Here is a 71,655-nt window from a genome sequence, read left to right on the forward strand (position 1 = left end):
AAAACATATCCAAAAAAGGACTGGTATGAAAATATCCAAAGAATTCTTAAAATGCAACAATAAGGAAACAGCCCAATTTTTTAAAGGGCAGAAAGAAAATACATACCTCACCAAAGATGTACAGTTGGCAAATACTGAAAGGATGCTAAACATCTTATGTCATTAAAAGTGAAAGTGTTAGTAGCTCAGTTGTGTTCGACTCTTCGCAACCCCAGAGACTGTAGCCCCCCAGGCGTCTCTGTCCATGGGATTTCCCAGGCACGAATACTAGAATGGGTTGCTGTGCCCTTCCCCAGGGGATCTTCCGGACCCAGGGGTTGAACCCGGGTCTCCTGCATTGCAAGCAGATTCTTTACCACTGAGAAGCCCATATGTCATTAGGGGATTGGAAATTCCAGCAAGATACCATCACATACTTATTAGAATGGCTACTAATTCAAAACAATACCACCACCATATTCACCTGGGGAGTATGTGCAACAACAGGAATTCATGGTGGAACTGCCGAATGGTGCTTTGGAAGACATTTCAGCAATTTGTTGCAAAACTAAGCACACAATCCTTGCTATTTAGCCAGATGAACTGAAAACTTACATCCACACAAAACTTGCACCTGAATGTTCATGATAGTTTTATTCATAACTGCCAAACTGGGAAGCGACCAAGATGTCCTTCAAAAGGTAAATGGGTAGTCAAACTATGGATATCGTATCCATATGATAGAATATTATTCAGTGGTATTAATAAAAAGAAATAAGCTAGTATCTAACCATGAAAAGACATGGAGGAACCTTAAATGCATATTGTCAAGTGAAAGAAACTAATCTGAAAAGACTACATACTGTATGCTTTGAGCATGCACTCTGGAAAAAGCAAAACTGTAAGGATAGTAAAAAAAAAAAAAAAAATCAGTGGTTACCAGGGGTTAGGTGGAAGGAGGAATGAATAGTAAGAGCACAGATGATGTTTAGGGCAATAAAACTATTCTGGATAATACTGATGGTGGATACCTCTGTCAAAACCTATCAAATGTATAACATAAAGAGGGAATCTTAATGTAAACTATCTGATCATTGTTCATTTGCTCAGTCATGTCCGGCTCTTTGCAATCCCATGGACTGTAGCACACCAGGCTTCTCTATCCTCCATTATCTCCTGGAATTTGCTCAAATTCATGTCCATCCAATTAGTGATGGTATCTAACCATCTTATCCTCTGCTGCCCCCTCCTCCTGCCTTCAGTCTTTCCCAGCATCAGGGTCTTTTCCAGTGAGTCAGCTCTTCACATCAGGTGGCCAAAGTGTTGGAGCTTCAGCATCAGTCCTTCCAGTGAATATTCAGGGTAACTATAGACTTTAGTTAATAATAATAATGTGCCAATATTGGCTTACCAGTTGTAACAAAAAGTTAAGGCAGGATGTTAATAAAATTGTGGAAGGGGCTATGTGGGAACTCTATTCTTTCCACTCAATTTTTCTGTAATCCTAAAGTTACTCTAAAAAATAAGTATATTATTTTCTTAAAAAATGAAAAAACCTTTGAACTATATATGAGTATTTAATATGAATACACATAAAATATATTGTGTACATCATACAATCAAGATCCTGGTAAAAACTGCCTAACAATTTCATCTGACCCATAATGAAAGGACTCTGTTGGAATTGGTTTTAATGAGATATCAGATTCATTATGCTATCATTAGTTCAGTGGAAGAAAGCTGACATAACAGCCAGTTGCAGCATTTAAGTGTAACAGGAATCAAGTATATGAACCAATATTTAAATGTTTCCATGAAAGAAGGAAAGGTACCAAAACTGCTTTGCTATGAAGGGCAAAAAGTAGAAATAATTTTATATCCTCTTTGGTATCTTTTGACTTCCAGAGTTTGTCATTTTAAAAAATTGAAGGAACATTATGTTCTCATTGTGAAGATACTAGTCATCACTGAATACTATAGGTGTTCTTCTTTTCTAGCTAAGTAATTACAAAGATATGAAGTATAATACAAAAAAAAAATTACTGGCTCAGGAACTCTCACTGTTAAGGTAGCAATTTTGTCCTTTAAAAATATGGATCCAAACTCATGGATAACATTTATTCCACATACATAATGTATATATTGTAGTTAACTCAGCAAAGACCAAGGAAGAAATGTGTTGAATGTTCTTATGAATGAATTAAAACCATAAAGGCTAGAGAGTTTATTAGCTTCCCTTGTAAAACATCAGTAAAGATGGGGAATATACCCTGTTGCTTAAAGTAACCTCTAGATAGTTTGAAAAGCAACAGACATTTATTTGGGCAACAGAGACAATATTCTATTAGGAAAACTAGAGGTTGGGTTTTCCTCTTTCTTGGAGGGGTCATTCATCTCTCAGTAGAGTGTTGCCTCTGAGGAAGGATACTTTTTTCAGTAAAGAGTTTTGTCCAAATAGCTGGACAAATTCAAGTTTGAGATAAGACTCTAGAGAATTCTGTACCATTAAGCATGAGACGTAACGGCATATGTAAACAGATGCCTACAGGCAGGTGATAGGGGTGCTATGGAAACTGGCCATTACTCCCAGAAGATTTGATTTTGAATAGCATTGTTTTCTGCTGGGGCCTATCATCTGGCATGTTAACCCCCGGAAACATACTCTAAGATACTCTGCTTCTAAAATCTCTAGAGAACTCAATAAACCTATACTTGAAGCCCTGATATGTCCCCTTGGCTTGGGTCACAAACCTAAAGGTAGTGCTGAAATCTCCACGCCATCACCTCAGGCTGAACTCACCATGTCTATGCTGTGCAAAGCAAGTTCTGCCTCTATAATTCTGCTGGTCTCCCAGCTATTGCCAATGTGGCGATCATCCTCTCTTCTTCCTGCCAAGGACAACTTTCCTTTGGTGAGTTACCAAAGCAGGTAAGTTTCCTTCATAACATGTTTCCCATTCTTCTCTTCCCTTCAGCTCTCACAGTCTGAGACTCTCACGATCTCCTGTGGAATTTCTTTGCTTCCAGTTTCTGGTATACCCAGTTCCTGAGTACCTATCTTTGTTAGCTTAATCATCCTAAGCATTGCCTGATAAAGAAGTAAGAATAAAAGTTAATACACATTTAATACTTACATGTGTTGGGCACACTCTGCATATTTTTAAGTTTTTCTCATGAATTCCCTATGAAATAACTATGACTGTCCCTGTTTTGCAGGTGGGTAAGTTGGGGCTCAGAGAGGTTAACTAATTTAGCCAAGGTTGCATAGTTAGTATGTGGCAGTTAAAAATCACACCGTCTTAACTCCAGAGCCTAAGCACTTAGCCACACCTTCCCCTATCTAGCTCTTGTACCTTTCTCCCCCACCTGCTCAAACATGGTCCTTTTAACACTTACAGAATTAAGTTCTTGACTTGGTAGTCATCATCTGCCACACAGTTTGATTTATCAACTTAAAAGAAAATGTTTTCACCTCACCTTTCACCTCCTCCAGCAAAATTGGTGCCCCCTAGTCACCTTATGTAATTTGTCTTTTATGCATAGATCACATCTCCCAAATTAGATGTCTTTGCCCACCCTTGCACAACAGAGACACTAAGTGATTATGACTGATAACCAGTGTGTAAAAATGTACTGGAAATTCTCATTTGATCCTTCCCCCCTCATCAGCACTCTAGAGACAAAAAAAAAAAAGAACCCTCCAAAGCTAAGTCATTTGCTAAGGAGGCAATGCTCTCGAAATTTTCTCTCTGTAACATTTCGTGTGTGCCAGGTACAAGCAAGAGGAGAGAGAGGAAGATATAGGACCATGAAGAAGACAGTCCCTTGTCTTCAGATGCTTCAGTCCCTGAAGACAGTCTCTTGTCTTCAGATGCTGACATTTTGATGGGAAGAAGCAGAAAACAGTTACTCCCAACTCTGACGCAATTCCCAGTCTAAGGACCCACGCACTCCTCTAGAAACAGTGGTTTCTAGTGTGTTAAAGAATATCACCTAGTCTTTCCTTCTCGTTTTTTACAGGCGATATTACTTCCCCAAGATAAGACAGAGGTAAAAGTGGACGACTTTTCTTTTAGTCCAGTTATCTCAACTGAACACAAGATTGTAAAATAATCACCTAAAGGAAATAATCAACCACATCTGTATACAGGCAACGCAGCCACCGGCAATCGGTGAGGGCAGGGGGAAAGTTTGCAATGGGTTCCGCGGTGAGTTTCTAAGTTTGTCGGCATCAAGAGTTACCCTCCACCTCACAGAAAGAGAAAACGAAGCTCGGAATCGGATGACACAGTAAGTCCCGGAAAATGTCAGGAACTGACCACAAAAAGGCACATCTACTTCCCGACGCTAGAACACTTAATCGGAGAAGCCTAGGATTTCACCGACCGGAAGTTCCCCTGCCCTCCAACAAAGAGGGCGCCGGTCACGTGAGCCAATCATTGCTAAACGCGACGTTCACGTTCTCCCCGCCCCCTTGAGGTCGTTTCCGCCCAGAGCTCTGAAGTAGCCAATCAGTACAGGCCTGAGAAGGCGTGCGTCTGACGTCAGAAGCAGGGGCAGAGAGGAGTTGGAATTTTGGCGGGTCCGGCTGTGCAGAGTAAAGAGGTGAGGAGCCGGGTAAGAAGCGGGTCTGTGAGTGTTGAGCGGTGGTTGAGGGACCGCCGAAGGCGTCTGTGTGAGAGTTTAATGAGCTCCTAGGGCGAGAGGCGCGGAGCTCGGGGGCGCGCAGGTGGGTGAGACTGGAACTAGGTGAACGCTGAGGTGCCTTGGGCCGAGCGCTGGGCTGACGCGGGGCTGGGCGGCCGGGAGGGCCTTGTGTGCGGAGCCATGGACGGTTCCGGAGCTAGGAAAGGCGGGTAGTTCCGAAAGGCGCCGAGAGGTGCCAGGCGTTCGGCCGTCCAACCTGTGTAAGGGTCCATTTTTTTCTCTTTAAAGATAACCGTTTAAAACGTTTTCTAAATACATGCCGTTTGGACTTTCTCTTTTATAAATTTATGCTTAAGTTTATGATTTGCTGATAGGGGTGCAAGGCTCCCTTCACATCTACTTTCGTGTTATCCAGTTTAAAGTGGGTGAAAAAATGAGAGTAAAGTCGCTCCGTCGTGTCCGATTCTTTGCTACCCCATGGACTGTAGCCTACCAGGCTCTTTCGTCCATGGAATTTTACAGGCAAGAATACTGGAGTGGGTTGCCATTTCCTTCTTAAGGAGATCATCCCGACCCAGGGATTGAACCCTGGTCTTCCGCATTGTAGGCGGGCGCTTTACCGTCTGAGCCAACAGGGAACAGATAACAGGTACACCGTAGTGGAATGTGCGATAAAGTCGTGAAAGCAGTGTGGTGAGAGGGTTCCAGGGGCCTGGTCAGATAGAGTGGTCTGGAAAGGCTTAGAAAAACTGATAGTTAAGCAGAGACCGAGGAATGAGAAGGAGATAGAGGAGAGCTATCCAAAGAGGCCTGAAAGCACTTGGGTGTTCAAGAAGTTCAAAGCAGGCTAGTCTGGATGAAGCATTATTGCGGGGTTGGGGTTGGATAGAGTGGTTGTAGAAAAAATGAGGAAGTGAAAGTAGGTAGGAGAGCGAGTAGGCTTTGTAAATTTTGTTCTAAGGGCAATGGAAAACTAATTAGAATTTTATTAAGGGAATACTGCGATCTGATTTATGTTCTTAAAAGACTGCAGATATTGCTGAGGAAAGAAAAGATTATTGTAGTGTTTACACAGAGGATAAATTTCAGAGGGGCAGAGAGTCTAATAGAGTTTTCCAGGCAAAAGATTGATGGTGACTTGGACTAGGTTTTTGGATGAAATTGGGAAGAAGTAGATTTTCAACTGAAAGAGTTGAAAACCACCGAGTGACTGAGCAGGAGGTCTTTACTGGCAATCAGGGAACGGTGTTGTAATTAATGTTTCCCCAGTAGCGGGCTCTGAGGTATACCCTGAGTTCCAGATACTGAACAAGGCTCAGGGGATGTGATCCTATGCCTCTGAGATTTCTCCCAAGTCCTCACACTCCTTTCAACCTTCACTCCCTCCATTCTTTCTTCCCCCAGGACCAGCACCCAGATGCCCTCCTTAAGACATCAGTACTCATGATTTTCCCACCTGACTCCTTAGGTCAGAGTCTTTCCAGATGGCTCATTGGTAACAGAATCCGCCTGCCTGTGCTGGAGACGTGGGTTTGATCCCTGGGTGGGGAAGATCCCCTGGAGAAGGTCATGGCAACCCATTCCAGTATTCTTGCCTGGAGAATCCCATGGATAGAGGCCTGGTGGGCTACAGTCCATGGGGTCCCAAGAAGTCAGCCACGACTGAGCACCGGAGCACAGCACAGAAGATTTTAGCAATATATTGAAGAAAGAACCCTTAGCATTTGTCAGATGGTCCTAGATGATGGGGGTGGGGGGTAGGGTGGGAGGGGGGTTGGTTATAGAAATGACCAAGACAGTTTGCCCCTTTCCAACCCTCAGGAACCTTACAGTCTTGCAGATTCCCCAGTTGACAGCACAGTGCCAGACACATGATGGATTGTAGGAATGTCTGGTAAATAAATGAAAAGAAAGCACCATAATTAAAACTTGACATCGAACTTATCAAGATCATATATATTATAGAGCACTTATAAGTTAAACAATAGCCTAGAAAATTGACACTTTTTTCTTGTAGTTTTAAAAATCATTTTAAATGAAAAGAGGAAAGTGCACAGGATAATATAAAGTTATCCTACTTAGCTATGCCAGCTATTCCTCTGAGTGTCATAATACCTGTTCACATTTTGTCTCATCCGTGTAATCTAGTATCACACAAAACAACTCTGTACCTCAACAAGTTTGCATAACAGTAGGTTGCAGACAAGACACATCATACAAGGGACTGCATCCATACAAGGAGGGAGGGAACGTTGGTGGTGGGGTGAGAAATGGCCAGAGCCTGGATTAATTCTGAGCTTAAGCTCCTACAATTTGTAGGATGCTGGATTTGTTGGATATGTAATGTGAGAGAACAGTTGAGAGTGATTTTTTCCTACGTTGATTCCACACAGCCAAGGTTCTGCATTGCTGCCATCTCCTGCGCCCCTGATAAACTCCTTCAGTTTTCCATCACCACCGTTCACTTGACAGCATGGATGGTGAGTCCTGGCAGTTTTCTCAGTTTCCTTTTGTTTCGTGAAAAATCAATCTTTTGTCCATGGGCTTGTTGTTACTTATCTCTCTCTTTGTCTCTTAGTCACTAAGTCGTGTTCAGCTCTTTTTGCTGCCCCATGGACTGTAGCCTGCCAAGCTCCTCTTTCCATGGGATTTCTGAGGAAAGAATACTGGAGTGGGTTGCCATTTCTTTCTTTAGTTGTTACTTAAATCACTTATAAAATAGTGAAAATAGCTACCTTACCCTCAAGCATTGTCTGAGTAGTTCAGTAGAAATCTCACTTCAGTCAGTGAATGTTATTTGTTTTAACCAGGTGCACTTTCTGTTCCTAACATTGGTTGTCTTTCATAATAATGATGGTTGGCCAGGCACTGCTCTAAGATGTTATGCATACAGTTGGCCTTCCATATCTGACGGTTGCCCATCTGCAGATTCAACCAACTGCTTGCATATAGAGAATATTTGAGTGGAAAAAAATTCCAGAAAGTTCCAAAAAGCTAAACTTGAGTCTGCTAAGCTCTGGCAACTATTTACATAACACTTACATTGCACTGGGTGTTATAAGTAATATATTAGGGATTTGAGCATCTGTGGATTTTGGTATCCATGTTACTTTAAAATATTTATATAAATTGTTTCACACTACGTATTACTCCTCTCCTGGTTTCATTCAACATTGCATGTAACATTGATGCAAATCAAAATATGGTTTCATTTTATTTCTTTCAATTGCTGTATTTCTTTTAATTACAATCCATGATAAGATTGAATCACATTTTAGTAATCCATTTTCCAGTAAAAGGCATATGGGTTCCAATCTTTTACCACTATAAACTATGCTGCAATTATGTTGTTTTCTTTTGTTTGGCACATGTGTGAGCATTTCTCCCTACCACCTCACCAGCATCTGAGACATCATCCAAGATTTTTTAACTAATCTGATGGATGATTTTAAAAGGTAGCTCACTATTTTAATTGCATTTCCAGGATTACTAGTGAGGTAGAGAACTGTTGGTTTATTTATTGGCCAGTTGGATTTCTTCATTCTTGATTTACCTGTTTCTTTTATTTGCTCATTCCTACCTCCCCACAATTTGGGCATGATTCCTTTATAAAATCAGGCATTTAAAGCACAGGCATTAAGGATACATGATACACTCCCTCACTGAAAAGATGGGGGCTGAAATCTAGAGAAGTTAAGGGCCTGTTCAGGATCACATGATTAAACAGGTCAGCACAGGAGCCTGGGTTAGGATAGAGACCTCTAGATCAGCAAACCAATACGCTTTCTACCACTCTACGCTCGTTGACCTCAGAAGGAAATGAGCCAGTGGTCAACTCCGGGTCTTGAATCTGATGAAAGAACCTAAAGCTTAAAGTCAGAGATTGCATAATGATTAATCTGAGTTGCTTAGTCAGCAATGATTCCAAGACTGCAGGGTGTAGCAAGAGAGAAGAGGCTACTTGGCTACCCAGGTTCCAAGTGAGATAAACACATCCCCAAAACGGAGCCAAGAGGCCCTCCTCTCTCTCCCATTCCAAGCTGTTACAGAGAGCATGCCCTGGGAGAGGCCTGTGCCCAACACCACTGGGAACCTTGGGTGAGAAAGGCTGCCTAGTGGCTCCACACTCTTGGCCTTGAATCTATCTTTTCATGAGAAAACCAGGGCTGATCTCTCTCTCACTATGTACTAATAAATATTTTGCACATATCCCTGCAAAATGAACAAAATTTAGAAGTAGTATAAGAATTTGTCAGAGCTAGACTAAAACCACTTCAACAGATTTCAGTATCAAAGGTGAACTCTGAAGTGAGGCTGCCTGGGTTCAAATTCCAGCTCTTTCACCTCTGGCAAGTCACCAAACGTTTGTCTTGTCTATTTTGCTCTGAGGAAAAAATCAGTTAATACAGTCATCCGTGGTATCCACAGGGCATGTATTCCAGGACCCTGCATGGATACCAAAATCCAGATGCTCAGGTCCATGATATGTTAATAAAATGGCATATTTTTTTGCATACAAGCTACACATATCCTGTACACTTTAAATAATCTCTAGATGACTTGTAATACCCAGTGCAATGTAAATGCTATGTAAATAGTTGCCAGATATGTTAATGAATATGTATTTATGTTAAAAGTATGGAGAATGGCCTTGAGTGATACATCAAAATTAAGACAGTGATTATACTGGAACCTGGTGGCTATGGTAAGGATACAATTTGACATAATAAACTTCTAATGTAAAAGCCAAAAGCAAACATGATAAAAGGTTGTGTGTGTGTTAAGTTGCTTCAGCCATGTCTGACTCTGCGACCCTATGGACTATAGTCCACCAGGCTTCTCTGTCCATGGGATTCTCCAGGCAAGAATACTGGCATGGTTGCCCTTTCCTTCTCAAATAAAAAGTTAATTATGGCTAATTCTGGTTGATGGGATATGAGTACATTTAATGTAATGCTTTGTAACTTTCTGTAATTTTTAAAAATTATTCAAACAATTAAAAAGTAGGGGAATGTATACATCTAGGAACTAAATGTATACTTAGTATGATTTTCAATTATTCCATTGTAGATTGAATTTCATATGCAGGAAGTCATCTGATTAGCTTAAGTAGTGTAGATAAAGAGATCTAGTCCAGTGGCTGGCCCACTGAGATAACTAAGCAGATACTGGCCCCTACTTTCTTAGCCTAGTGCCCGCCAAGAAGCACTTGGGGAGAAGAAAGGTAGAAACAAGAACGATAGTTACATATACCAGCCAAAAAGGTGAATCTGCAGTCATTTTAACTGCGTTATGAATGTTGAATGTTTTGACTCTGCTTGTCAGTGGCTGTTTTTCACAGATAGGCTTCCTTTTTTTCCTTTTTCTTCTTTTTCCCATAGGGGAGGAAGATGATTTGTCTCTGCTGACTGCATTGCTGGAGGAGAATGAGTTGGCCTTGGATTGTAATTCAGAAGAGAGTCAGCCCTTGACCCAGGAAGATGGTGAACCTGACTCATTTGATGAGCTCTTTGATGCTGATGGTGATGGTGAATCTTACACAGAGGAGACTGATCAGGGAGAAGTGGAAAAGGCTGAAAACCAAAAGGAGAATTTGGCCACTCTCTTTGGAGACATGGGAGACTTAACAGATGAGGAAGAAGCTCCTACATCGCAATCAACTAAAGAGAGGGTCGTCCCTGCTCCTGCTCCCAGTCAAGGGAAAACTAATCAGGAGTTACAAGGTACCCTAACCACTTGCTTTCTCTAATTTCTTTATGATAGACCAGATGAAGACTACTCATCTGACAGCTTTCTTCAAAATAGCTGCTGAGTCAGGGGTAGAGATACATGACTTTGCAAAAAATATTGTAGAAGTTAGTGGAGCAAGCATTTAAAGCTAGCATTTGAGGTCACAGCAGTCCCTGATATCAGGGTCAGCCAGCTATAATTGAGCCTTTGCAAAATGGCTCTAACATTTCTCACAATTATTACAGAAAAATAATTCTTTGGGAATTAGCAAAGGGAGCCAGAGACAAGACTACAAAGCCACCACATATTCTGTTTGAGCAGAAGACCTTTTCTGAACAGATCCATCTAGTAGTGGCTTTTTCTTTCTTTCTTTCCTTTTTTTTTTTTTTTTTGTGTGTGTGTTACAGATTTTTTTTTCCTGTTTTTATCATCTCACAAAAAAGCAGTATGACAAGGTTTTTAGTTCATTGTTTCAGGAACATTGGAGCATGTAAGTGACTTGTCCCAGGTCACTTATCCTAACCTGTATGATTAGGATTCCAGGTGGATTTTGGCTACAGAATTTCTATTTTAATCCCAACAGGAGATTCAAATGCTTATAAACATCAACTAGAAAAGGTTTATCTATATTAGTTAGTTTTATGAAGTTGTTGTTTAGTCACTATAGTGTCCAACTCTTTTGAGACCCCATGGGCTTATAGCCCACCCAGGCTCCTATGTCCATGGGATTTCCCAGGCAGGAATACTGGAGTAGGTTGCCATTTTCTTCTCCAGGGAGGAGTGCCGTTTTCTTATTCCTGACATCTTCTCTGATATGTATCTTTTTAATTTACATATATATTTTTAATTGAAATATAGTTCATTTACAGTGTTATTAGTTTGAGGTGTATTGCATAATGATTTGACATTTTTATAGATTATGCTCCATTTAAAGTTATTACTGAATATTGGCTTATTCTCTGTGCTGTACATTATATCCCTGTATCTTATCTGTTCTGTGTTTTAAATATGGAAAGCTTCACAAATTTGCATGTCATCCTTGCTTAGGGGCCATAATCATTTCTTGACTCTTAAGAACTTGTCAACCATGGACATGTATCTAACTGTCAGTAGTACAAATTCATAATCAGCTTTGGTATTAGAGATTTGTTTGCTGGAAATACCATGTTTACTTCTCTAAGGGGAACTATTTAAAGTGCAAAAGGTAATTATGAATTCTCAGTATGTGATTCTGTTATGGGTCTCAAGTTTTGGAGATGATGGATAGACATCAAAAATCATTTCAGCGCTCTCATTATGTATGGTATTTCATCTGGTCTGGTTTTTAAATCAATATATTTTTTCCCCTAGATGAATTAAGGAAGTTGCAAGAGCAAATGAAGTCCTTGCAAGAACAGCTGAAACTAGCGACAATTAAACAGCCTGCAAGTCCAGCCCTTTCATGTAAAACCCCAGGTAATCAAACTAATTCTAGGGATAGTATGCATTTCTGTTATAAAGAAATCATAACGTTACTTCTGCATCCAACTCCTGATGAAACAGTTTTTTAACCCCTTTCTAAATTTTCTTTACTAATTTCTTTTAACCAAGTAGATAAGTCTCCACGTCCCCCTCTTAAGGAGAAGAAACTTCAGAAAATTCAGGAGTCATTGTGCTTTTCTGCGGAGCTTGACGTCCCTACTCTACCAAAACCCAAGCGAGTGGCTCAGACACCAAAGGTCTCACCTGCAGGTGAGTACTCATGACCCCTAGTTTCTCACTGCCTGGGCTCTGTTTACAATATATTTTGGTACTATTATGTATGGGTGTGTGTCTTGGTCTGTCTTACCTGCCCATTGAGTAAAGTAAGTTTCCTGGAAATGGGAACCATGTTCTATATTTCATAATCTTTGTGTACATCACAAAGTGCTTAAAAAATACTTGGGTAGAGAATAAATATTTAAATGCATAATAGATTCAATTTTTTTTTGGTTCTATAGTCCTGTAGTTGAATTATAGTGAAGTATAAACACTGGGTTGAGTTCTTATGCTAGAAAGCTAGAGATTTAATCTTCAGGCTGTGAGACTGAGGCACAGTGATCTCTTTAATAAAATGGTCAAGTTTTATTTGAAGCCAGAGGGTTCATTCTTATGAAAAGTCATCTTTGCCAGGAGGATATAGTGGTACTCAAATCCTGTTTCAGCACATACGTATATTCACACAAAATAAAATGTAAAGGATTTGTAAGCTCTGTGTATTGGTTTTGTTGTACTGTCTTTTTGCCCAAAGCAATTACTCTTTGGAAGATCTAAGAGAAAATGACCTGGAGGTAACTTGGCTTAGAGTAAGCAGCATTTTATTGATCACACATGTTCAAAAAGGCCCTTTTGACTACCATTGGCATATGACACAACAATAGAGAATGGCTGTAGCCTCTGTGTGTTCATATTTATTTGACAACAGATGATATATTCCATGCATCCACTTATTAATGGTGTTTATTCCCTTAGGAGCTCTGGTATTACTAAAGTATTTTATTAAACAGTGTCCAAAGTTGGGTTTTGAGATGGTGAGATAAGGTCATGGTTTCTGGCGATTCTAAAAAGTTCTAGGGTTACCCTAGCCCCTGCCTTGGGAGCAGTGATCCAAAGTCACTTTGAAAGTAAATACCAATCTTATTTGAGAGAGAGTTATACTTATTAAGGAGAATACCCAAGCTTTCCAACCCTCAGGAACATTATCAAATGCTTGTAATATATGAAAAGAACCATATCAGAATATCCTGGGTCCCCTAACATTCCCATGACCACCCCCATCCCCACTCCCGCACATACACACAAGTAAAATTAAATGAATTGAAATGAAACAAGAAAGGGAAGCTAAATTTGAATGTCTTTCAGGTAGAATTTGACCTGTGCACAAATCTCCACTAATTACTGATTTCAGAAGGAGGGCTTTTACGCCTTCTACCACAGTGCTCTGTATATGGTGACTGTTCAAGAAATGGCATTGCACAGAGAAACTGTTTTAGGGTAGAACTGATGCAGCCACTAGCGACTTGTGACTAATTAGATTACAAATTTAGGCATTAATTTCCTTAGACACACTGGTCAGTTTCAGGTGGTCAGTGTCCATTTGTGGCTGGTGGCCACCACATGGACAGCAGTGGTATAAAACATTTCCATACGCAGGAAGTTCTGGACTACACTGCAGAGGTTTGGGGGTAGTACAGAAATGATCCTATGGGATACTGTTATTCTCTCAAGATTTGACAGGTGTTGATTAAAAAAGAAACAATTCTAATAAAAAAATGTTTAATTATCAGTGTGGTTTTTATATTTTCTAGAGCCCCAATGCTCACCTTTGAAGATGACAAGTGTACCCTCCCAACCACTACGAACAACTCCTGGGAACAAGCCTGGTGGGATGACTAGGGATCAGAATACAGGGACACCCAGGAGCTCTGGGGAGATGGCTCAGGCAGTCTCCGTGGAAGCCTTCTCCGGGCTGAGGCTCAGGTCAGTAATTGTGACAGCCCTATCTTTCACTCTGCTCGTAGGCCCCACAAGATGCCTCTTCCTCGTTCCTAGGGACTGAGCCTTCCAGAATTAGTGTGTTTGTACTGCTGAGTCACATGGGACGTATAGCTCTTGTACTTTACCATACTAAGCCTTTGGCACTGAGTTTGACTCAGTGTCTTTACATATGGATAAGGAAAGCTTTATCTTGTTTGTGTAGAGAGTAAAAGATATGTGTTCTTAAGTATGAAATCAATAAATAATAAGTACTGTTATTTAACCAGAAACTAGTAGGAACAGTGGTGGAGACTATTCTTAAATACCTAAAGGAATATACAGTTTAACCAGGATAGTAGTACCTTCTTATAATTAATGTTAATAGAAATAACTGTGCTCTTTTGTTATGTGGAGAAATTAAGATATTCAGGCAAAATACAAATGGGGAGTGGGAGAGAGGCTCAAGGGAGAGAAGATGTATATACACGTACAGCTGATTCACATTGTACAGCAGAAACTAACACAACATTGTGAAAAAACAATTGTCCTCCAATTTGAAAAAAATAGAAACGCATCCCAGGATCAGTTCAGGGAAAAACCTGGACTTCTAAGTCTTCTGTGTCTACTGCCTTGCACCTCTGTTATTACTGCTCTTGAAGCCCTGGGCAGAGATGACATCCTTACTCTGAAACCAGATTGCCTTTAGTACTGAGCAGCCAAGGGCAACCCCTGTAGAACACCTGAACCTTGTCAACCTAAACTAAAACTGCTAAGCTTTTAAATTATATGTTATTGGGGAGAACAAGTGACTGTTGACATGCAATAGAACTTTATTGTAATAACTCCATACTTTTCAAAATTAGGGGTGGGGGATCAATATTTTAATTATATTTGAGACAGAGTCCGAGGAATGGAATATAGTAAAAACTAACTGAGGGAACTTCAGGCTTCTTTTTCAAGGTAAATGTGGCCCTCCTGAGATAATACTGCCTTTCCCAGTGGAAACGCTCTAGAGGTAATAAAGATGTTGCTCATGTGAGTCTTGCTATACATTTGAACTGAATGGAAGTAGACGAAGTTGAAACTAGTCAGCCAAAGCTTCTGTAGGGCCTACAAATTTAGGGGGTTGCAGAGTTGTTTGAATCTTTCTCATGATTGTTCTACTGAACCTCAGAACCTGAAGATGCTCTGTAGGATCGTAGCTTCATAGTAACCTGTTAACTCAGAAATCAAATAAGGAAAGGATTTCTCCATTTATGTCAGTGTTTCCCTCCTGAATATTCTTTATTGTTGAGTTAGCCCTTGGAGTTTCTAGTCTAGAAAACTTGTGAAAGAGTCAAAAAGCTTGTTTTCTCCTGACTGCTTTCTTTCGTCCTATGATCCAACATGGAACAAATTTTAATATTCAACTAGAGAAAAACAGTTTGCAAATTTTATGAGTTTTAACCAGTCATTAGAAACAAGAATATATTAATTGAAGCTCGAGTCAGTTTTTTTATTATGTGAAAAGGTTGGCTTTTAAAAAATCTAATTAGAAATAGTAGAGCTTATGACATTCTTACAGAATTGATGGAATTGAAATATCTTAATATACCTAAGCAATTCATGATTTTGTATTAAAATCAAGAGATTATTTTTAAAAGAATATTATATTAGAATTCATAAGAACTTAAGTAATTTGTGGTCTTTATTTTGTACATAAGTCCCAGTTCTACATCCATGGAAAAGCAAACCTGGTCTTTAAAATTATCTCCTTTTGGGGAGGACGCCATGCTGTATAGCATGGGGATGTTAGTTCCCCAAAAAGGGTAGAACTTGTGCCTGCTGCAGTGGAAGCACAAAGTCTTAACCACTGAACAACCAGGGAAGTTTTACCTGCTGAAAAAATATGTGCCTTGTACTAAGCCTCCCTGAGAATAGGTGCTTTAGAGATTTCTGTCCATAATATCTCTTCTAACTAATTTGCTACAGTGCCAGGTTATCTCTTAGAGTAATAATCTACCAATTGCTGGTGTCTTGACCCAGAAAGCCTCGAGTATCCTCCACAGAAATGAACAAGAAAATGATCGGCCGAAAACTTATCAGACTGTCTCAGCTCAAGGAAAAGATGGCAAATGAGAAGCTGGAAGAAATAGACTGGGTGACGTTTGGAGTTATATTGAAGAAAATCACTCCACAGAGTTCTAACAGTGTAAGCTATTTTATTAATCAGCTGTTTCATCACAGATTGACAGTGGAGACTCATGTTCTTGATTTGTTACCCAGAGCCCATCAGTGTTTCATTTTGTAGTCATGGCTAGTAAGTTCTCAAATTGCCACACCATCACCTGGTTGGTACCAGAGGGGGAGATGTGTAAGGAAGGCCCTACTTAAAGAAGGTCTGATTACGCTTTTTATTGTCCACATCATTCTTATTCATTTTACTTGTTGTTTGGTGATGCCTGTGGATGCCCTACGATTCTGAATAATCCCTCTTGTGGAAGGGGAGCACGTCCTCAAAGACCATTTGAAGAGCCTTACTAGATGTAAGATGTCAGTCACCGAAGTCATGATATTGCTGACCTGGGCCAGTACAGGATGGTACATTTCATTTGACAAATATTACAAGAGGTCTGATAAGTTTTAAAATCACAGTTGACTGAGGAATAACAAAAATTATTCTGTGGCCAAGTCAGAAAAGCTGGATTCTAAGCCTCATTCTCCATTTATCAGGAGCCTTGTGGCATTAGGTGGCCCTTACTCTTTCTTTAAGGACCTCCATTTCCTTATCTGTAAAATGAAGGAATTGTCTTTTGATTACCTGAAAGGCTGTCTCTAAAATACTGCAGATTATCTTGTTCAAAACTAATTTCATTCTCCAGTTTTGATCTTGGCCAACCTTAAATTTTTTTATGAATCTGACACCAGGGGTTGAGTTTCAGATTCTGAGTCCTGCTTTATATCTGGTCTGTCTCAGTAAATGTGATTTAGAAGCATTGAACTGAAACTTCCTCATTAATATTAAAATAACAATGATAAATAATATTTTAAAATACATATCAGTAAATTTTTTATTGGAATATAGTTGATTTATGATGTTGTGTTTTAGGTGTACAGCAAAGTGATGGTTATACATATGTAGATTTGTTTCATGTTCTTTTCCACTATGGTTTATTACAGGATATTGAATATAGTTCCCTGTGCTTTACAGTACTAGTCTTTATTGTCTAAATATTTTATATACTAGTTTGTGTCTGCTAATAACAAGTTTGAAGAAACAAAGTTAACAAGAAAGCCATTTCTTTCTGAGGCTTGCCTTTCTTTACCTTCATTTCTAAAATGAGAAGAGGCATACCAAAGCCTTGAGAAAGGATTAATTTATAATTAACAGACATTCTGATGATAACCTATTCAGACTAGGTCATGCTTAGATATCTTCCACAGTAGAACACTTGGACTGTAAATGAAGACATTGTAACCCATTGTTCAAGATTTATTAAAGATAAGCATAAATGATTTGCTCCAGGGGAAAACATTTAGCATCTGGCGACTGAATGATCTTCGTGACTTGACGCGATGTGTATCACTGTTCTTGTTTGGAGAGGTTCACAAAGAACTCTGGAAGACTGAGCAGGGTTCTGTCATAGGGCTGCTCAATGCAAACCCCATGAAGCCCAGGGATGGTTCAGAGGAGGTAAGACTGTTTCCATTGTTTTTTTGTGTGTGTGTGTGGTCTTTATAACTTAGCTGAGTTCTATCAAAAACCTTTATGCTGGTCTACCTCCAGGTAATAAGTCAAGCTTTTGTATTATTTTGACTCCATTTTACTGGCTTTTTGTTTGTCATTCATTTCTTACCTGTCAGTATTCTGAATTTCAGACTACGCTAAAGTATTTTATGACAGCTTATTTCATTATATTTTTTCAAATTCGTTCCAAGCTTCCTGGAATTTATTTTTCAGTTCTTGGGCTCAGGTTCCCTTCCATCTCCTATGAATATCCTTGATAGCATCAGCAAGGAAGGGTTTATAGTTGAGGAGGGTTTGTTCCATTTGTTAGTACAATCATAGCTGCAACTTTACGAATTTTCGTTTTTAAAGTGACTTTTCACAGTCTTAAGCAGCATTAGAATTTGGGTTACTACCTACTGATTCTCTAGTAAACTGCAAACCTAGGTACAGTGTGAACACTTAACAGTTTCTCCACAGATGTCAACAAGAGGCTACTGCTTCTGTTATAGACACATTGTATCAGGAGGAGTAAGAGACAAAGTTGTTGCATTCATTGCTTTCAGGAGAGAATACCAACAAATCTTCGTTTATTGGTTTGGAAGGTGTTTGGCCACAAGTAACAAAAGCTTCGTGACAGTTCTTTGTAATGGTAGACACTGAGGTTTTTGTTTTTCTTAGATAATAAAAAATCCAGGCATAGGCAGTGTAATAATGCCCTAACACCAGGGCTGGTGTCCATAAGTCTCTCAGATTTCCCTCTTGGTCACAAGATGGCTTGAAACTCTAGCCATCATATCTCCACTGAAGCCAGGAAGTCAGCCAGCCTCTTCCCTGCTTTTATAGAAAAGCAGAAGCTTTCCTGGCTACCTTCCCTGCAGACTACTACTTCAGTCTCATTGGCCAGAGTGGAGTCACATGACAATCACTAGCTGCAAAGAGTGCTGGGAAAACTGGGAACCTGCTCCATCACTTAAGGCTGAGCGTTAGGATTCTGATAGTAAAGATGCAGGAGGGAACAGAGAACTAAATGTCTTTTTTCCCATTTCTACAACTGTTTTACAGAGCACTGGCTTCAAATCCCAGGGCACTGATGAGGAGGACAAAAAGCCTAACTCATGCCAACCGTTATTATATCCATTCTTGCTGGTGAGGGGCCATACCTTTGTTTGCTTTTAATTCCCACTACCTCTTTTTCTACAGATATGCTTATCTGTTGATCATCCTCAAAAGATCTTAATTATGGGGGAAGCTCTTGACCTGGGAACCTGTAAAGCAAAGAAAAAGAATGGAGAACCATGTACACAGATTGTGAATTTGGTAGGTTTAAGCTTTGTTGGGGTGGTTTTTGCTAAAGAAAGAAATTAATAAGAATAAATTTTAGGCACTTGACCTGTAATGACCTATTTGGAACTGAGTTTCCTACATAATAGGAAGAATCAAAGAGAGAAAGTAAAATGTGTGGTTAATAATGGCCAGTTTAAAAAGCTGAGGGCAGGGGAAGGATTTAACTTCTTAGGAAACTGATCTTTTATTACCAGCTGATCGGGAACTTTAAGAAAGACAGAATTTTAATTTGCCCTCAATTCTTTCTAGTGTTGAAGATCAAACACTAATGATGAAATACACTGCAACCTTATTTTAGCCAGTATATAACTGTATTCTACCTTTTATTAGAACTCTCTTTTTTGAAAAGTAACATTGTACTGAGATAGAATGCACGTACCGGACCATTCAGTTGTGAAGTGCACAATCTAGTGATTTTAATATATTCACAGGGTTGTGCAATCATCTCCACCAGGTAATTTCAGAACATTTTCAGTCCCCTTCTAAAAACCCATACCCACTAACAGTAATTCTCTATTCCCCTTCTCCTCTAGTCCTGGCAACTGCTCATCTATTTTCTGTCTATAGATTTGCCTATTCTAGACATTTCATACAGTGGAATTGTATAATGTACAGCCTTTTGTATCTAGCTTCTTTGGACTTAGAATAATGTTTTTAAAATTCATCTGTGCTATGCTCATGCTACAAAGCCTTTTATCAGCACTTGATTCCTTTTGGTATTTGAATGATACTCCATTGTATGGATAGACTACACTCAGTTTATCCATTGGTTGATAGATACTTAGGTGGTTTTCATATCTGACTGTTAAGGATAATGCTGCTGTCAACAAGCATATACAGGTTTTTATGTAGATGTCCATTTCAGTTGCCTCAACTATATACCTGGAGTGGAATTGCTGGATCTATATTTAGGTTTTTGAGGAACCACCAAACTGGTTCCCCCAAGTGGCTTTTACAATCTCCCTAGCAGTATGTGAGGGTTCTAGTTTCTCTGACACTTTGTTACTGTCTGTCTTTGATTACAACCATCCAAGTAGATGTGAAGTGGTACTTCTTAGAGCTCTTTGAAAAGACTGGATAATAGGTTCTGGTTTCATCTCTTTTTATTTCACTCATTGCTGTCTAACAGATGAACTAGTGAGCAGGAAACAGGGAAGAAGGAGACAGTTGGAAAGAGGTCTCAGGGGAAGTATACCTGTCAGATCACAAGAGCTGGACCATTAAACCTCCATTGTCAGCATCTCTTTAAGTTTCACCTAGTTCAACAATACTTAATAGTTTCTCTTTGCACCTTTCACTATAAGGGTAGCATTTGTCTGAGAGTCAACCAGAGAAACAGAAAGGAAATTGATTTTGTTTTATTTTTTAACTTCTGTTGAGGTAAAATTCACATTGTGTATAGTTAACCATTTACGTCAGTAATACTTAGTATATTCACTTTATTGTCCAACCACCAGCTCCAGGTTTCAGAATCTTTTCATCACCCCATTAAAAGACACCCCCTAGCAATTAAGTAACCATTTCCCTGATGACCTATAATCTGTTTTCTGTCTCTGTGGATATATGCCATAAAAGGAATCATACAACATGGGACCTTTGTGTCTAACTTCTTTCATTTGGCATAACATTTTGAAGCTTCATCCTAGAAACTGACTTTATTTCCGTTGTAGAAAGAGGACAACGGCAGTTTGAAAAGTGCCACTTTTTCTTGTACCCAAATAGTGTATTCAGAATTTAGTCCCCTTAAATTTTTTCTCTTAATTTCTATTGAGTATAGTTGATTTATAGTGTTGTGTTAGTTTCTGGTATACAACAAAGTGAATTAGTTATGTATATACTTACACCTGCTCTTTCTTAGATTCCTTTCCCATATAGGCCATTACAGAGTACTGAATAGAGTTCCTTGTACTATAGAGTAGGTCCTTATTAGTTATGTATTTTATAATAGTGTGTGTGTATGAATCCCAATCTTCCAATTTATCACCCCCACTCCACCCCCTTACCTAGAGGATGAACTTCTAAGTTGCTTCTTAGCTGTGGATAGAGAATGATCTCAGAAGTTAGCCGGGAGGGTTTTGCCCACAGAATAGCTCTCTGTGAGGCTGGGAGAAAGGAGTTGTAAAGGAGTTGTGTCCATTAACATTGTCCCCGGCCTATTGCCCTAATGTTGATACAGCTGCTCTTTCTCTTCACAGAATGACTGTGAGTACTGTCAGTATCACATCCAGGCCCAGTACAAGAGGCTTAGCGCCAGGCGAGCTGACTTGCAGTCCACCTTCTCTGGAGGCCGCATTCCAAAGAAATTTGCTCGCAAAGGCATCAGCCTGAAAGAACGGCTGTGTCAGGATGGTTTTTACTACGGAGGCATTTCTTCAGCCTCATATGCAGCCTCAATGTAAGACATTCTCAGAGCTTCTTTGAGGGCTGGGGTCTTCATTTAAGAGTAAACCCAGGACTTCTCTGGTGGTTCAGTGGTTAGAACCCCATGCTTCCATTGCAGAGGGTGTGAGTTGCATCCCTGATTGGGGAAGTTCTGCATGCTGTGCTGTGTGGCCAAAAAGGAAAAAACAAAAAGCCCAGTGGTTGTCCCAGTCCTAGAAGGTTTGTACAGGTTTTATCTTTTATAACAAGCTGCCTAAAACAATGGAGCAGAGGAGAAGAGACCCAAAACAAGGTTACTTCATTCCTGGGAAGAGAGGAAAACACACTTAGAAGGAGGAGAAACTGAGTCGGGCTCTCCTGATCTTTAACAGGGAGCCCACACTTTCTCTTTGGCTTCTAATGTGAATAGTCCAACTTGTCAGGACTGATTGGTCACTGAAAGTGTTCATCATAGTGTTGACATCCTTGAAATCATTTCCATTGTGAGTGTGAGGTTGTAGATCTTAGGGAACCCACAATGAATTTAGTGAATGAATATGCAGAGAAACCTCACAGGGAAGGGGGATACTGCTGAAGCTGGTACTCCTGGGGATCTCAGCCTCTCCCTAGAGTCCCTGAGTAGGTGACTGATTGCCTGTCACCTGACTCTATAAAATACATTTAAGGCAGGGATTTGGCTCAAGGGAGCTATAGTTGGTCCAAGAATAAAACAGATTTTGTCCTCAATCCAAGAGACATTGGGCTAGAGGACTCTCACCTCTATTTTGTAATATCAAGAACATTTTTAAGGTTTAAAATAATGTCTGTATTTTAGCAAATTGCAAAAGGCAGTGCACATAACATTATTTTTTTAAACATGTACAGTTTAGCCAAAAGAAGACAATAAAAACCGTCTATAATCCCACCATCTAGATAACTGTTAGTTTTGGTATATATGGTTTGGGGGGGACATTTCCCATAAGTATAAATTTTTAAGAGTATAAAATGAGGTCATAGTATGCCTATAATTTACAATGTTCTTCTTTCCCATAAAAATAATGAATTTTTCTTTGTGGAATATTCACTTAACGGCATTATTTTTAGTGGCTACAGTATTCTTTCACATGGCTCTGATAATTTAAATAATTCCCTATGGATAAACATTTATAGTATTTCTAACTTTGAACAATACAAAGCTTCCATTAATATCCTAAATTTTTGCATAGGTCTAAATGTAAATCCTAGACTTCTTGATAAGTCCTACTCTTGATCAAAGTGTTGGCATATTTTTATTTCTTTTGCCAATTTACTTTTCCAGAATGGCCTTCAAGCAAGTTTGTAGGTTGCCTGTGTTAGGTCTGTGACATAATGCACACACCAGTTAGGGTTAGGACCATGGTATTAACTACAGTCTACTTAAAAGGAGCTTTGAGAAACATTGACATTTTGTAACGACTACTTTTCTGCCTTCTTTACCTCAGAGCCTTGACTTTCAGTGGTTTTCATTTTCCTTTTCAGTGCAGCTGCTGTTGCTCCTAAAAAGAAGATTCAAACCACTCTAACTAACCTGGTGGTTAAGGGCACAGACTTGATTCTTCAGGAAACTCAACAAAAACTAGGTAACTTTGTTTCTTTCTTCATCTTAAATTTGTAGGCTTCAGGATTGAAAACAGTTAGTTCCTAACTCTAAATTATACTGAGTGACATCACCTAAAGTAAAAGAACCAAGCTTCGTTGGCAGCATCTTAAGCAATAGCATATTAGCTGTGTCTTAGGTTTTTAAAACGTCTTGATGTATCTGGGTCTAACTCTTAGTGTCTGGCACTAGAATCAGTATTGTCAACTTCTGTCTTTCACTAAAACAGGTACAGGTCAGAGAATGCCACCTCCGCTCTGTCCTTGGGGCTCTGTTTATAACAGTGGTCAAAGTCTAGCATGGACCCTTTCCCGTAGTGTACAATCCAGAAATAGTGTGTAAAATGACCCCTCAGATAATGGTATTTTAATCATTTTTCAAAGTAAGATATTTGTCTTACCTTTGCAGTCCTACTGGTCTGATATTAGAGGTTAAGGATTCTCTTTTCTCTTGATATTCCATCTACTTCATTTTACAAATGAAAAAATTATGAAAGCAGAGTTTAAAAAGGAATAAGATACATGACAGAAAATAGACTGAATTTTGAATCCCCTGAACCTGATATATATTTCAGGAATACCCCAGAAGAGCTTGTCTTGTTCTGAGGAATTCAGGGAATTGATGGACTTGCCTACATCTGGAGCCAGAAACTTGAAACATCATTTAGCCAAAGCCAAGTCATCAGGTAGAGTCAGCCTGCACCTGCTCTAGCGTCCACACCTGAGACCCTGCCCCTCTCAGAACTTCCTCAGCCTGTGGCTTATGTTTTAGGGATCGTGGGGAGCCCGAAACCTGCTTTCCAGTCTATCTCAGCATCAGCCCTCTTGAAGCAACAGAAGCAACATATGTTAGAGATGCGGAAAAAGAAGTCAGAAGAAATACAGAAACGGTAGGAGTCACAGGTTTAATATTCCCCGTTTAGATTGCTCATCTCATGAATTCTGGGGCTGTCCTAATAGATTTCAGAAATGTAACTTTGGATTTGAGGTGATTGGCCACCTTTTCAGCTTTGAAAGTTTTTAAAAAATAATTTTAGCATAACTTTTAAAGTTATAAAGCATTTAAAGGTAAGTATTTCTGACTGATGCTAGTGAATCCTGAGACCAGGTACTACAGGCTGTAGTAATGAATGTCACTGTAGAAAAGAGAAAGTAATGACATACAAAGACAGTTTTGTGAAAAAGGAGAGTAGACTGTGGCCAGTTTGCCACCTGTTTCTCAGTTTTGTCAGTTAGGTTTTTTAATTACAGTCTGAGCCAGTGCATGGCTTCTGCATTTGTTCAGGTCAGTGATAAAATTGAGACGCTGAGAATAGTCATTTGAGAAGCAAAATCAAGTGGAAATGGGTATGGAAAGTAAATGAATCAAAGATTCTTGAACTCAAGTTATTCGAATGGTAATAAAAGCTATGGTCTGCAGGTACCCAGTGTACACTGACCACCATGCTTTACACTGTACACATGTCACATTGGTCCTTATCATAATCTGTGAAGTGTTATCCTTGTTTTGTGACTAATGTAACTGAAGACCAGAGAGCTAGTAGATGTTGGAGCCAAGTTTAAACTCACACCTACCTGTTCTACTCCAGTGTTGAACCATTGCTGTCCCAGACCTGGGCTCTTGCAGGGTATGTGGTTCCATAGGGGGTAAAAGGCTATTACGAGTCAAGAACAGATGCTTTGGAAAAATAGGGGAACAGATTTGGCCTCAGGTGGATTAGTTTGAGGTCCTGGTAGGCTATCTATAGCAGTATTCATCAGGGGCCTACAGATGACATGAGTGTATATGTATATACATGGACATATGTGGACCTTGTGGGGAGTGGAAAGTACCTGTCAGTTTAATGGCATTACAGTTTAAAGTTTTTCAAAGTTTTCCTGGCCAAACATAACTTACCTTTGGACAGCATCTGGTAGGCAGTTTGTAGACTCAGCCTGGAACTTACAGGAATGAGAATAATATGGTCGTGAAAAGAAGACTGGCTCAGGATTACCTGGTACTAGTCCTCAGCCTGTCACTTAATGGGCAGTGGGGTCTTGGGCCTGAGTTTCTTCATCTCTACAATGAGAGGTTTGGACAAATGATTTCTGACCTTTGTTATTTTTACATGGCCCTTGAAGCCACATATGAAGGGATGGGGAAATTCAAGAAAGAGGAGATATCTTATACAACAAAAATTAACACAACATTGTAAAACTACTATACTAGAAAAATAAAATATCATCTTAAAATTCTTAAAAAAGCCCATATATAATCAGTGTGAATTATATTAATAGCACCCTTCTTTTATGATTTCCAAATGTATCGTGCGTGTTACCTCATCCTAGTAGAATAAACAAAATACACAGATTCAGTGAGTTCCTGAAGCATCTCAGCTAACCAGAGGGCACAGCTCACCTTCAGGGCTGAAGATGCTCCATATACCAACCCCACTAGAAAGCCAATTGATAATCAGTTCTAAATTGGTGAAACAATTAGCATTTATTCAGTGAAAAGTCAGTTAACTGAAGAATTAGTGAGGTTAGTTTTGTTTTTACTATGCGCTAATCTGAATAACCAAGGATGGAAAATTATTTTACTGACGACTACTTATCAGCTGGTGGCCTGTCTGTGGTCTCCCAGTCTGTGTGTTTTGTGCTTGTGTGCGTAGTTTGTGACTGCCTTTTTCTTTATAAAGCTTTCTGCAAAGCTCCAGTGAAATCAAGAGCCCAGCTGTGCCATCCTCTTCTCAGCAGCCCCCTTGTCAATCTCCACCAATGGGGGCTGAATTCCCCAAGATGAAAGGAACCCCAGCCACGCAGATGCCCAAGCTTGGAAGAGGCATCTCAGAAGGAGATGATGTCCTCTTTTTTGATGAGTCACCACCACCAAGACCAAAACTGAGTGCCTTAGCAGAAGCCAAAAAGGTAACTGGCATCTGTTTTCTTCACCACTTGGACTTGTATTCTGTGAGACATAGCTGGTGCTTCAAACTTAATATACCCGTAACCAGAAAGACAGTTACCTCATACCTATTTATTGATCATGATAATTAGAGTCAAAGGAATTTTAAATGATAATTGGTATCAACAGTGCCATTAATTTAATCCAAGAAAACTAGCCACTGTCTCTACATTATTTCTTGACAGGCTGCAGGAGATAACATGGAAGAAATCTTACGTAGAAGCCCCGTCTGTAGACAGCTAGAAGCTAAATTGCTCTGATTGAAGTGGCAGTTGGGGGTGGTCAGAACCTCTCTTCCTGAGTCACGTTGCCCCCAACTTGAACCTGTCTTCTCTGTCCTAGTTAGCAGCTAGAATCACATGAAGAGCAAAGGCTAGCTGCAAGGCAAAGCCACACCTTCAGTAATAATAATAGCAATTACACACCTATGTTACTATTATTCTGTGTCTGATATTTGTGCATACGTGCTATTTACTGTGTATAAGTACATGCTTGGCTTGCATTATCTCATTTTATTCTTGCAACTACAACCCTAAAAGATATGGTTGTCATCTTCATTTTACAAATGTAGAAACTGAAGCTGAACAATTAAGTCAGGTTATAAACTAGTAAGTGGCAGACTTGGAATTCTTTTTTCTGTTCGAAACAAACTGAGATTTGGTTTGCTAACTTACAGACCTGTTTTCCCTTCTTTGAAGTTTTAATGATTGTGTTAATAATGCTAAGTAAAATGAAGATATATTTTGCTAATGTATGTTTGAGAACTGCAAGAATTCACTGGTTAATTCATTGGAAAGGGATACAGAGCTACAGATGCCTATCTTATCGTTTAGATTTTTATCTCCCTCTCTTTTCTGTTTTCCTAGTTAGCTGCTATAACCAAATTAAAGTCAAAAGGCCAGATTCTTACAAAAACAGACCCAAATAGCATTAAGAAGCTAAAGGAACCCCAGGATGTCCTGGAAGTGAAGCAACGTGTAGAAAAGAACAGCACATTTTCTCCTCAAGGTACTCCAAATGGGAAGCTGTCCAGTGGGGAAAGACACCACTTACAAAGGAAACGTTCCAAAACATAATCAGCCTGAAGGCTGAAAGACTGAAAGTGAAAGTCGCTCAGTCATGTCTGACTCTGCGCCCCCATGGACTATACAGGCCATGGAATTCTCGAGGCCAAAATACTGGAGTGGGTAGCCTTTCCCTTCTTTAGGATATCTTCCCAATCCAGGGATTGAACCCAGGTCTCCCGCATTGCAGGCAGATTCTTTACCAGCTGAGCCACAAGGGAAGCCCAGTACTGGAGTGGGTAGCCTATTCCTTCAGCAGATCTTCCAACCCAGGAATTGAATCGGGGTCTCCCGCCTTGCAGGCAGATTCTTTACCAACTGAGGTATCAGGGAAGACCTTGACATCAAAAGTCATTATTTTTTTTCTACTTTTCCTCTATGGAGAGGACCTAAGTAGAATTTCTGCAGCTGGAACTGATTGTTTTTTATAATCACGTTGAATTAAAATGAAATTATGTACAGTTTAAAATCTTGAGATTACTCATTGTATTTTTGCACCTATATATTAGTATAAAGATTTACTTTGCTTTAAAGGAGCAGACCTTATTTTAAATTGCCCTATTTTAATTTTTAAAACTGAAGCTGACAATTGTCACTTTAACCTCAATTTGTAGATAGGAATTTTGTTGTTGTTGTTACCTCTTTTCATAATTGGCCCTTATTTTAAGGTGAAAAAGAGATTTTAATTTAGTGATCAAACCTGCCATCCCCTCCCTCCATTCTAGTTTGTACTTCTCAGTTCACTTCTTCTAAGAGCCTCCCTTTGTTGGTACCAGGGGAGGTAAATTCAGTTTGAAGGGCCTTATGGCTGGAAACACAGAGCTGGGGGAAGCTGAGTTGGTGAGACACACTGACTCTCTGCAGTTCCTCTGTGACAGCTCACACTTTTTCATTCTGCTCTAGCTGAGGATGAATTGGAGCCTCCCAAGAAAAAAAGGAGAGAGCAACTTGCCTACCTGGAATCTGAGGAATTTCAGACAATTCTAAAAGCAAAATCGAGGCACACGGGAATCTTAAAAGAGGTAAGAAAGAGCCCAGAAGGTCACAGGTAACAGAGCTATCCTCTGACTCGGGTGCTCTGTTATGGGACTCAGAATTTGTTCCTGTAACCTCAGCTGAAACATTAGTTGTATGTTGGTTTGTTTGAATTTATTTTGAAGAACAGGAATATTGCTAATAGATTTTAGCTTTGCCTTTGCTGCTTTGAAGAGTGTCATTCAACATTATTTAAATTTACTTTGGTTTTAAAGTGTTTCAGTCCATATTTTATAATAACTTAATATTGTATAAAAATATCAAGTTACTGTGTTGTACAAGATATCAAAGCACAATTGTCCCTCCATAACCATAGGACTTGTCCGGTTGCACTTTAGGAACAGTCAGTGTATATTAAAACCATGCACGAGTGTCGTAGCTGCTACTGCTAAGTCACTTCAGTCGTGTCTGACTCTGTGCAACCCCATAGACGGCAGCCCACCAGGCTCCCCCGTCCCTGGGATTCTCCAGGCAAGAACACTGGAGTGGGTTGCCATTTCCTTCTCCAATGCATGAAAGTGAAAAGTGAAAGTGAAGTCGCTCAGTTGTATCTGACTCTTAGCGACCCCATGGACTGCAGCCTACCAGGCTCCTCCATCCATGGGATTTTCCAGGTAAGAGTACTGGAGTGGGGTGCCATTGCCTTCTCCAAATGTCATAGGGTTGTATATAAATAAAGCTATTAGGTTCAAAAGTTATAATAGGTTTTCCATCAACATGGATGCCCTGTAAAACATTCAGAACAATCCTTTGATGTATAAAGTACTGTTTCATGCACTGCAAAAGGTGTAGTGTTTGTGGTCCCTTTCAGTAGCAGGGGTAGTGGTCACTGAGATAACAGAAAAAGTGTTACAGCAGATTTTTTAAATGTCCCTTATTTAGTGCCAGCATGCCAAGTGATCTACCTTTCTTTTGGTTAATAAAGGACTAAGGAGACAATTAAATATTTTTCTACTGGACTCGAGACTTAGGAGAGAAGCTCAAGCAGACCCTGAAAGACTATAGAGCCAAGTTCCCTGGCACTTTATGCCTTGTTCAGCTGTGCTGACTTGAACTGTGACCACATTCTGTCATGAATAGCTCTCTGCCCTCATACCTACACATTGTTCCAGACAAGCAGGGATTGCTCCTTCCAAGTGCTTGGTCTGGGGAATAGAATCAAACAGATGGGGTACCATCACTGAGGAGGCATCCAGTACCTCCCATAAACTAGTCTGTGTTGGAACATTAGTAACAGAAACATTACCCTTCTGGGTCACACTTGAGCTCATGACACTGCTAATCACGTCAGTAGTTTAAGTTTGTGTTTAGTGTCTTACACATCACCAGATGCTTTCATGCCTTCTATTTGTCCATTAAGGGCTTATTTCTACTTACCATCTTTTGGGTTGCAGTTCACTGAGCCATGCGTTCATACAGTTAGCTTGTTTCTTCAGGTCTGATTTGATTATTATTAAACAACTGCCTGAGTCTGTATCAGATTTGGTTCAAGGTCTTCTGGGTGTCATGTCACTCCAGGCCGAGGCTGAGCTGCAGGAACGCTATTTTGAGCCTCTGGTGAAAAAAGAACAAATGGAAGAAAAGATGAGAAACACCCGGGAAGTAAAATGTCGAGTCGTGACATGCAAGACGGTGAGTGCAGGAGACGGCTCTCCCTGTGGCCTGTGGGCTCGGTGACCTTGCAGGGTGTGGAGACTCGGTGGGGTGTGGGGCCATGTTTTGTGACCGGAGTCCTGCCTGGGTTTAGGGTCGTTTAATTAGGCAGGACCCCAGTGTTCTCTGCTCCTCAAGTTTTTTTTGGTTTGTTTTTGGCTGTGCTGGGTCTTCATTGCTGCGTGGGCTCTTCTGTAGTTGCAGCCATTGGGAGCACTGCTGTCTAGTTACAGTTTGGCTTCTCATTACAGTGGCTTCTCTTGTTGCGGAACACAGGCTCTAGGGAGCACGGGACCCAGTCATTGTGGCTTGTGGGCTCCAGAGCACCGGCTCAGGAGTTGTGGCACATGGACTCAGTGTCTCTGTGGCATGTGGGACCTTCCTGGCCCAGGGATTGTACCCAGCTCTTGCAGGTAGATTCTTGACACTGAGCCACCAGGGAAGCCACCCTTCTCAATTTTTAACATGTCCTCAATCCTTAGTTTCCAGTCCCTGGGGCCTTAATTGAAAAATTTGACTTGGCATCAAATGTGATCAACTACTTTTATTCCCTTTTGCTCAGGGCCTAACGTATATGTCCCCCAGAAAAGTTCTTTCTGTACATGTTTCCTGGCATTACCATTCCTTTTGAATATACCTGCATGACTAATCAGCATTGTGAGCGTGTGTAAGAGGAAGAAGAGGCTTAGCTTACAAGTACAACTTTCTCTGACTTTATTTTTAAAACCTTAGATTCTCCTTTATATTTGGGGGGCGGGGGCAGCACTGAACCAACTACTCCTTTGAAAAAGTGCAGTCAGTAAAGCCTTTACCTTAGAGGACAGCTTTTCCTCTGACAAGATGGCCATATTAGGACAGAGCTGGTGTATTCCTTTCCTGTTGCTGGTTAACAAGTGACCACCAACTGGGGGCTCAGAACAGCACAGATATATTATCTCACAGTTCTATAGGTCAAAATTTTATGTGGGTTTTGCTGGGGTGAAATCCAGGTGTCAATAGGGTACATTCCTTTCTAGAGCTCTAGGGGAGAATCTGTGTCCTTGCCTTTTCCAGCTTCTAGAGCTTGCCTGCATACCTTGACTCCTAGCCCCTTCCTCCATCATCAGAATCAACAGTGGGAGGTGGGGTCCTCTCAGCGCATGGCTCCAACCTCCTTTCTTCTCTCCCACTCTCGAGGATTCTTGTGAATCCTTTGGGCTCACCTGGACAATCCAGAATAATTTCCCAATCTTAAAATCAATTGATTAGCAACCTTCATTCCATTCTGCAACCAGAATTCCCCTTTGCTCACTCCCCTTTGTGAGTTCCAGGGAATAGGGTGTGCATATCATGAGAGGATTATTTTGCCTAACACAATTGGCATACCACTGTACTCTGCCCTCTTTGAGGCTGCCAAGGCCAAAAGTTGTTCATCTAGACTCAGTGTGATTACCAGAAATTACATAGCACTGGCTTGACTCTGTTTCAATCCTCTCCTACCATTTCTTGTTCTGTCCAGTCCTTTTTAGGATCAAAATTACTTAAGATCTTTCTTGGTTTTACTGCTTATGAAATAGGAGTAGTAATAAGCTTATAATCCTTTTCAGAGGCCTTGTAAGAGAAAGTGAAAAAGCAGCTCATCATCCTTCCTAAATAGGCCCCATGCCTATAACCTGTAGTCTTATAATCAGGGACTAGAGTGAATACAAGGTAGACCAACTGAAGCTACTTAGAAATTTCCAGTCCTTTTCTTCCTTCTCCTTAGCTATTGTCTTGATGTCACAGAAGATTACTGTGAATTGTACACCTGAAGTTGGGGCAAACATGAGAAAAAATGGTATGAATTGGGGGAAAGTCAAGAAATCACAGGGATCACTGCACCTGAAAGATGGTAACTCCACTGGTCACTGCCTGGTAGTGACAAGAGAACAGAAGTTCTGAGGAACAGGCCGCATGGCAGCTGGCTCCTCTCTCCTTCAGAGCTCTTGACCAGATCTTTGCGCTGGTTCTGTGCAGTGTGCCTACACCCACTTCAAGCCTCTGGAGACCTGCGTCAGCGAGCAGCATGACTACCAGTGGCATGATGGTGTGAAGAGGTTTTTCAAGTGTCCCTGTGGAAATAGAACTATCTCCCTTGACAGACTCCCCCAGAAGCACTGCAGGTATGAGAATTCCTGGGGTTCTTGGTCCCATAGGCCTCCTGAACCTTTTTGCAATTCCTGGGTGATGCTGTTCCCTAGAAACTTCAGACGGTCCTTGACTGCGAGAGGGTCAGCCTTGTTCTGTGCCTCCTTACAGCTCCTGGGTATCCCCAACTGCTCTTGGAGGGAAGGGATCCTCCCCCTTTCACGACTGTACCCCCGGTACTAAATATAGTGCCTGACACTAGGTTATCAGAAATGTTTGTTGACTAAATGGAGCTTGGGTGGTGGGTTGTATGATGTTGAGTCTTTGGAACTTGAGGCAATTTTGCTATCGCTTTTAGTCTTCCCGAGAATGTTTCACCAGCATATCCTCACTACTTTTTGTTGTTGTTCACTTATTTCATTTGGGTTGTTGTTTATTTCCTGGAGCCCAGACTTCACTCTCATGTCAAGTTTCTCCATGGCTGATTTGGAATGAGGGTGGGGGTGGAGGAACCCAAACCCCGTGCTGGTTCATCCCCTTGTCAGAGCTGGTTTGTGCATTTTTTTTTTTTTAACAATTGAGATTAGAATTGTTTAAAGTACCTATTCATACATTGATACTTGACTTCTCTCCAAAATATTGTAACAGCAAGAGCTTGTGTAAAACAACAGAGTATTAGAGAAATGTGATCATTAAGGATAAGCAGTAAGTGCAACTCAAATGAAAGAATATGATGCTTTTCAGTCCCCAGGTGGCGCTGTTACTCTGTTAAGAACTTGTGCTTTCTCTGGTCTCTCTCTTGTTAATTCTTGATCTAGAGCAGAAATGGGCAAACTTTTTGTAAAAGGCCAAATGGTAAATACATTAGGCTTTGCCAGCCCTGTTTCACCACTACTCAAACATGTTGTGCCAGTCATAGGTAATACTCAAATAGACATGGCTGTGTTTTAAAAAATTCATGAAAACTGTGGCAGGCTGGAGTTGGCCCATGTGTTATAATTGTCTGACAGTGAGTTGTGTGTAATATCATCATTGATCTGGTAGTAGGCTGTGAAAGTTCTCTCAATAGATATTAAACAGGTCTGTAGCTGGCGAAGGTGATGGAGAGGCTCCGGGCTAAGTCCTTTGCAGCTGATGCTCAGAGTAGGGTCTAAGGAAGATGGGGAGAAAGGATGAGCCTGGTGGGGTGGCCCTATGCCCAAGACCCTCTCAGATCCAAGGCTCCTGGGAGCCACGGTCCCATGACTACTGTATTTCATTTGTTTCTCTCTGCCCAGTGTAACATTGCTAGAAAATAAGCTTTCCCCATAGTATCCCCCTGCCTTCTCAGGGTTGGACGCAACTACCATGTTAAACAGTGAGAATGAGCCTCTAGGTCCTTTGACTAAAGAGAGTGAATAATCTCTGGACCAGGAAAAGATTTTCTTCCTGTTGTGTTGCTTTGGCCTCAAACTTAACAGTGACCTTTCAATGGAAAAGTTACTGTCTTCCCTGTTTTCACTACTGAGAACGAGGAAGCATTATTTAAACCCGAAGGAAGGGTAATCCTCTCTTAGCACAACCGTTGAGTTCCAAAAAAGGAGAAAGGAACAAGCCATGGGCCTCTTGTCACTGTAGGCTGGCTTTCTCAATCTGAGGGTCATCCCAGTGACCTTCCCTGGAAACCAAGCTCACTCTCCTCACCTGTGGAGTGCATAGCCCTATGCAGCCATACCATTTGAAATTCCTTTTCTGAAGTATCTGGCTTTTGACACACTTCAAAACAGTTGCTCAGATCACTGACGTGTCTGTTTTCAGTAGCAGTAGAATGTAAACTGGAATATGAATCTCACCTTAGTGAGCTTCTGCTTAAATGAGGCGGATCTCCCCCAAAGTGCAAGGAGCACTATTATCTTCATGTATGTGGACCTGTAACCTCATCACTGAGTCAGTCCCATCTTTTCTGTTTCAGTAATTGTGGCCTCTTCAAATGGGAACGGGACGGAATGTTAAAGGTATGTCATCTGTAAGGTGATAGATTTTAGTGACCCATGCAAATACTGTTGACCCATTTCTTATTAAACTGTTTCTGTTTTTCTAGGAAAAGACAGGTCCAAAGATAGGAGGAGAAACCTTGTTACCAAGAGGAGAAGAACATGCCAAATTTCTGAATAGCCTTAAATAGCCCTGACTTCAAACAGGTACCCACAGCGTACATTTCCCCTTGTGGTTCTGGAAAAGCAAAGTTTTGGCTCTGAATTGTCCATGTTCCTGATTGACACAGTCGAATACTGTTAAGCCTACAACTTTGCATTGGTTTAACATCAAATTTAACATGACCTTTAAGTGGAAAATCGAGATACCAAAAGGTAGATAAAGAGTTATGTTTCTCTGTCTCTTGGGTTATAGAGTATATGATATCACTTCTTAATCACAGTAAGGTTCTGATATGTGGACAGCCAGAGGCAAAAGAATGAATTTAGCTCAGGTAACCTGCCTAACTTCTGTGCTTCAGTTTCCTCATCAGTAAAATGAGGAAGGTTGGACTAAATGATCTTGAAATGTGCACTCAAAACTCTAAAGTTAATGTAACATTTTGCCATTTAGAAAACTATGACCATCACCCTTGATATAGTCTCACTATATTAATATTAAAACCCAACTTCCTTCTGTTGATTCTGCTGTTACCTCCATTTTTTGTTCTTGGAAATCAAGTCACTGACCCATGTGGCATTTCAGTTCATATCTATATGGTTCTTTGTGCCCTTACATTATTGTGGAGCTCTGTAATAGAAATACCTAAAGTTTTATCATTTTAAAATATGGTTTTGTTTAAATAAGAAACTGAAACTTCTAACCAAAATAACTGTAAAACTAGAGAAATCATGAAACCCAATTGTAAAACAGAAACATCTCACAAGGAGAATCCTGTGGAGTTTCTGATTTACAGATATTGTTTATTAGACACACTAATAATTTTAGATCCGGGATCACTGGGACATGTGGTTACGCTCAGGTTGGGCCCTTCTGCTTACTGGTTCTGGGACTGTGGCTGAGGTGCCCGTCCTCAGTTTCCCCATCAGCAAAATGAAGGTGATGATGTCTTGGTGGCATGGACTCTTATGAGACGGTGTATGTGTGCAGGAGCACAGTAGGTGTGACTTTCGTCATCAGTGAGAGAAATGGAGCTTCCTAGGTAAGAGCACAGAGGCCTGAGATGATGTGGGCGCCTGGACAGAAGGATGATGGTGGAGGTGGACAGTGGTGGATGACCTCAAAGGAACAGACAGATTGTGCTGGAGAGGGAGTCTGCGGTCATGCTCTGGGTTAGGTAACTAACTGCATGGATGTTGAGAGAAAACTCTGAAGGGATGGGAGATAGATAGCCCAGACATTCAGATGCACCAGGCTCTCTACCCAGGGAAGATCAAGGTGGTGACAGGACCCAACTCTGGGGCAGCTTAGCTGCCAGGACAACACCCATACAGTCTGAGGTTGCAGTGGGCTCATGGGAATGTGGACTGTGAAGTGAAGTGAAAGTCACTCAGTCATGTCTGACTCTTTGTGACCCCATGGACTGTATAGGGGGTCACAGACCAGAATACTAGAGTGGGTAGCCTTTCCCTTCTCCAGGGGCTCTTACCAACTTAAGGATCAAACCCAGGTCTCCCATGTTGCAGGCAGATTCTTTACCAGCTGAGCCACAAGGGAAGCCCAAGAATACTGGAGTGGGTAGCCTATCCCTTCTCCAGCAGATCTTCACAACCCAGGAATCAAACTGGATTCTTTACCAACTGAACTCTGAGGGAAGTCCAGTGTGGACTGTAACCACATTGTATACAAACATTAGGTGCTCAGTAAGCTTCTAAAGAAACAGCAGTTTTAAGAGCACCAAGGGCTAGAAGAATGCAGTCAGCATTCCAGATAAGGTAGGATGGGTTCTCATTGAATCAGCTCCATCTTGTCCTGCACCCAACTCAGAGGTGCCCACAGCGTCTTAGGTCTTTGCCTGAACCAGCCCAGGTTTGGTGTCACCAGCAAGAATTAGGGTATATGACTCTGGCAGGGTTGCAAGCAGAAAAGTAGATGGGGAGGTGTTACTCATCGAAAATCCTTTCCAGGTCAGTCTTCAAACACAGATAAAAATGTTGAGGATTGGCTTTCAGAGCAAAACAAAGAGTGGGGTGGCAGCACGTGGGGGTTTCAGTGAACCAAAAGGGGCCGAGTTCCTAATTATTTAAGCCAGGTCATGGGTACATGGAGACTGGTGCTTGTGTCTGTATTGTCATATATGTTGTAAGATATCATGATGAAAGGTAAAAACAAGCAACTCCAGTTTTTCTTCTCTGAGACCCACCCATTATCGGGGGCAGTTATTGCTCCTTTCTCCAGTCTGTTGCTGTATTTTGAGCGTTGCTGTGGCAGAAAACTTATTGTAGTGGGTTTGTTTATCCACAATATATTATATGATATGACATAAATATCATATATTTATCCACAAATATACAAGCTGCTAGCTTGTATATTTTAGTGTGGTTCAATTTCCAGGTGCCAAGCCCAGTGCTATACTACTGGTGTTCAGTGAATGTTGGGTGGATGGAGAGTTTAAAAATTGTGAATACAAGGAACTTAATTAATGTTTTCTGAATTGTTCAATGCTGTAAAAGTGCTGCACTCAATATGCCAACAAATCTGGAAAACTCAGCAGTGGCCACAGAACTAGAAAAGGTCAGTTTTTGTTCCATTCCCAAAGATAGGCAGTTCCAAAGTAATGCTCAAACTACCGCACAGTTGCACTCATCTCACATGCTAGTGAAGTAATGCTCAAAATTCTGAGGCCAGGCTTCAGCAGTGCATGAACCATGAACTTCCACATGTTCAAGCTGGATTTAGAAAAGGCAGAGGAACCAGAAATCAAATTGCCAACATCTGCTGGATCATTGAAAAAGACAGTGAGTTCCAGAAAAACATCTACTTTTGCTTTATTGACTATGCTAAACCCTTTGACTGTGTGGATCACAGGAAACTGTGGGAAATTAAAGAGATGGGAAAAACAGGCCACCTGACCTGCCTCCTGAGAAATCTGTATACAGGTCAAGAAGCAACAGTCAGAACTGGATGTGGAACAACAGACTGGTTCCAAATAGGGAAAGGAGTAAGTCAAGGCTGTATATTGTTACCCTGCTTATTTAACTTATATGCAGAGTACATCATGCAAAATGCTGGGCTGGATGAAGCACAAGCTGGAATCAAGATTGTTGAGAGAAATATCAATAACCTCAGATACACATACGATACCACCCTTGTGGCAGAATGTGAAGAAGAACTAAAGAGCCTCTTGATGAAAGTGAAAGGGGAGAGTGAAAAAATTGGCTTAAAACTCAACATTCAGAAAACTAAGATCATGGCATCCAGTCCCATCACTTCATGGGAAATAGATGGGGAAACAGTGTCAGACTTTATTTTTGGGGGCTCCAAAATCACTGCAGATGGTGACTGCAGCCATGAAATTAAAAGACACTTGCTCCTTGGAAGAAAAGCTATGACCAACCTAGACAGTGTATTAAAAAGTAGAGACATTACAAAGGTCCATCTAGTCAAGGCTATGGTTTTTCCAGTAGCCACGTACGGATGTGAGAGTTGGACTATAAAGAAAGCAGAGTGCCAAAGAATTGATGCTTTTGAACTGTGGTGTTGGAGAAGACTCTTGAGAGTCCCTTGGACAGCAAGGAAATCCAACCAGTCTATCCTAAAGGAAATCAGTCCTGAATATTCATTGGAAGGACTGATGCTGAAGCTGAAACTCCAATACTTTGGCCACCTGATGCCAAGAACCAACTCATTTGGAAAGACCCTGATGCTGGGAAAGATTGAAGGCAGGAGGAGAAGGGGACGACAGAGGATGAGATGGTTGGGTGGCATCACTAACGCTATGAACATGAGTTTGAGTAGGCTCTGGAAGTTGGTGATGGACAGGAAATCCTGGCATGCTGCGGTCCATGGGGTCATAAAGAGTCAGACTCTACTGAGCCACTGAACTGAACCGATAGGTCAGACATGCAGGCTACTTCATTTAGGAGAGTCCTCTGTTTGAGCAACCTGAGTTTGCAAACACCATTTGACCCAAGTGAATGCCACCTAACGATTGACTCAGTTGGTAGGATTATTATTTTGAGATTTAAACTCTAGCTAGAAATAATACATATTTCTCCCAGGATGGTATTATAGCAGGAACATAACTCTTAAAAGGACGTGGTTGTGGGAGATAGTTGATTCAGGTTTTCAAGAGCCAGGAATAAATTTCACATGCCTTAGATTCCATCAAAGTCTGCTCTGTGTGTAGAAGTTTCTGTGTCTGAGGCTTGTGTTCCGCTTAAGGTCACACACTTTTAGGAGTATTTCACTTTCCAGGAGGAATGTATCTTTGTTTTGTTTTGTTTTCTAAACATAAAAAATGTTTAAATCTCAAAAATAACCAAAAGCACGTGAAAATCTTATATTTTTGACGGCTCATTTCAAGTAGTTGTGTTTGTCCCATAAACTTAAAACAGCTATAGGTCTGAAGTAGGTCACACCTGAGCAGCCACCTGGACACTGAGCTGCAGGTTGCTCTTTGAAGACCCCTCCCTGAATAAGAAACATGTTCTTGTTTGAACCAAGGGTGTTGTGAGAGTTCAGATTCACTTCTGTATATGTTGTGCAGTAACATTCTATAAAGATGGATGGATGAGCTGAATGTAGATGCCCCTGTTTTTAAATTTGACTTTTAAATTTTGAATAATTAAAAATATAATCGAGTTACTTCTCACTTACTATAGGTTTTGGGGTGCTTCCACCAGGGGATGCTGTTTGTGTGTGTTTTGTTAGAATATTCAGGGATGAGAGGGGTAGGTGGGCCGGGGGGGCACATACTCATGTATATTAAAAGTATGGTTCATCACAAGGCCAGTCTTCAATCCTACTTCTTTACCAGTGTGTATTAATAGCAGTGTAGGGCTTATTGTATGATCAGAAGAGAGTAAGCAGATGGTGGTCTAAGCACACAAAAATGGTCATGTCCTCCATGGTTGATCACAATATTCTGATCTTCACAATAGATTTTTTTTTTTTAATGCCTTTTCTGGGGAGGAGGGTTTATTTTGTTTGTTTTGGGCATGCTGCACAGTTTGAAAGATCTTAGTGGTCTGATCAGGGATTGAATCCACGCCACAACAATGAAAGCCCAGAATCCTCTAACAGTAGGCCACAGAGAACTCCCTGTGCCTTTTTTTGTTTAGAGGAAATAAGTGGCTTTTTAAAGAAAATTATCTTTCTCTTGAGTTTTGTTAAACTACTTTCCTTTTCCGAACAACAGAAGGAAAACTGAACTAATTTAGGTAACAATGATCCAGAATAGCAAATAAGAAGCTTCTGAATGAGGATTATGGAATTGTCTCCAAAGAGAACTGAAAACATTGAATTTCAGCTTTTAAAATTTTCCAGTTTTCAACTTTTAAAAACATTACAAATTGATGTATAGGAACGTTGACAGAGAGCGATTGCATGAGTTGAGTTTTTGTGTAAAAGTTGATGATAGAAGTAAAGCTAGATGTTTATAAGAGACTAAATGTGTCTGACAACATTAATTTTTTAAATTCAGGAGTGTAAATCTGTTTGCCCAAGTTGTCACTGATAGCAGCCCATCTCAGCCTCTGCTCTTACAGGTAAAGCAGACACTTCGGATGCCGCAGGGAGAGATTTGGAAACAGCACCACTCACAAGAAGGATGATGGGCTCCAAAAATGAAATTCTATATTTGTCAGTATTGAGGAAAGAAAGAACCAAGTATCTAAAGAAAATAACAGGTACAAAAGGTGGAAGAAATCAGTGGGCATAGCTTGACAGTAGTTTGTGAAAAAGCTGTGGAAGTTTTGAAAATTAAAGAGAGCCAAGAATATTACCACAGCTGAACTCTCCAGATCAAGTGGAGAAGAGACCTGCCATGTCCTACACAGTCAGACCACATAGCCAATAAAATTGACTTGCGTTTTGGAGAAAAGCAAGACAGCGGTAATTGAGGTGGTGAAAACTCAAAGCCATTTCACTGAGAAAGGAAAGAAAGACTAGAAATATATATACAGTGGGTTTTTGTTATTCATAGTAATTGTTTCATAAAGTGACCAACTGAGCTAGCAGATACACAGTCACTGCTCCGAGAGGAAATACAGGTTAGGTTTCCGTGAGCCTCTCATCACGTTTTCTTTACTGGCTCAATAAATAACTTTATATTATATACGTTTGTTTAAAGAAACCTTATTTAATATATATATTGTCTATTCATTAACATGGAACTCACAGTCAACAGCCCTGTGACTCCTGACCAAATGAAGCTGATCTCAGCACATGCATTTTCTCTGGATGATCCATGCATCCCATCTTTTTTACCCTCAGGAACATTAGATCGCACTTCAGCGCTCCGCTTGGGAGCCATTTTCAACATCAAAAGCACCTCAAAAAAGCACAACAGTGTGACAAACATGGCACGAAAAGGACACCTTTTTACAGTATCAGAGCTGAAATTAGCAAAAATGTTGCTTTGACCTCAGCTAGGAGCAACTCAAGTTTCTTGTTAGTCTGCACATGTGCGTGTCCGTAGTGACCACAAAAAAACACCACAGGTACTGTTTTTGGAATTAGAAGTAAAATTTAGTTATTAGGTGATTTTGGAAAAACACAGAATCCACAAATAATGAGAAACAACTGTATAATATTTCCCAAAACAGGGGCAGACCAGAATTGTTCTCATTTTGCAGATTAGAAAATTAAGTGATTTGAAACAGATTGCAACTAAGTCTGTGATAATGTTGCTTGAGCAGACAATAGTGAGCAGAGACTTCACTATTGGTATTTTTTTAAGTCAACTTTATTAAGAGCTAAATTTCACACAGCAAAGAGCACACATATTAAGTATATCATTTGGTAAATGTTGGCGAATTTATTCACCCACATAACCACCACCAAAGGCAAGATAGAGGGCATTGCCATTACCCCAAAATGTTGCCTTTGCCACTTGCCAGTCAGGCCACATGCCCTGGTCACATCCATCACTGAGCTATTTAGATCTGTGTTTCCTAGAGTTTCATATAAATGGAGGCAAAACAGAGCATACTCTTACACTTTGCATATTTTGAAATAAAGCCATGTTGTTGCCTGTGTCCATAGTTCATTTATTTATTGTTTAATATAGTAGGGATATGTCACTTATGTCATTTATTATGTTACTATATGTCATTATTCACCTATTGATAGATAATTTGGGTTGAATTGTTTCTAATTTGGGGCTGTTATGAATAAATAACAATATTCAGATATAAGTCTTTCTGTGGATATATTTTTGTTTCTCTTCAGTTCAGTTCAGTTCAGTCGCTCAGTCGTGTCCAACTCTTTGCAACCCCATGAATCGCAGCACACCAGGCCTCCCTGTCCATCACCATCTCACGGAATTCACTCAGACTTACGTCCATCGAGTCCGTGATGCCATCCAGCCATCTCATCCTCTGTTGTCCCCTTCTCCTCCTGCCCCCAATCCCTCCCAGCATCAGAGTCTTTTCCAATGAGTCAACTCTTCTCATGAGGTGGCCAAAGTACTGGAGCTTCAGCTTTAGCATCATTCCTTCCAAAGAAATCCCAGGACTGATCTCCTTCAGAATGGGCTGGTTGGATCTCCTTGCAGTCCAAGGGACTCTCAAGAGTCTTCTCCAACACCACAGTTCAAAAGCATCAATTCTTCGGTGCTCAGCTTTCTTCACAGCCCAACTCTCACATCCATACATGACTACTGGAAAAACCATAGCCTTGACTAGATGTACCTTTGTTGGCAAAGTAATGTCTCTGCTTTGTAATATGCTGTCTAGGTTGGTCATAACTTTCCTTCCAAGGAATAAGCATCTTTTAATTTCATGGCTGCAATCACCATCTGCAGTGATTTTGGAGCCCAGAAAAATAAAGTCAGCCACTGTTTCCCCATCTATTTCCAATGAAGTGATGGGACCAGATGCCATGATCTTAGTTTTCTGAATGTTGAGCTTTAAGCCAACTTTTTCACTCTCTTCTTTCACTTTCATCAAGAGGCTTTTTAGTTCTTCACTTTCTGCCATAAGGGTGGTGTCATCTGCATATCTGAGGTTATTGATGGCAATCTTGATTCCAGCTTGTGTTTCTTCCAGCCCAGCGTTTCTCACGATGTACTCTGCATATAAGTTAAATAAGCAGGGTGACAATATACATCCTTGACGTACTCCTTTTCCTGTTTGGAACCAGTCTGTTCCATGTCCAGTTCTAACTGTTGCTTCCTGACCTGCATACAGATTTCTCAGGAGGCAGGTCAGGTGCTCTGGTATTCGCATCTCTTTCAGAATTTTCCACAGTTGATTGTGATCCGCATAGTCAATAAAGCAGAAATAGATGTTTTTCTGGAATTCTGCTTTTTCCATGATCTAGCAGATGTTAGCAATTTGATCTCTGGTTCCTCTGCCTTTTCTAAAACCAGCTTGAGCATCAGGGAGTTCATGGTTCATGTATTGCTGAAGCCTAGCTTGGAGAATTTTGAGCATTACTTTACTAGCATGTGAGATGAGTGCAATTGTGTAGTAGTTTGAGCATTCTTTGGCATTTCCTTTCTTTGGAATTGGAATGAAAACTGACCTTTTCCAGTCCTGTGGCCACTGCTGAGTTTTCCTGGAAACCTGCTTCGAAAGTAGGCTGAACTAACCAGCCAGGGACCCAAGGCAAGGGGGAAGCAGAAGACCCAGGGGAGGGGACTGGGAGAAGGCCTGAGTGGGTGCTTTTTCTTCATTTTTGAGAAGAAAGATGATCCTCTGATCCCACAGAGGTGCCCACTTAACATTGTTCTTGAGTTTTCTGCATTCTTAGTATGGAATCCCTGAAGACATTTGGGAGCAAGGCTGGAAGTAACCTAGTGCTTAGTCTGACAGGAAGGCAGAGCCCTTGGAACAAGAGAGGGCACTGTTATGGGCTGAGTTGTTTCCCAGGAAAAGATATACAGAAACCTAACCCCTGAGACCTGTGAATATTGACCTTATTTTGAAATAGGGTCTTTACAGATGTAATTAAGTTATTGAGGTAGCAGAGTGGGCCCTTAATGACTGGTGTCCTTACAACAAGAGAAGAGAGACACGGGGAGGAGTGTGTGGAGACATGAGGAGTAAAGGCCACATGATGGTGCAAGGAGTGACTGGAGCAGTGCTGCCGCAAGCCAGGGAACAACGGAGCCCCCAGAAATTAGAAGAGGCAAGGGAGGACCTCCCCTGGAGCCTTTGGAGGGGGTGTGGCCCTGCCAACACCTTGATTTCAGACTCCCAGCTTCCAGAACTGTGAGAGAATAAATGTTCATTGTTTTTAAGTCTCCCAGTTTCTGGCACATTGTTACGGAAGCTCTAGTAAACTAATACTATGAAGAGAAAGAAGATGATACTAAAACTGAACCTTATCTGCTGGCTACTCTTGGTTATAGCTGGCCACACTGTAACCCTGGCTTTTGATTGATACCATTAAGAAACCACCATTGAACCTTAAGACTTTAGAGACGTGAGAAGCACCTGGGCTCAGAGAATGGTTTTTACCCAAACAGTTGCATTTACAGGTCCCTTTCAGTCACATAACTACTGAGACAGGCTGATGAAATAGTGAGACATGCTCCCGAGTCCAAGCTTCCTGACACCTAAGTCTGTGTGAGCCCCACTGTCATTTGGGAGGGACAAGTTGGCGCCGCTCAGCATGAGATTCAAGAAGACAGTACAGTGTTGACTCAGAGTTTTTATTCATAAGCTGTAAGCAGGTACACAATCTTCTCTCTACTGTGATTTCTCATCTTTCTGTGGACCAGGAGTCTCAGTGTGGGAGCGATGGTGAAGCAACAGGGAACCTCTAGGAGAGATACCAGGAGGCCCCACAGGCCTTTGCTCACCTCAGAAAATCATCCTCCAAGAAGCACAAGCCTGGGTGTTTGCATCCATGAGAACAGAAGGCCCTAGGCGACTGAGGCCTTGTGAAGGGGCCTGTTTGTGTGCGGGAGAGGTGCCCGAATACCGGGGGTGAGCGGGTGTCTCAGGCTCCATCTTCTGTGTCCCTCAAACAGAGGTCAGAAGTGGTGGCGGTTGTAGAGATAGGATGGGTATAGGCCGTCGTAATGCCATAGGCGCCACTGCTCGATGGCCTTCCGGCTTCTCTCTTCCTGTTCTGGGAACAAGAGATGAAGTCCTTATGTGAGGATGGAGGGCTCGGATCTGGGCACAGCCATCAAGTCCCCCCAAAGTATCCACTCTGCCCCAGTGACATGAACCATTGTGCCTGTGTACATGGATGACAGAATGTCCCAGCTGGAAGGGCCTAAAAGGATGCCAAATCTAAAGCCTCCCTTTTACAGATCTGGCCTAGAGCTAGTTGCCAGGAGAGCAGAAACCAGGATCCTACATTCCGTTCAATGCACGTTCCTGCTCAGCCAGCAAAGATGAGATAGCTGCTTGCAAAAACTGGCCCGGAGACTCACCAACTAAGACAATACAAAATCACAGCGGCAGAAAAATAGATTGCAAAGGCATACTGTTGAAAAACTCATGGAAGGAAATCACTGTCAATTTCAAGTGATGGGATTGTGAGTGAGATTTTCCCTCTGTTTCTTAGCTTTAAAAATAAAGTTACATTGTTACAGCTAATTGGGGAAAGGGCTGGACCAAGCAAGTGCAGGAAAATCTTGATAATTGCTGATTCTGGGTGATGGTAATATGAGGGTTTGTTCTAATACATATTTTTCCATATTTTTGAAATGTTTCATAGTAAAAAGCTAGAAAGAACAGAAGGGGTTTTTTAATGAGTAAGAAATCTTAATTTTTCTGTCTTTGATGAGATGTGTTTCTGAATAGGGCTTCCGTTGTGGCTCAACTGATAAAGAATCCAAATAACGCATTTTTGAAGCTATAGGATTAGGCTCCTGGTGTCAGTTCAGGACTGCCTGTTAGCCACTGTTGTTCAGTTGGTAAGTTGTGTCCAACTCTTTGCGACTGCATGAACTTCCCTGTCCTTGTTAGCCACTGTTAGGTACCACTGAACCACGAGCAGACATCCCAAGGCTATCAGTGTTTAAAAAGCATCCTCAAACAGAATTACCATGTGGGAATAGATGAAAAGATGAAATGTGAGAAGATAGACTGTAATGTCTAGATATGTCTGTGTGTATTCAGCCATGAAAAGGAATGAGGTTTTAATATCTGCTATAACATGAATGAACCTTGAAACATGCTAGGTGAAACACACCAGACACAAAAAGACAGATAGATATTGTGTGATTTGTCTTCTGTGAAGTATATGGTATAGACAAATGTGTATGGACAGAGAATATATTAGAGGTTTCCAGAGACTGTGGGGATAGGGGAATTAATGCATAATGGGTGCAAAATTTGAGGTCATAAAAGTGTTTTGGAAATAAATAATGATGGTGGTTGTGAATGTACTAAACGCCACTGAATTGTACACTTAAAAAAATAAGTGAAGGTGGCAAATTTAATATTCTGTATATTTTACCACAATTTTTTTTTGAGTATTTGGGAAAAATGTTGGGAGGATAGGAAGTTAATAGAAGATAACAGCAAGCTCTGTGTTGCATTTGGTCATCCTTTGTTTACAAAAACATGGGCTTTGCTGGCAAACACCTGCATTTAAATTCCTTATTACCTATCTCACCTTGGACATTCACGTATTCTTTCAAAGACTGTGTTTTTGAAACTGGAAATTGTAAGACCTGAGAATTGGCCATAAGGATTATGTAGTTCAGTACAGAGTCTGGCAGGACAAGTGCTCAATCGATGACAATAGCTGCTGTTGCTACATTCCCCGAAGGCCTGTGTCCTGCAGCCTTTCCATCTGTGGGCAGCACCTGAGGCCTAAGCCTCAGTCTCCTCTAGCTTTGCTGGAGGACCTGGCATCCCTCAGGTGCCTCACCCCTCACCATGATTCATTGTGGAAGGAAAACAGTGAACATTTTCCATCCAGGTGCTAGGGATTTCGACCTGAAACATTTAAAAATGCACAAAATAAAATGCTGTTATTAATACTGTGAGTTTTTAAAAAAACACTGAAAGAATTTTAGAGGCCACATTCTCATTTTTTAAATGCCTTGTCTGCCGCAAGCTGTCCACCAAGTTAAACAAATCTGTAACAGAAATATTTGCCTCTGAGTTACAACAGTCTTAGCTTTTTCTGGGACAATCGATTTGCCAGGATCCTGCCCAACACCTGTCTGCAAAGCTCAGGCAAGTGTCACCTGCAAGACAGTGGGTGTGGCCTGCAGCCCTCTGGGACCTGGTGATTGTGTCCTTTCCACTAAGAGATGCCCTAAGGGCACCTCACCTCTCAAATGCACCAGAGCAAGCAAGTGAGGAGGTTGGTGACTTCAGAAATGAAATCACACTTTCTCTAACAAAGGTTACCTTAACTGGGGTTTTAATGCCTACTCTCACCTGCATCCAGAAACTTACTCAGAAGCATTTCAATCTTGAAGTTTCAAGAAAGACCAAAAAAGTAATAAACACACATGTTGGCCTGCCTGTTCTGAACCCTGAACATGTTCTGTGGATTTTTGGCCATGAGTGACACGTGAAAGTAGTCAATAAATACAAAGTCGAATCCCCTCAGTGTGGGAGGCTGTGGTTCGATAGTAGAGTGTCTGTCCACCCATGCCCACACCCAGAGGCCCTGTTGAAACCAGCTTTCCCAAGGGGAGGCTGGAGCCATCTCCCAGGAGCAGAGGGTGGGGATAAGGTGTTGCAGACTCCTTGGTGAGAGACACACAGCCAAAGGCCAAGGCTTTCCAAACAAGACACTTGTAGCAACTGGATGGGTTTGCAACCCACGTAGGAACTAGCAGGGGCCCAATGCTATGAGTGAGGGGAGCTATCCTGAGGGCTGTAGATGTTCAGGTTGGAACGGGGAGGGTACAGAACTGAGTTCATTTGTCGGGTTTGCTTCCACCAGTCACCAAACGCTGATAATGGTGACTAGGGAAATGGAAGTCCTAGGTTTTCCAGGATGGGCAGTTCTAGAGCCATGACGCTGATGTAAATCCAAACCACTTGAAAGTGAGTTTGAAATCCTCCCAACCCAGTTCTGGGAACAAAGGCACAAGTGTAGGTACTGAGACAGAACACACCCAAGTAGGAGGAGAAAATACTATCAACTGAAAACTCCCCAGCCCCACAGTCCCCAACCAGTGGTAGCCTACGTGTTCTGACCTTTTCCATGCCTTCTCAGGTTCCATAGCTACTTTTGTGACTTTCTCCCTTTTTTTTTTTTTTTTTTGAGACTCCCAAAGATACGAATTGAAAGTAGAGCTGCTCTTATCTCCCTCCTCTAATTAAAACTTGAGACATAAATAAATAAAATTTAAGGAAAAGTATAGACAGATCACATGATTTTCCCACAAACTTCCAATTCCCAAAAGTCACCGGCTGATGAGCTCTTACCGTTGTTTTGCTCCTCCACAAAGTTCTCAAACTCGTTCCTCTGTTCTTCATGATACTCTCTCCGCAGCTCATCTGCCCGCAGCTTCTGCCTGTTCTCCACTGAGGGAGGGGAAGGTGAGAGTTGCCCCAAAGAGTAGGGGCAGCCACATGCATTGAGGGGTACACCAGTCATTCTGCATAAGAAATTCAGGTGCAGATGAGGCTGTTTGTAAGGGGCTAAATGCGGGGCCTCACCGCAGTGGTTCACCACTGACATAGAGTTTAAAACCTGAGGGACCTGGGAGAGCATCCCAGCCAACCACCTCGTTTTGTGTCTTAACAGGACTGACCCCAAAAAGTGAAGCCGTTTGTGTGTGTGTGCTTAGTTGCTCAGTCGTTTCTGACTCTTGCGACCCCATAGACTAGCCTGCCAGGCTCCTTTGTCCATGGGATTCTCCAGGCAAGAATACTGGAGTGGGTTGCCGTTTCCTTCTCAAGAAGCCATTTAGCTCCAGTTATAAAATGAGTGATGTAGCCAAGCTTGCTGGTTCTCTTAGAAGCTAGGAATTCTTTCTCAGATGATAGAAATGAATTCCCTGAGGGAATAATCCAACTTGACACTAACACTTGCATATCCATTCTGCAACTTTGAGCATCTGTCATGGCCAGAATATATGCTAAGCACTGGGATTAAAAAAGCAAGTAAGAAAGATCCTATCTATCTCTCTGTCTAAGAAGTCCGTAGTCCGCTTAAGGAAAAAGATAAGAAAATAAATTGCCCTCAACATTGTGGCTGCTGTGATAGAAATCACCACAGGGCCTGAAGATGGTGTAATCATCTTTACATTGCCCTCTTCAGTGTGAGAACTGTGATTGTCTGGAGGAAATTCTTTCAACAGCACCTCAGTGTCCCCACTGTGACGTGAGGGAATCACACCATACTTGTGTGAGGCGTTCTGAGGGCCAGCTCTCCCTCCCCACACATGGCCTTCCTGCCTATGGATCTTTCCAATGAAAGTCTCATCAAAAGAAGTATCTTGAAACTAAGAGCCACAAATTGGACCTCTGACTCGGCAGTGAATAAGACAAGATGCTAGATACTGTTTTTATACCATGTACTGTGTACCTAGAATACATCCCTCCTCAGGAACATGCCTTTCCTCTGATTAGTTCCTTTCACCATAAAGTAACCTGCATCTTTACCCAGAAGCTTAGAGATAGGAGATGCCTGTTTTCTGCTTCCAAGTTCATTTATCAAAGTGTCGCCTTCCTTTACTGAACCTGAGACATAAGTGGGCATTGTTCTCCTGCCCAGCGCCAGAGCTGACTGGGTGACAGCAGATGAACTCAGGTGCATCCTAGGTGTTCAGGTTGTTTTGAACAATGCCTGAAACCCTGAGCTTCCAACCCGGGTGACAGACCTCTGGCTTAATCATGCGCATCGTTCTGAATCCCCTTAAAGGATGGAAACTATTCGCCTCCTAAATTCATGCCCATTCCACACTGGGAGTCTGCCAGAAGGTTGCTTCTCTCATTTCCATCAAGAATGGCCCAAGCTCCATCACAGTCTTTTCAGTGTTTCTTGACATTTGCTAATCTTTAAATCCCAAATTGTGTGAGGCCTGGAGATATTCCCAGTGTGGATTGTACTTTTCCAATTAAAAAATGAAAGCTAATTTTATCTCTAAACATTTTCATCTCACTTCTTGCCCATCTGAAAACAGTCGTGTTATTTTCACTGAGCGAGTTACCTTGCTGAGTATGCTGAGAGGCACAAAGAGTTTATTCAGACACACACAGAAGTGACAAATCAAGCCTTGGACTCAGTGACTGTCAGAGCCGAGTCCTTGGAAGAATCTAGTTCAAGGACAGAAAACTCAAATGCCTTCATGGGTTGGCAGGTCCCGTTGCCAGGTCGTTACAGGCAGGCAAGTAGACACCAAGGCCTACTTTAGGCTGAGGAGACATTCTTCCAAGCTCCAAAGTCTCCCAACTGCATTAGAAGTGAAGATTTAAAAACACCGCTGGCTGAACACCACTCTTTAAATAAGGGGCTTATAAAGAAGGAAACTTGGGCACAGTGAGAGGAAGTGGTCAAGGCCACTTAGCAGCAAAGCTGTCACCAAGCCCACATTTCCAGTTCCCTGTCCCACGTGCCTCTTCCTGCCTGCAGTGCTGCTCTCTTGCCTATAAAGGTACACCACAAATTATTCAGAAAGCACACACTGAGCTGCAGGGTCCGCACTCCATCAGAACATAGATTTCCCCCGTAACTTTCTCTTGGCTGCTCCACGTGCATATGGAATCTTAGTTCCCCAACTGCGGATTGACCTGTGCCCTCTGCAGTGAAAGTGCAAAATCCTAACAACCACTGAACCACCAGGGAAGGTCTCCCTCTTAACATTTTTAACTTTCAGAAATTGAGGGGCAGTTCATCGACTTCAGTGCAGTCATGTGGCCCTGTCCCTCTTTGTTCCTTACCCTCACAGCATAGCCAATCAAGACTGACCTACAGTCAAAAAAATGTGGTATAACTTCCTGACTCAGAGCCACAGTTACTTTGACACCCGAAGACCTGGGTTGAGCCCTCCGTCCCCGGCCATCCCCACAGCCCAGCTGACTGGGAGAGAGAAGGAACAAGAAGGAGCAAGAGCAGAAGGCAGGCCACAGCGTCTTACCATTGACCTCGTCCTGGAATCTGGGGGACCGCTTGCTGCGCTTCTTGAGGAAATTCAAGGCGTCTGATTCCTGCATGAAAATCTCTTCCACGTCTGAAACCCGAGGAGAGAGGCCAGTCACACCCGGCACAGGCTCACCAAGGCTACATCAGGAGCCAGCCCATCCACCCTGCCGCCTTGGGTGGCCCCGGTACTCACCTTCCTGTGCCTCTTGTCCTGCCACCTGCCTCAGGCCCACCGACACGGCAGCCCCCTCTCGCAGCACTGTGGGACGAGAGCACAGCATGAAGGCTGCAGCACCCCAAGGGAAGTCCTCACCCCGAGACAAGCCAGGATGGTCCTTCCCAGGCCCTATGACTTGCCCTGGAGCCCCAGACACAAGTACCAGCCGCAGTCAGTCTCCCCAGGAAACTGTCAGACAAGCTGTTTTCTCTGTGCTGCATTGTGTTACACATGCACACACAAATACAGCCTTCTTAACAACAGGCACCCTCTTTACGTGGGCCACCTAAGCTGCCTCACCTGACACCAGGTCCCTCCTGGAACCTCCCCATACTCACTGGACAGGAGTGCAACGGCTGAGAGACAGGTCAGAAGCAGCTGTCTCCAGGCCATCTTTGGAAAGGCTGAGGCTCTGCCCGGGGACCAAAGAGAGGATTCTACAGACCCTGAGGCTGCCGGCTCCTCACTTCTGTGTCAGGCAGGCCAGGAGGGAGGGAGAGAGAGAGGCAGGGATGCCACCGAGGGGGTGTGGGAGGGGTCCCAGCAGTGGCTTCCATTGGCTGCTCCTGCCAGAGCACTGGAGATGTTTTTGGCACCTTGCAAACCTCACAGAAGCAGAGCTTGTCATTGGGGCCCCAGCCGGGACAGTTCTGAAGTGGCCTTTCCAAGATCTGTACCCTAAGAGTTGCTGCTGGAACGCCTAGCCTCCGAGTCAGGATTCCAAAGACCAAGGGGCAAGTTTCAAAGGCCCTTGGCATCTGCTTCAGAGGAGGTGGGGACTAGTCCTGGAGGCTGAAGTATGCAGGAGGGAGGGAGGGAGGGAGCCTCAGTGGGGGGACTTGATTCAGCTGTCAGGCTAAGAGGGACCATAAAGACTGAAAGACCCCCCTCATGGTGACGCTCACATGGACATGTGGGCTGTCCTGATGGCACCCAGCTTAACATGTCCCCAGCTGATGCTGACTTTTAAGAGAAGCACAGACCACTCTCAAGACTTCAAAGAAGAGAGGCAGTCAGCCTTCCACAGAGGAGTCAGGGAGCGCAATGTGGGTGGACTTCTCAAAGGCACACCCTGTGTAGGGGAGGAAGTACATTCCCAGAACTGGGAATGCTGATGGAATCCAAGCCCTCTGAGGCCATCAGCCTCCAGTCTCTTAGGAGCATTGTTCTTAACACTGTCATTTATTCTGAACTATCCAAAGAGTCACCTTTGGATATTGGTTTGAATTGTCCTAACAGTGACCATCACTAGACCCACCCACACGAAGCTCCCATTTCATTAGACATGTGTAGTGACATCCCACTTGGACCATTGGCAGGAAAAGAATGTTAATAGCAAAAAAAATAGCCAAGACAGAGCAAACAAAATAAATGAATTGTTTTCTCCATGGCTGGGAGCACACAGAGGGCTCCCCTTCAACACTGGCTGGCCTATTTAACCAGGCGCAGGTGGGCTCTGCATGATCACTCCAAGAGGAGCAATGCCCATGAAAACATACCAGCAAATCTTTATCTGTCAGGTAAAATGGTTGTCACTTAAAGGAGGGAAGGGCCACAAGACAGCAATGTTGATGGGACTTGTAGGTGAGAAAATGTGTGTGAAATACGTCTGACATCCTTGATACCCTAGTTCTTCTTGCTGCTTTTCTAGTTTCATTCATGTCAACCATGAACATTTACCAAACACCTACTCTAAGCCAGGCACCTGTGCTAGTCACACACTCACCAGCTTTTAGTAAATCTGCCCTACGTGTCCTAAGTACTTTCCACCCAAGATCAGATGCTGTGCATTCATTGGTCACACAGAAGGGCTTAGGGAGAAATCTCAAGCCCTAGGAAGTCCTTTCAGACAGCCTGGGAGAAAAGGGCAGGAGGTCTAGAATTCACAGAATGGAGAATGGAGGCTTGGAGTGAGATGTAAGCCCAGTTCTGGAAGAGCAAGATTACATTTCCTACATACCTAGGCTGATGGCCTGAGATTTCTGTCGGCTACACCACTGTGCTCTATGGAATGGTCTAGTCACAGCTGGTCTCCAAGTATTATCTCCCAGTTCCTCCAGAGCTTTCTCTCCCTCTAGAGCCATTGGCATCTATGCTTGCATGCTCTTTCACTTTCTGCCTTCAGCTCCCCTGCCTCTGGGGTTGCTCACCATGCCTGGCTGCGCTGCTGAGGTGACCTCCTCATGACATCATACCCCAGAAGTGTAACAGGCCACCCACCTCAAGGCCGGAGAAGGCAATGGCACCCCACTCCAGTACTCTTACCTGGAAAATCCCATGGACGGAGGAGCCTGGTAGGCTGCAGTCCATGGGGTCGCTAAGAGTCGGACACAACTGAGCAACTTCACTTTCACTTTTCACTTTCATGCATTGGAGAAGGAAATGGCAACCCACTCCATTGTTCTTGCCTGGAGAATCCCAGGGATGGGGGAGCCTGGTGGGCTGCTGTCTATGGGGTTACACAGAGTCAGACATGACTGAAGCGACTTAGCAGCAGCAGCAGCAGCACCACAAGGCAAAAGCATGGTTCTTAGGGCAACTATAATTTTATGAATATGCTAAAACCCATTGAGTTGTACACTTTACATGGATGAATTGCATGGTATAACAGTTATGTATAAGAACTTCCCTGGTGGTCCAGTGGTTGAGAATCTGCCTTTCAGTGCAAGGGACACCAGTTCAGTACCTGATGGGGGAACCAATATCTCACATGCCATGGGGCAACTAAGCCTGCACGCTGCAACTACTGAACCCATACACTGCAACTAAAGAAGCCCCCACACGCCTCAGTGAAGACCTGGCACAGACAGAAAAAGACATGTATATATGTACATATATTACCCAATATGAAAGCAGCTTCAGAACTTCATATTTAGGGATCATGGGGTGGGGATGGGTGGAGAGAATCAGGAAGACTAGAAAAGCAGTGATGACTGAGAAGCGGCTTGAAAGACTTCCAAAGCCCGCTTAGATGGAAGGGACTGACAAAGGGTCCAGAGAAGTAAAACCCTTTCGAGAAACACGTGGAACATGTGAGAGCACATGGAACAGCTAGGCACAGCCAGGGCCTAGGTCAAGGTGGAAGAGGCCTGGCCTCCATCCTTGAGAGACTAGCATGACATCTGTAAGCACATGTCTCAGGGCCAGTCCCCTAGTTCATTCCCAGCATGGCCTTGGGCAAGTCATTTTACCTCTCTGTGCCTGATTCCCTCCTCTGGCACGTAGATTGATGTGCGAGTTGGCAGTAACGCATCCAGTTCTTAGGACAGTGCCTGGCACACACACACATTATATATGTGTCTGTTCTCATGACTCAATAATGGACCATTGAATGATTTTGAACAGGGAAGGACACGAGGATTTTGTTTTAGGAAAACCACACCCATGATACAGAGGGTGAGAGGGATTAAAGTGGAGGGACTTAGAGAAGGCTGTTGCAGTAGTCCAGGTGAGAGATGATGTAAGCAAGTGGCAGAAGGCTCAGGAATGGAGAGGACAGATATTTTAAGAGATCAAAGGAATAGAATCAGTAAGACTGGATGACTGATTAGCTCAGGAAGTTACAGATTGGGAGGTGTGCTTTTCAGGTGGCTTGTGAGTTTTTAGTTTGACTAACTGGGTGGAAGGATGGTAAGATCATTTGGTAAGATGGAGAAAACAGAGAAGGAAAGTTTGAAGAATTTGTCACTGGACTAATCAAGTCCAGTGATTTGTGGATCCAAACCAGGTCTTCTGATGCTGAATCCAGTGTTCTTCCCATTTCCCCCAAAATCATAATTTTATGAATAAAGGTTTAGTATATTCTAAGTCAATTTTAGAATACTTTCATCACCCTCTAAAAGAAATTCCATACCCATGAGCAGTCAATCCCCATTTATTTTCTCCATCCCCTCTAGGTCAACCACTAATCTGCTTTCTGACTCTATGGATTTGCCTATTCTGGATATTTCATCTAAAAGGAATTATACCCTACATGGCCTTTTCTGACTGACTTCTTTCACTTCAAATACTGTGTTTGAGGCTCATTTAGGTTGTAACATGCATTAGTACTTCATTCCTTCTTACTGCTGAATCCTTAATCCTGTTGTACAGATATACCACATTTTATTTATCCACTCATCAGTTGATGGACATTTGAGTTATTTCTCCCTTTGGGCTGTTATAAGTAATGCTGCTGTGAACATTCTTGTGCACATTTTTGTGTGGGGATGTTTTCATTTCTGTTGGGTGGATACCTTGGTGTAGAATTTGGGGATCATAGAGTAGCTCCATGTTTAACTTCTGAGAAACTCACTTTTAGCTAAAATGTTCATTTACTTGTCTATATCCTTCAGTGCTGTGAGGTCTTCTGGAGAAGTTTCTACCTTGTTCATACCTGAGATAGTCTCTGGCTCCAAATTGATGCTTCATAAATGTCTCAATAAACATTAATCAGTAAAATACTCTGGGGTGAAGGCCTTAAAAAGAAACATTTCTGAGCTAATTTCAATGGGCTATTTATAAGAAGATACCAGTTTTAACTTTGACAAGGACACTGACTCTACATGTCACTGATCCACCAAGGAATGAAGGCATCATTCATTCATGTAAGTGGAAATGATCCTCAGGGAGTGGGTCCATGGGGATAAGGTCACTAGATGCCATGGTCCAACTGTAAGTGTTACCCTTAACTGAACATATAGAAGTCTGTACCAAATACTAAGACTATATTATGTTCTTTCATTGCACGTCATTTTCAATGGACTGATTATGCCCCTGAGCACCCCCACCTCCATGTGGCAAAAGTGGATTAAGGATTGTACCATAAAGGGTACTCATGACCCTTGGGACCAAGAGATCTCAGAGCTCAGCCCCTTTAGGAGCCCCACAGAGTATTTAAATGGACACCTTTCCTGCTACTCCCTCAGTGAGAAGGAAACACCATAGATGTGAAAGTGAAGGCTTTTTGGTGGGTATGAGAGTGACCATTTGGGAGAAGAAGAGATGTTTCAGCTCATTTGAAGTCCCTCTGGATCTGACTGTGTTGACACATGTGGGTTTGGAAAATGAGGACTTTGTGAGTCAGGACATTTCTATAACATTTCAGCCTTCTTATTTTCCTGTGAAAGACAGTCAGTTCTCTAAGCCCCCAGCCAGAGTGTCATAGAGTTTCCTTATAGTGCTTTCCCTCATGTGCCATAGAAATATTATCAGTCACTCTGAAAACAGTGTCCAGAAGTCTCTTGGTGAAATTAAGTCTTCAGAATGTGTCCCTATTCAGAGCATTCAGCGTCACTAGGCTCATGGTGTATTCTCAGTGTAAGGAACAACTTCCCTGAGGCTATAGAGGATGTTATAAATCCATCTCTGTGTCTTACTTTCCCCACACACCATACAAGGAAGCTGGGAATCATTTATCTTCTGCCGTCACCACCGGTATACATGATACATGAGCTGAGAAAAGCTTTGAAAGGGCATGAGGTATTCTACAGCTGCATGGAGTGCTGCCATGAATATCTGAGTTGATATTCAGCGGCAAACACTGTTATGGCTAAGCCAAGTTACTAAAATATCCAAATACTTCCTTATCAATTCTTCAGTAGCCACCTTCCTCAGCCATCTACCACTCTCTGTTGCCTCAGGTACCCCCAGGCTTTCTCCAGGACCCCCGCTTTCTATAATCCATTATCCAAAAGGCTGATGCTTGGCCCCAGAGGGAACCCTGCTCTGTTCCCACTGCTGGCCTTGATTCTGATCGGCCAGTGTCTCTCCTGTGCCAGCTAAACATATTTAATATCCCTCCGAATTCAGAAGCTTCTCGTTACTCAGGAATCCTCCAAAATTACCTTATACTTTTTTCCACCTCTCCTCCTGCCACCTCTCTTGTGTTTCGCATGCCAGAGTACTATCTATCGTTGTTGTTGTTGTTCAGTTGCTAAGTCATGTCCAACTCTTTGTGACCGCGTGGACTGTAGCACACCAGGCTTCCCTGTCCTTTACTATCTCCCAGAGTTTGCTCAGATTCATGTCCATTGAATCAGTGATGCTTTCTAACCATCTCATCCTCTGCTGCCCTCTTCTCTTTTTGTCTTCAGTCTTTCCTAGCATCAGGGTCTTTTCCAGTGAGTCAACTCTTCACATCAGGTGGCCAAAGTATGGGAGCTTCAACTTAAGCATCAGTCCTTCCAATGAATTTTCAGGACTGATTTCCTTTAGGATTGACTGGTTTGATCTCCTTGCAGTCCAAGGGACTCTCAAGAGTCTTCTCAAGAACCACAATTCAAAGACATCAATTCTTCAGCTCTCAGCCTTCTTTTTGATCCAATTCTCATATCCATACATGACTCCTGGAAAAACCATAGCTTTGACTATATGGACCTTAGTCAATAAAGTGATATCTTTGTTTTTCAATATGCTCTCTAGGTTTGCCATAGCTTTCTTTCCAAGGAGCAAGCACCTTTTAATTTCATGGCTGTAGTCACCATCTGCAATGATTTTGGAGCCCAAGAAAATAAACTCTTGTCACTGCTTCCCACCAAAAATCTCATACTCACTACAAAGACTCATGTGCATGGAGATTTAAAGTATCTGTTTACAGAGGTGCAAATCTGGAAACAGTCTAAATAAAACAACAGGGCATACATCGTGGTGTACGTGTGAGAGAAGAGTATATACCTATTGAAAATGTTATGAAATGGGAGAACATAGTGATAGCATAGTTGTTGAGAAGAAGCCACACATTGTAGGAAGCCAGATGCACTACCAGTAATTTGTTTCACCATAACAGATTCTCCTAGTTTGCTGCTATCACTAACTTAACCAGGGCTTCCCTGGTAGCTCAGACAGTAAAGCGTCTGCCTACAATGCGGGAGACCCAGGTTTGATCCCTGGGTCAGGAAGATCCCCTGGAGAAGGAAATGGCAACCCACTCCAGTATTCATGCCCGGAAAATGCCATGGACCGAGGAGCCTGGTGGGCTACAATCCATGGGGTCGCAAACAGTTGGACACGACTGAGTGACTTCACTTCATCATTAACTTAAAATAAGTTAGTGATATAAGGGAAGGGTGACTCGGCCCCATTTTTCTAGAAGAAGGTCAATCACGTTGAATGAGTAGATCTTCACTGTTATGAAAATGAGTCACTTTGGCAGGTCTTGTGGGAGGGGGCGGGGGAGAGGGGGAAGAGGAGGTGGTGGAGGGGTATTTCAGGTCAGTGAGGAGGGGTGTTGGGCAGATCCCGACCCAGCATCCCTTGGGCTTCTTGTCCATGGAACCAGCAAGATCTAATCGCTAAGATTGCTGAAACTTGTCATAGCTTAGACAGACCCCAGACAAAGTCACCCAGGGCTCATCTCCACGGAGAAACAGTGAAGGACCTCTGCTCTACCACCCATGGCAGCGACTAGAGCGGAGCATGGAGCTTCACCTCCAGAGGGCGCTGTGTCACTGATCATCTCTGCCCTAACGTAAGCCTGAACCTTCGGATCTGGACTCGCTGGCTCCCACCTTCCTCTGCAGCCACTTGCCTTTTGACCCATGAGACTGAACCACTGCCCACTTTCAGGCTTTGGGAGTGGCGTCTTCCTGCCTGGGTTAGTGGCGCACCACACCCCTAAGCTTCACTGCTCAGAAGTTGACCCGTCAGGGATTTTAAAATCTTCCCAGTTAGGGTGACTTGAAGCCCCTGTCCTGAAGATGACCCCTGAAGGTGAGAAGCTCACCTCCAAGGGTTTTTGGCTCTACATGATGACAACAGCTTAGCGATTACTACCACTTTAGGGACTGAAGACTTACCTCCACCTCCTGACTTGCACCCAACTACCCAAGGTCAGGTTCCAGCATAGACCCTGATCTCACCAGGTCATAGTCCTAAGACTAACCTCCAACGTGGAACCAGGGCAGGTTGTACTACTGACCACATGACATGACCTGTGATGTACAGAGGGAAAGAGACTGAACTTCAGGACTCCCCTCTGAACTTCTGGACTCCTTTGCAGGCAAAAAAGTAAAAAACTGTAGCAGTGCTTCTACAGCCAGCTCCGCTCTGTCTATGAGCCTCTCTTCGGCCACCCCAATCCCTGGCTGGCTGTCCTCCAAAATCTTCCCAGCCTGTGATTATTCCAGTGTGTCAAGCACTGAAGAATTGATGCTTTTGAACTGTGGTGTTGGAGAAGACTCTTGAGAGTCCCTTGGACAGCAAGGAGATCCAGCCAGTCCGTTTAAAGGAGATCAGTCCTGAATATTCATTGGAAGGACTGATGCTGAAGCCAAAGCTCCAATACTTTGGCCACCTGAAGAACTGACTCACTGGAAAAGACCCTGATGCTGGGAAAAATTGAAGGCTGGAGGAGAAGGGGATGACAGAGGATCTCTGGTTGGAAGGCATCACCAACTCGATAGACATGAGTTTGAGCAAGCTCCGGGAGATGGTGATGGACAGGGAAGCTTGGCGTGCTGCTGTCCATAGGGTTGCAAAGAGTCAGACATGACTGAGCAACTGAACTGACTGAGCACTTTGTGGAGATAAGCAGGTGCTTGCTCTTTGTGCCATGCTGTATCACGCCTCTTTGGTAGCAAGGAGTGCCTGGAAGGCGGGGTCTAGCACACCTTTGCAGGGACAGAGGTATTATTGATAACCTGGGCCTGTGCTGGTGCCTGGAAACTTGTCCATTTCTCTGAACAAAGGTGCTCTCTCTGGAGATGAAATACAGAGCTGCTTTCTGGTTTCAGGATTGGCTCTCTAGGGCAATGGAAAGGAAAGGATGCATTGGCAAGGCCCACGGAAGAGTAGATAAATGAGGTCTGTGGGATAAGAATTGTGGGCAAAGCTGGCTGGGGTCGCTGGCCATCCAGGAATCCTCTGAATATATGACTTATATTCTGAGTTCTCCACAGTATGGACAGCACAGCAAGGCAGAGAAACTAAGTCACCTCAGGAAACCTGGGCCAGGGCTGAGCCATGTTAAAGGAAAACAGGCATACAGGGCCCCATCTTGCCCAGCTTGTGGGGATGGCTTTGCAGGCAAGCCTGTGGGTGTGGGAGTGAGGACTCTGCTAGACAAAGTCCTACACAGCAGGCCTGGGGGACCAAAAGGACTGGAAAATGGCAGGCACGATCCCTGACCTTCTTCCTCTTACAAGATGCCAAAATGCGTCTCATTGGAAGGAGAGAGCATCATCCTGTTCACTTCCAGTGACAGCCCAGCACTGAGGATAAAGTAGGGTGTAGGTTTCCCAAAGTCAGAGCTTTAGTCCCTCAGTCATGTCCGACACTTTGCAACCCCATGGACTGTAGCTCGCCAGGTTCCTCTGTTCATAGAATTCTCCAGGCACGAATACTAGAGTGGGTAACCATTCTAACCACTCCCTTCTCCAGAGGATCTCTCCCACTCAGGGATCAAAACTGGGTCTCCCACATTGCAGGCAGATTCTCTGAGCCACCAGAGAAGCTCCAAAGTTTGGACACCCAGTACTACAGGATGCTCTAAGATGAAAGTCTTCCAGGGTCAAATAAATTTGGGAACTCCTATGTGGACTCTGTGGTAAAGAACCCACCTGCCAATGCAGGAGACATAAGAGATAGAGGTCCAATCCCTGGGTCCAGAAGATCCCCTGGAAAAGGGAATGGCTACCCGTGCCAGTATTCTTGCCTAGAGAATCTCATGGACAGAGGAGCCTGATGGGCTATAGTTCATAGGGTCACAAAGAGTCAAGACACAACTGAAGCGACCTAGCATGCACACATGCACGTAGACTCTATCCTCACCTTTCACACCATATTCACAAAACACAGGAGTATACTACAGATTCTGAAGAGTCCTGCAGCTGGAAGTCTGTTTTAGTTTAGCATTCCCCAGATTTAATCGACCATGCCATCTTTATTCATGGAGCACCCTTTAACGTTCCATGGCCTATTTGGGGAAGATCTGACATGGTTATTTAACAAGAGAGTCTATAGGTAGACTGTCATTTGTCAAGAATCTAATTCCAAAGTAATGTAATAAGTATTACATAATAATTATAAGGTACTGCACTCAAATAATATACAGTCCAAAAAAGGTGATACAAATGAATACAAATAATTTACAAAATTGACTAACAGACTTCTAAAACAAACTTATGGTTACCAAAGGGGAAAGGTCAGGGGGAGGGATAATTTAGGATTAAGAATAAGTTAGGAGTAATTTGGGACTAACATATATACACTGCTGTATATAAAATAACAGGGACCTAGTGTATAACATAGGTAACTCGACTCAATATTCTATGATAACCTAAATGGGAAAAGAATCTGAAAAAGAGTGGATATGTGTATAGCTGAACCACTTTGCTACACACCTGAAACTGACACAATATTGTAAATCAGCTTTCGGGATCTAGTTTCCCAACCAGGGATCAAACCCATGCCTCCTGCAGTTGAAGCACAGAGTCCTAACTCCTATACCACCAGGGAATTCCCCAGAAGCAAGTTTTGTTTTTGTTTTTATGACAGTCAACTGTGAGCACCAAAGGCATTGGTACAGACCAAATTGTCTAGAAAGGAGGGCAGTCAGTGTAGGCAGAGAAGCTTCTAAGAAAGCCCTGGTATAAAGGAAGATGTGGTAATTGAAGGATGAACACAGAGATGCCTTCAACAGAGAGCAGGGAAGGAACTCCAAACTGGGGTTATTGGTCTTATCAAAACAAGGAGAAAAGCAGCCCCCAGAGAGCTAGGCCAGAAGGATGCTGATCTTCAAAGCTGTCATACTTCTGGAAATCGCTGGCGACTGAGACATGCAGAGATGGGCTGTTGTGTGGCATAAAAGAAGTGGGGATGGAACTTTCTGAGCATAGACAGTGGGAAAGTAAGAAGGGAGCTTGTGTATGATTGATTGTCTATTATGTCCCAGGACCTGCATTGCCACACTTAATTCTCAATATCACCCAAGGCAGGGGTGTGAGAATTATCACCAGTTGAGGGATGAGAGAGTTGTTGGGGGCCTCTTCTTCTTACTGGGGTCCTGGAAAAATTAAAGACTAGAACAGAGTGGGAGGTGAAGTTTAAATGTCACCTTTATGACTCAAAACCTAGAGTGTGAGGAAGCAGCAGTGTATAGAGTTCCAGTTGTTCTTCACCTTCTCAACATCTGATGGTGGTAGTGTTTTTAATTTAGCCAGTCAATTGGGCTTTAATGACATCCTACTACATTGTAGTTAGTTTGCATTTCCCTGATAACTAATGATATTCAGCACTTATTCATGTTCTTATTGGCTATCCTTTGTAAATTTTCTGTTTAAGTCTTTTGCCCATTTTTTATTGATTTCTCTTCTTATTACAGAGTTTCTATATTCTCAACATACTATTATGTCAGATATAAATTTTAATTAAATTTTAAAAATACTTTGTCATTAAATATTTTCTCCAGATCTGTGGCTTCCCTGCTCATTTTCGTAATTGTGTGTTTCAGTGAGCAGTAGTTTTTAATTTTAATAAAGTATGACTAGTGGTTTTTTCCATGGTTTCTGCTTTCTGTGTTCCAAGAGCTGTTTACCTACTCCATGGTTTCAAAGATCTCTGTTTTCTTATACAGGGATTATGTTAATATCTATGATCCATCTTGAATTTTTAAGTTGTAGTTGCTTTATTTTTATTTATTTTATTGAAGTGTAGTTGATTTACAGTCTTTCAGATGTATAACATAGTGATCCAGTTATATATATATGTAGTTTTTTTCAGATTCTTTTCCATTATAAGCTATTACAAGATATTGAAATAGTTGCCTGTGCTATATAGTAGGTCCTTGTTGTTTTATCTGTTTTATATATAGCAGTGTGTATCTGATAATCCCAAATTCCCAATTTATCCCCTCCTCCTTTCTGGCGGGCTACAGTGCATGGGCTCACAAGAGTCAGACGCGACTGAGTGACTAAACAACAACAACCTTTCCTCTTTGGTAACCAGAAGTTTGTTTTTGAAGTTTGTGAGTCTATTTCTGTTTTGTAAATAAGCTTATTTGTGTAATTTTTTTAGATTTCACATGCAAGTGATATCATATGATTTTTATCTTTGTCTGACTTATTTTAATGTGTAGTATGAGATAGGAGACAACATTCATTTCTTTTCCTTACGAACATCCAGTTGTTCCAGCACCATTTGATAAATATTTTCTTTCCCCATAGGATTGCTTTGATGCTTTTGTCAAAACTCAGTTAACCATATACCTGTGGGATTATTCTGTTCCATTGATCTGTTTGTTTCCCCTTATGTCACTTATGGCAACACAGTGCCTTGATTTCTGTAGCTTTTACAGTGTCTTAAATTTACATAGTTTAAGTTCTCCGACTTGGGTCTTCCATCTGCTATTCTAGGTTCTTATGAATTTCTGTATACATTATAGAAATACTTGAAGGAGATTAATTTGGGGAGAACTGCAATTTTAACAATATTAGGTCTTCCAATCAATGGGCATGACCTCTCTCTCCATTTATTTTGAACTTCTTTAATTTGTCTCTGCAATGTTTTATATGTTCTCAGTGTAGAGACCATACACATCTGTTGTAGATTTATCCCCAAACATTTTATGTTTTTTTTTAACTTTTAAAAAGATTATGTTCTGCCTCACTGGGTCTTTGTTACTGCATGTGGGGTTTCTCTCATTGCAGTGCGTGGGCTTCTCTTTTGAGAAGCTTGTTTTCTTTTGTGGAAGAAGCTTGTTAAATTTTGGAAGTGCTTTTACTATATCTATTGAGATAACCATATGATTTTTCTTTTATTCTGTTATTGTGATGAATTATATTGACCATCAAATGTTAAACCAATCTTGTATTCATGGAGGTAAATCCTAGTTAGTTACACTGAATTATCCTTATTATTTATTGCTGGATACAAAATACAAAATCATATTTTGTTTAGGATTTTTGCGTATGTGTTCAAGGTATTTGTCTGTGCTTTGCTTGTAATTTTACTGGTTTTAGTATCAAGGTAATGCTGGTCTCCTAAAATGAGTTAGGAAATATTCTCTCTACTCCTCTATTTTCTCAAAGAGTGTGCATAAGATTCATATTGTTTCTTCCTTAAATGGGTGATAAATTCACCAGTGAAATCATTTGAGCTTGGTGTTTTCTCTGAGCCTGGAGTTCTGTGGGAAGATTAAAATGACAGTTTCCATGTTGTTAACAGATATAGGGCTATTCAGATTTCCTATTTATGCTTATGTCAGCTTTGGAAAGTTGTATCTTTCAAAGAATTTTTCTGTTTCATCTAAGCTGTCAGTTATTGATGAAAAACTGTACATAATTTCTTATTATTAACTTTTCTATGTTTCTGTGACAAGTTTTGATGTCTCTTCTTTCATTCCTAATATTGGAAATTTGAATTTTCTTTTATCTTTATCAGTCTTGCTAAGTGTTTCTTGACTTTGATAATTCTTTCAAAGAACTAACTTTTGTTTTCATTGATTTTTTTCCTCTATAGTTTGTCCATTTTTTATTTAACTGACTTTCACTACTACTTCTTTTTTTTTAATGTTTTTGTTTAATTTTTCTTCTTTTTCCTAGCTTCTTTTAAGAAGGAAGCTTAAATCACTGATCTAAGCTTATTTCTTTTTTTTTTTTCTTCTTTCTTCTTTTCTAATATAAGCACATAAAATCATAGATTTCCCTCTCAGCACTGCTTTAATTGCATGCTGCAGATTTTGATATGTTGTGTTTTTTGTCATTCATTTCTAAATGTTTTCTAATTTCCCCTGTGATTTCTTTAACCTGTGCATTGCTTAACAGTGTATTATTTAATTTCCAAGTCATAGGGGATTTTCCAGGTTATCTCCTAAAACATTTTATGGTCAGAGAATATACTTCATGTGATTTCACTCCTTTGAAATTGATTGACACTTGTTTTATGACCAGCATATGGTGTATCTTGATACACCATATGCTGTATCTTGTTGGGTTCACGTGCAAAGAAAAAGTGATTTTGGCAGTTCTTGAGTGTAATGTTCTATAAATGTCAGTTAGCCTCTGAAAGAACTTGAAAAAGCTGTGATTCTCTTCACACATTTTAAGAAGTTTTCTACAGTTTTGTTATAAATTTAAATAATTACAAGTAATTTTAGAGATGTATAGTTATAAATGTTTTTTAGTTATTAACATTTTTAAGTAAAGTTGCTACATTGCTCTCTTTTAAACATATTCAAGACTCTAAATACAATAGTGATTTTATAGCCACTGTCATTCATTTAAAAAAATACATGAATACTCTTCTCTTCTTGTTGTTCAGTCACTAAGTTGTGTCCAACTCTTTGCAACCCCATGGACTACAGCACACCAAGCTTCTCTGTCCTTCACCATCTCCTGGAGTTTACTTAAACTCATATCCATTGAGTTGATGATGTCATCTAGCCATCTTATCCTCCGTCTTCCCCTTCTGTCTTCAGTCTTTCCCAGCATCAGAGTCTTTTCCAGTGAGTCAGTTCTTCACATCAGGTGGCCAAAGTATTGGAGCTTCAGCTTTAGCATCAGTCCTTCCAATGAATATCCAGGGTTTATTTCCAATGAATATTCAGGGTTGTATATTCTTCTCTAACAACTAGAAATTTGACAGTTTCCTTTTGCCTTTTGAATTCTTATTTCCAGTCCACTGGGATGAAATAGCATGTGCTAAGGCCCTAGGGGCCTTTTCATTTGCTTCCTCGCAAAATATTTTCCTAATGCAGGAAGTATATCTTTAAGCTTGTAAGTCTTTCATTTATCACTCTCTCATACCTTTCTGCTGGTATATTTTTTTCTGACACCATAGTCCATAGTGTTAATTTCTTTTTCTGGATTGAGTTGTTATTACAGTTAATATTAGTGCTTAACCGATCAAATAACATAATTGTTATCTCTTACATGGTAAACAAATGGTCATTTATTGATGTTAATCATTAAATATTTCCTCATGAATTCAGCATAGTTCTTTGCAGATTATATATATATATATAATATAATATATATTATGTGTGTGTGTTTGATTCTTTTTGCTAGATTGAGACAGGATTCAGCAATATTCTTCTTTTTCATTTTTATGGACAGAAAAGCCAATGAAGCTTTTCCCCATTAATAAATAGATGAGGCAAAGAGTTTTTTTTTTATTTAAATAATGTCACTCTTTGAAATTATTTTAATGTTTTCTGAGTTATATGCCAAAAATCACATAGGTGATTTATCACTGAATATTGTTGGTAAGGACCTATCAGGTGACAGATCTATTACATCTTCTTTCAATTTTCATGAAACCAAAGAGTTGGAAACCACCAGAATCAGAAAAGGATTTGTTATATCATTAAAGTCATTTGCTTCCCCAGCTTCTGGAAAATAAAATAAGAGGATTTTTATCAAAACTTCTAAAATTATTTGCTACTAAGCATTTGCTGGTAAAATATTTTAACAAAAATTTCATCACAAGCATGCTTTACATGTATATGTGTATACATATATAAATGTGCATATGTTCAGTTCAGTTCAGTTGCTCAGATGTGTCTGACTCTTGGCAACCCCCCTGGACTGCAGCATGCCAGGCTTCCCTGTCCGTCACCAACTCCCAGAGCCTGCTCAAACTCACATCCATCAAATCGGTGATGCCATCCAGCCATCTCATCCTCTGGTGTCCCCTTCTCCTCCTACATATGTATATCACATGTATAATAATTTTTGCCTTACATATGTGTTTTTATCAAATACTGGAGCTGCATATTCTGCTCATTACTTTACGGAAAAACCTGACACCTCACTAAATTGCAAAATGCATTGTATCCCCTCATCACAAAGTCTGCCCAGCCCACACAGACTTTCTGACATCAAAAGTGTAACTTTATTTTCCAGATTAAATAAATCTGCTAATATACTTCCTTTCTAGAACAAACATCTTACTTCAGAGTTCTGCTCCTAGGTGAGACACAGAGACTCACCATGGGTTTGTCTCTGCAAGGAAATCATACCTGTTCCTACACCTTGTCTCTCTGACAGTCTGTTTGCTTTATTCTCACCAGACTTTACTCGGGAGCAGATATCCCACAAATTTTTTTTTACCCCTTGGAACAATGAACCTCAATAAGATTCAGAAAGGTTGTGGGAGCAGGTGCTGATCTCTTGTGAAAAAGTGAGCACCAGAAAAGGGAACCCACATCTCTATCTGGCAATGTTCGTAGACCAAGCAGTTTTAGGAAAGAAGACATGTGCAAACAGAGGAGCTAGATCTTGATCCTTTAAAACTTTCTGTGGCCCATACACCTAGGAAGACCTCAGGAACCTCCATCTGAAGTTCTCTTAGCTCAGGAATGAGGAGAGAGAGAGAAGAGAAGAGAGTTTGAGACACCTGGGACAGGCACAGATATAGAAATCAGTGATGTAAAGAGAAACCAGCAAAAGAGGTTGGTAAAGAGTCACTGATCAGTTAAAAGATTCAAAAGAGGAAGATGGGTTGATGGTAGAAGGAACTACATACATTTGGTCAACCACATACATCTGGAAGAAGGAACCATGGACATCTGGCTCTCAGCAGAATCTATAAAGGTTTGGAAAGCCCTTTTGGAGAGTTCCAGCATACTTTGCTGAAACCTCTCAGGTAAATTTGGCAGAGGGCAATGGGAGTCCCCCTAAGGGGCCAGGGGTCACCTGGGCTCCTCCTTCCTCATCCATCACTTCCATGTCTGCTTTTTACCATCTGCTTTTGTCCATTTTTCTCTGAATGAATATGCTCTGATAGAGGCTGTCATTTCAAACCTTCTGACACTGGTTTTCCTGCCTCTCGTCTCATTCTTCTCTCTCTTATCTATCCTGCTAACTATTGTCAGGTCCATCTTTTCACAATGCAGATCTGATCATATTGTACCACTACCCAGAATCCTCCAGGGATGCACAGCACTGTGTTGGTGACTGCCACCCCCTTCTTTGTCAAGAGTCAAGATTTTTGTCCAGTTCTTCATCAGCCATTGGCTTCCTGAATCCCTGGACTCCAGCTCCAGCTCCAGTCAAGCCAATCAAGTAATCATCTTGCTAATCCTTGACTTAAGAAAGGACATTAGAACTTGAGTGATGAGAGCAAGCCTATTGGAACGGGGGAGATTTTAGGAAAGGATTCTTAGTTTTTAAAAAGAAATTCAAAGGAGGGATCCTGAAAAGGAGACACATAAAAGAGATACAGTTCTTTTCTGCCTCTGGATGTTGCTAAGTGAGGATGCAATGCCCAAGGCCACTGCAGCCATGTGTTAATCATGAGGAGAGTGAGCAACATGATGAGGATAGAACAGGAAACAGGTGAAAATAACTGAGCCTTTGATGACACTATATTGTGCCCTTTCTTTGGGCTTCCATTTGTGTGATTTAATGCATTTTGTTTATTGGTTAAACCTCCAGAGGTGACTTTTTCTGTCACTTTCCACCAGAAGCATTTGAGTGACTCACACTGAACAGTGAATAAATTTCAAATTACTTTGCATAGTGTAAGAGGATTTTCATCATCTGTCCCTGTTTACCTCTCCAACCCCTTCTCCCTTTGTCTGGCATGTCACACCTGTGCCATGCTTCGCAGATTCTCCATTTCTTTACATTCTCTCTCTGGTGAACAAGCTTCTCCTTGTCTACCTGGCAAAGACTTTCTAATTCTTCAAGATAATTCTCGAGCTCCCCTTCATTTCAGTGCCTCCGTTTCCAGGTAGGAGAGATCTTCTATTCCTCATGTCCCCTCCTCTCTTTCTGTCACCTTTGCCTGCTTTTCCTTTTGCCTCACCTCAGTTTCAGGACCAGTCTCACCCCATGCATTTAGATTTTTACGTGGTTTCCCTCCCTCCTCAGTCACCTTCTCTAGTTAGCTCTGAGCTCCTTGAGAGCAAAGACCACATCTTATTCAGCTCTCTTGCTCACAGGAGTTCATGACAGTGCCTGTCACATCATAGTCACTTAATAAATACCTGTTGAAAGTGATTTATGTGAGGGAACTTGGATGAAAGCTGAAAGAAGCAGGAACGGTGTCCAGGCATATCTGAGAGAATAGAGACTGGAATGGTGGTGTGCGGTGTGAATGTGTGTGCACGCACACATACTGGCTGCTGTCTGGATTTCTCTGTTGAGGGAACCCATGAAAAGGTATCTGTGTGAACAGTGCAAGTGTTAACAAGTGGGCTTGTGTGAATGAAGTCTTATGTGTAAGGGGCTATGAAAGGGAGTTTGTGTGAGTGAGCAGTCTGTGAGACTCTTTGGAGTGAAATTCTGGGAGTTGAGTCAGAAGTGTGGAAGGAACATATGTAAATTTTCCAGATCACTCAAAATTTTGGTCAGACTCAGATCTTTTCTTCTAGCTGTCTTTGCCATCTGTTAAGTTTCCAACCCTTTAATTTTTTCATTTCCACTCACCCTGACCAAGTTTTCCACATCCCTTTCAAGGAACCTGAATATAATAGGGAAAAATATTCTAATAGCAAGCAGATTATCACTCATTATAGGTGTAACCGCAGTGCTTAAAAAAAATGTATGAGGATATGAGGAGTGAATGGGACCCATCCTGAGGACCTCCAGCCACTGGATGATTTAAGATCAGGTGATTTAAGATGATGATTTAAGATTGTGGGTGCTTTTGCTTTTGCTGGTTTTGTCTTGGAGGAAGATGCTTGGTCCCATCAGAGCAACAAGGGACAAACACAGATTAGGGACCCAAGGGATCACCCTCACTGAAGCTGGTCTGGGGAATCCCTCTTCCAGTCAAGGGGTAGTTTTCTTTGTTTTTATGGGTAACATGGACCTCATTTTTCAGAACTTCTTTACCAAGTGAAGTCGGAATAAGAGCAGAAAAGAAGCATACCCAGCATTCCTATTTATTCTTCAAGACCACCCCATGAAGTCCCATCTTACAAATAAAGAAACTGGGGTCTAGAGATGTTAAGTGACTGTCACAGTGGGGAATAAAAGAGCTGGGATTTCACCTCCAGCCTGTCAGAGGGAGGACCACAAAAGGAATCTCTGAGGAGAGCTGGGGACCATTTTGCTTTTAGCTTTGTTTCTTCAGCTCTCACATTAGTCTGGGAAATGCCCACAGACCAGAAAATGTAGGTTTAAGACCAGGAGGAGATGCTCCACGTACCTAGAGGAGAAAGCTGTGTTTCCTCAGAGGTGAGCCAGTGGCCAGACCACAGGGCCCAGTCACAAAGTCCCTGGAATCAGTGCTGAGCTGTATGCAGGAATGAACCTGGATCAGTAACAGATGCTTGGATATTTGTTAGATGAACTAGTACACAAAAGGAATAGGGATAAGGTGGGAAATGTTTCCCAACTGACTAATTGCAGTTCACTCAAAAATGCACCAGAGAAATGACAAATTCTGCTGTCTGGTTTTCCTGTTGAAGTCCCCAGTCTCAAGGTAGACCTGAGCTTAAATTGGGTGTCCTTAAAGAGAAACAGACAAAAACGGTGTCGCTAGATTTAGATAAACATATGCTTAGCAGAACGACCAAAAAAAAAAAAAAGACTTCACTTTTTTTTTTTCTTATTAAAGCTTCAACTAGAATTTTTAAAAATAAGGACTATGTCTCCTTGCTGCCCTCCGCTGGTGGAGAAATACAATCCTAATTAAATTTCCCATCTACACCACTTGAAATCCAAATCAAAAGTTATCTAAAAATTTTCCTGGACCTTGAAAGAGGTTAGGTTTCATTCATAAATGCTGAATGTTTTCAGCTGCTGTGCCAAATATGAATTGGCAGAGAAAGTTACCCTGGTCTTCTTTTAGAGAAAAAGACTTGGAAAGATCCAGTCTATTTTTTTTAAGGAGTATGGTTGGCCTAGAGAGGCCATGGAAGGAATCCTGTGTCAGAATGTGACTTTCCATCCTTATTTCACACCTTAATGCCATTCTTAGGCCCTTCACTAACTGCACCTCTAATATTCATTGTTCCAGATTTGAAAAGAAATCTCACACAACACAAAATTGGGAGGTGCCGGGGTCCAGCCCCGGTGGATCCAGGAAATTTGAAGGGGAGATGGCGTCAGTGAGGAGAGATTTATTTATTTAGAAATATAAAGAGAGATTAGGAAAGAATAGTGTAGTAGGAAAATTAGTGGAGAAAAGATGCTGAATAACTTGGTTTACACGGAGAACCAATAAAACTCCAAGACAAGGGGTTTGCACCATCTACTAAGGCCACTGGCACCCGCTTGAATAGCGGAGGGTGCCCCGCCTTGGGCACCCTCTCACATGGGTCTTAGAAGCCAGGGCAAATAAGTAGACACGGTGAGCCTCCACACTCCAGATGGGAGTTCAGCCAGAAAAGGAAGAAAAGAACGACATGGGGGAGCCAAGCATTGGTGCCAGACCCACAACTTTATTTTCAAAAGTAGCTTATATACCCCAAGTTGTACATAAAGAAATAATGGAATATGCAGAGTTATGCAGGGGCAGCAGTCCTCACCGTTATTGAGACCAGGCTTTCTTTTTGCATACCTTCCCGTATACAAAAGGTCTTAAGTGGTTTTACATCATCTTCTGGCCAGGGGGCATGTTAACATTTTTATGGCTCTTTTCCTAGATAAATGTCTATCAACCAGAAAACTCTTTTTCCCTTGAAGTGTTTTTTCTTTTATCTGCATCACCCTCAAAGTACTAAAGAAAGTTACATTCCTGTAGAACAAAGGTGCAGTGGGTTATAACAAAGAAAGTACTTAACTCAAAGATCTAATGTTGCTAATACCAGGGCTACTACCTGTTTTTCCTACATGCCAACTATATCAACAAATAAAAGATATGAAAATTTGGCAGCAAGTATTGGCTCAACAAATGAAACCCTTTATCAGTCCTATTCTAATGATTTTGACTCCCCGGAAGCCCCTACATTCCTAGGATGTTTTAAGCTTCCTGTGCCTCTCGTGCTTGGGAGGCCACAAACAATCACATGCGCAGCTGTAAGAGTCCGGCAGGCAGGCTAGAAAGCCATCAGAGGGGTTTTGGGATTGAAACACTCTTATTATGCCCAGGAGACTTATTATCTAAAAGCTCTAAATTAACTTTTTCCAGAAAAAGGTTGGGGGCGGGGGGGGGGGGGACAGCCCCCTGTTAATGTCAGAAGAGAAGGTGGAAAGCATAATATAGTAAAGCAGACTTTGGTTCTGGGGGTAGATGCTTGAGAAAATCCAGGGGGGACTCCTGAGGCCTGATCCCACCTTTGCATTTTGTCAGGCCCCCTTCCTCATAACATTTGCCACGGACGGGATTCCCCATGCTGGCAGGGAGGTGATGGGTTTTGTGTTTGAGAGCATTAATCCCTGCTTAGATAACAAGCTAACTGATTGAAAGAAACTGAACTAACCCACTTCTTTATGCATCACCTTTATTAGTTGCAACCCCAAGTTTTCCTTAAAACAGTAATATTTCACTTCTTCTACTTTATATCCATTGAAGGCATCCCACCATACTGCAGAATTACCCATATGCAGTTAAATACTGCATCTTGCACTTGGATTTTGTTAACATGGATAGAAACGATTAGATCACGTCACTGAGAAAAGATTTTCCTCTGACATCTTGTTCCACCTTGGTTTTCTTGACAAGAGTTTGAGCGGAGGGCTACTTCAAAGGTTGATTCTTTCTCCTTTCACAA

General features: G+C 41.8%; 2 protein-coding genes and 1 pseudogene across 3 annotated transcripts; 1 reads left to right on the forward strand and 2 right to left on the reverse strand.

The window, feature by feature from the left end:
• The first annotated feature begins 7,026 nt into the window (after window positions 1–7,026).
• MCM10 (minichromosome maintenance 10 replication initiation factor) lies at window positions 7,027–39,593 on the forward strand. Of its 2 annotated transcripts, XM_068987427.1 has the most exons (20): window positions 7,027–7,106; window positions 10,008–10,349; window positions 11,707–11,811; window positions 11,950–12,087; window positions 13,683–13,854; window positions 15,877–16,042; window positions 17,357–17,524; window positions 18,761–18,877; window positions 21,100–21,299; window positions 22,784–22,884; window positions 23,476–23,586; window positions 23,673–23,790; window positions 25,579–25,807; window positions 26,711–26,852; window positions 27,812–27,930; window positions 29,462–29,575; window positions 31,592–31,737; window positions 33,654–33,696; window positions 33,783–33,882; window positions 39,385–39,593. In XM_068987427.1, the coding sequence occupies exons 1-19, from the start codon at window positions 7,100–7,102 to the stop codon at window positions 33,864–33,866; spliced, it is 2,622 nt and encodes an 873-aa protein (XP_068843528.1). In that variant the 5' UTR covers window positions 7,027–7,099; the 3' UTR covers window positions 33,867–33,882; window positions 39,385–39,593. The 2 variants fall into 2 exon arrangements, with proteins under 2 accessions (XP_068843528.1, XP_068843527.1); XM_068987426.1 differs by lacking the exon at window positions 39,385–39,593 and having other exon boundaries at window positions 33,783–34,150.
• A 4,227-nt stretch (window positions 39,594–43,820) lies between these two features.
• Window positions 43,821–50,468, reverse strand: UCMA (upper zone of growth plate and cartilage matrix associated). The gene is made up of 5 exons (XM_068986754.1): window positions 50,414–50,468; window positions 50,052–50,117; window positions 49,854–49,946; window positions 47,197–47,295; window positions 43,821–43,918 (listed from the first exon to the last, which is right to left on the reverse strand). The coding sequence occupies exons 1-5, from the start codon at window positions 50,466–50,468 to the stop codon at window positions 43,821–43,823; spliced, it is 411 nt and encodes a 136-aa protein (XP_068842855.1).
• A 21,158-nt stretch (window positions 50,469–71,626) lies between these two features.
• Window positions 71,627–71,655, reverse strand: part of LOC138091456 (phytanoyl-CoA dioxygenase, peroxisomal-like) — a 12,969-nt pseudogene continuing 12,940 nt past the window's right edge.

This window comes from Capricornis sumatraensis, chromosome 15 (assembly GCF_032405125.1).
Source record: "Capricornis sumatraensis isolate serow.1 chromosome 15, serow.2, whole genome shotgun sequence".
Classification (NCBI taxonomy): domain Eukaryota; kingdom Metazoa; phylum Chordata; class Mammalia; order Artiodactyla; family Bovidae; genus Capricornis; species Capricornis sumatraensis.

Excerpts from the sequence above, each read along its gene's own strand:
- MCM10 (XM_068987427.1), top strand. Across the intron at positions 10,350-11,706 it reads AACTAATCAGGAGTTACAAG|ATGAATTAAGGAAGTTGCAA; the intron begins GTACCCTAACCA and ends TTTTTCCCCTAG. Across the intron at positions 25,808-26,710 it reads CCTTAGCAGAAGCCAAAAAG|TTAGCTGCTATAACCAAATT; the intron begins GTAACTGGCATC and ends CTGTTTTCCTAG.
- UCMA (XM_068986754.1), bottom strand. The coding sequence starts at position 50,468 with ATGGCCTGGAGACAGCTGCTTCTGACCTGTCTCTCAGCCGTTGCACTC. Across the intron at positions 49,947-50,051 it reads AGGACAAGAGGCACAGGAAG|ACGTGGAAGAGATTTTCATG; the intron begins GTGAGTACCGGG and ends CTCGGGTTTCAG. Across the intron at positions 43,919-47,196 it reads TGTGGAGGAGCAAAACAACG|AACAGGAAGAGAGAAGCCGG; the intron begins GTAAGAGCTCAT and ends TCTTGTTCCCAG.